The sequence below is a fragment of the Anabas testudineus genome, chromosome 3 (assembly GCF_900324465.2).
Source record: "Anabas testudineus chromosome 3, fAnaTes1.2, whole genome shotgun sequence".
Lineage (NCBI taxonomy): Eukaryota > Metazoa > Chordata > Actinopteri > Anabantiformes > Anabantidae > Anabas > Anabas testudineus.
Window position 1 is genome coordinate 19,040,759 of NC_046612.1, and position 60,948 is coordinate 19,101,706.

The 60,948-nt window shown below is 39.1% G+C and overlaps 1 protein-coding gene across 1 annotated transcript; it reads left to right on the forward strand.

Moving 5' to 3' along the window:
• Positions 1-21,484: 21,484 nt before the first annotated feature.
• Positions 21,485-58,096, forward strand: insyn1 (inhibitory synaptic factor 1). The gene is made up of 3 exons (XM_026378743.1): positions 21,485-21,589; positions 22,114-23,710; positions 57,204-58,096. The coding sequence occupies exons 2-3, from the start codon at positions 23,567-23,569 to the stop codon at positions 58,020-58,022; spliced, it is 963 nt and encodes a 320-aa protein (XP_026234528.1). The 5' UTR covers positions 21,485-21,589; positions 22,114-23,566; the 3' UTR covers positions 58,023-58,096.
• The last annotated feature ends 2,852 nt before the right edge of the window (positions 58,097-60,948 follow it).

Below are 60,948 nucleotides of genomic sequence, written 5' to 3' on the forward strand. Positions count from 1 at the left end.
AATTAGATGAAAATCAAATCACATTTTATGACAAATTAATGCAAAACCAAAATCAAAAAGGTTCACATACCTTTTTCTGCCACTGTACATAGTATAGACCATTGTTCAAAAAGGTGTATCAACACCAAAGTGATCTACAGTTTATGTATGAATTCATGTTCAATTGAATCAAAAACCTTATAAAAGTCCAAGAACAGAATAAGTGCTTCCTCTGCATTAAGATATGTGTAGTCTAACACATCCAGTACTAGCTGAATGTTATGAGAATACTGTATGTCTACTCTTAATAAAATCACTCTGACTTACAGAAATAATCTCTCCCAAACAAGGTCTCAGTTTTTTGGCATAAAAAGGTCAATAAATTATAATCTGAATCTAATAAAGTAGTTGGCTTATAGTAGAGAACATATTTCCTGGGTTTGGGTAAAGGAGAAATAAGTCCTTGTCTCTTAAAATTCAGCAGATCTAGTAAGTTATTCCAAAAGACTTAATAATCAAGTTTACCAATAAACAAATGGTAAACCATTAGCATACATGTTTAATGTATTATCAAGTTACTCCATAGTTAAGGCTCTCTCAAATATGTTTAAAACTGTTTAAAAAAAAAACATCACAGGTGTCCGAATTAAAAATAGAATAATACATTTTTGTACAAAAATGTTGATATGATCATTTATAATTAAAATCTGAAATTAGATTTATATTGGGTCTTTAATGTTTTTACCACATATTTCAAAGAGTTAGGATTCTTTAACAAACTCTAACCTCAGTCCATTAAGGCACATTTGGGTAAAATATGATGGTGTATAAATGTAACACTGACAATAACCATCTAAAGTTAAGTGTAGCCTTTGGAATAAGCTTAATATAGCAGCATTACATTTCATTAGAATAAAATGATCACCCAGATTTTTGCCTCTTGGTGGCTTGCTTGATGAGTGCTTCACAAGGGAATGATGGAAACACGGGGTGGATTGTAGATATTATGCATGATATAGTTTGAAAAACCTTTGCCCTCTCTCATTTTCACTATAATGGAACAGGGATGTGGTCAAAGTGCACAGACATAGCATCAAGCAGTGATGATAGTCCATACTCATCTGTCTCTAATCAGGAGACAAGAATCTATAGTGACAGGCTCCAATCAACTTGAACTTCAGCAGCTAGAGGGCTAATATCATTTCATGTCCAATTAGGTTAGTTGATGCTTGTGCATCTCCCCGATACAGCCACCTCTCTGTGATAGGCTGACTCTGACAGAAAGGGAGGAGGTTTACCTGACTGGGTTGACAGACTAAGTCAAAATCAGTTTTCTAGCAGGTTAAGTTATTCTGACACTGTATCTGCTTTTTTGTCTCTCTGTGTGAGCAGAGGCACAAAATACAGTATTGCACAAAATCATAAAAACATGAAAATTATACTTCGATTTAGAAGCTAAATAGCTGGAGCATTGCTTTCACCACTGGAGTCCATCCTAAAGCCCAAATGCTGAGGTGCATTTACGACCAGGCTGCAAGTAGTCAGGAGCGGTGACGCCTCTAAAAATGCTTTGATAAAATGGGAGACTTGTCCATTGAGGCGTATGATGCAAATTAAATTCATCTAACAGAGAATCTGATTGAAGTCAGAGAGAAACTGACCAAGCTGAACACAGACCTCACAAGCTCATCATCTCAAATTCCGGTTCCTTGGCTTATAGCAAGATCTACCCCCTGTAGCCGAACAAACACAGATGTGGCAGCCTCATTTAAAAATCTTGCTCAGGGGGCTGCAATCTCATCCACGTTTCCCCACCTTGCGACTGAAATCTCCTGTGGAAGGCACATTTGAGTCTTTGGAGAGATTACCTGTTGTTTTCTAACATAGATTGATGCATGGTTTCAGTGTACACAAATATGCTTGAATAAGTGTGAAGACAGTCTTGATTTGTTTGCAGAGGGCAGGTTGGGCAGTATACACAGCCTCAGTTCAGGCATAGCCTTTTTTGGAGAAGAACCTCAATCATCTGCGAATTACATAGCAAAGGTATGGCGCCCTGTTTTCTGTAAGACAAACCTGTGTAAGTAACGGGATAAAAAAACAAAAATTTGTGTGCCTCTGCCAGTGGGAGCCCTGTTTGGTAGATAATGCCTATCGCCAAGCTCCTGAGGTTCATTAGCAATGCTTATTTAAACAGCTGGGTTGAATACTGCCCTTTTAAATGGCATGAAATAGCCCCATTAGTGGGCAATGCACTCTATTCCTTCCATTTATTGTTTTTACTGCTTTACAAGTCCTTCAACATTGAAGGGAAGTTGATTAACAATAAGTGAACCCTAATGGCTGGAAAGCAGAGCAAAGTCCTGGCTCAAAAAGACAAAACACTGTATACTGTAGGCATGAACATAACTTCTAACTAACTCTGTTAGTAACATAACATAGTCTCCTGTCCCCAGTTTCAGATCGTGATGTTTACCATGTTGTCAAATGCAGACGGCTTGTTAGGCCTTTGACATCTCACATTAACTATTAAATTATGTCTTGGCATCAGTATGCGACACCCCAGGAGCTCACACTGCCAATTTTATTTGACAGCAATACTTAGCATATGCAAACAAAAGTTTAGGACTCAAAATACATGCAGAGATGCAATCACTAGTTGGCTGAAATCGACAACCAAATTAGTTGCCCACAAATTTAATCCCATTGCATATTTTTGGGTGAGTCAATTTGCAGGTGTTGTGAGGCTTAGAACAATGTATACACTTTTTTTATAGCTCCCTCTGAATATGTTTATGTGCTCTCAGAAGAGAACAACAACTTTCCTCCATTTCAATACAAGATTTTGATTGATGTGAATTAATGGAGTTGCAACAGAATAGGCCACAGAATACACTTTTCTATCCTCATCCTCTTGTTTCCAATAGATTGATTTTTTTGATTTACTTAAGGTGAAAACTTTTGTAGTTCTGTTATGTTTTATTGCTACTGCGACTGCTTGTACTTGGTTTTAAATTTTGACAGAACTACTATGTAGGATTTTTTAAATGTATCTGTTGTTTTAGCAGAAGGACGTATTTTTGAATGAGATATTTATATTTCTAGTCTTTATATTATAAGTTAGAACAGTATTCAGAAATCTACATCTATAAGGCTTCCCTAATAAAACAGGGCAGCTTTTCTAACTTTGCTGCATTAGCTTTGGCTTTACACTGAGCAGGGAATGGAAGTTACAGTGTCACACAATATTTACTAGCATTATCTTAGGGTCAAGTTTTAAACATTTAGGTACATCATTTCTGAATGATCTTAATTCCTCCTTTAAATGGACTGTTAGATGTGGTTATTAACCCCTGAGTAAGCTTGACTGGCACTCCATTTGAAATAAACAAATTCTTATTTTTACAAATATAGAAATGTATAGTTTATCCAATATAATCTGTCTACATCAGAACTACATTACAGTACAAACCCTGGTTTGTAAACATACAACACGTTTATTCTATATGATACAAATAACTCGTACAAATATATGTACAGCAAATACATTTTTCATAAATATCACGTAGGGCTTAGAGCATGTGTCTTTGTGAAGCAGTCAGGTTTGACAGCGGCACCTCTCATAGACAGTGGCTGTCAGTCTGTCAGATGAAGTATGGGTTTTTATATTCAGGTCTGATTAGTTTGACAGTTCTCTCTGTACCGAATGGTCATTTCCTCGAACAATTGGTGGCATGGCTTCCTGCAGTGAACACTTTCATGCGTTCTCTGCCAGTAGTTCATATGTATTCAGTGTTACTTGATGTAATATTTGAATGCAAAGCATTGTACCATGTTGGAGACACTATTCCTTCCTTTTTGACAATTAAATGTAGCATCAAGAAAATGGGAGTAACATCACCTCAATTTTTCCATGTGTATATGCCAGATGATGGAGAACCTATGTAGTAATTTTGTGTGTATGTGTGATATAGGAAAAAAGAGTTACGGGATAAAGGTTAGAGAGAACAAGCCAGACACTGAGGGTGAGTGTAGGGTGCACATTTTCATTTTTGCTTCTATTTGAGAAGAGTATTGCAAGCCTGATTGGAGTGGTAACAAAGCAGACTGGTTGTGTGTCTTCCTCTGGGCTCTCAGAACAAAGGACCAGAGGACTGCTTTGGTCCTTTCAATTCTACAAGCTATTTCTAGATAGATACATCAGACAGACACGCAGATAAGCACACAGAGAGTCAGACAATAGATAGATAGACAGATAGACAGGCAGTGTCTGTATGTTCACCCAAATATAGTTGGTTAGACAGAATACACCACTTATTATTAAAAAAAAAGTTGTTTTGGGGAATAATCCAGACTGGTGTGCTGTAGCTAAAATACAACCATAATCAAAGACAGCTAAAGGCTTGGAGTACCAGGTTTTGGTTTAGTCTGTCAAAATCAAATCAAAATCCATTATTGGACATTGATGCTTAGGGTTCAATGGTGAATTTGGTGAATCCAAATTTCTGGCACTGACCAACAACAAATCATTTCAGCCAACAGCAAACTTTGATACCAATGTATGGTATGTTTTAAATAAAATGTGAGAACTTAATTGGCAGAAGCAAACAACCTTTATTTTCTCTCTTCATTGACTGTTTATTGAATGAAAAGGTTTGCAATAGTGAACTAAATGCCAGGAGGAAGTAGACTGAGCTGCAGGAGCTTGCATTAGCCAACCTGCCAGGTTAGTTGCCGAATTTGCCAATTATCCAACTATATAACTATCTAATCATGTAGGTGACAGCTTCAAGGCATTTACCGACAATATAATTCCATATGTGAATTTAATTCAATAAAACAAGGCAATAAAAGAGTCATTTTAATTGACAGTCTACTAATTATTGCTTATGAACTACTGTTCTGGTTTTGCTAATGTCCTAGATAAACATTTATTATAAAGTTCTTTGACGTTTAATGTAATATGCTGATTAAGATTATCTATGTCTTTATCAATGTTTAAAGTTTAATCCTATTTGGTTTCACAAACCAGGTTTTAACAGTAATATAAAAAATATATATAAAATATATAAACTGACCCAGTTGACTCCCTCACTCCTCTGGGTTCATACACCATAGAAGAAATTTGGAACATTGTCTTATTTGATCTGTTTTAAGAAGCTACATTTTTATTAACAGTTAAAAATGAGGTTTCCCTGCTATAACATAACACTTCACACAGTTTGTGCACACAGTATTTGTCACACCTTTGACAGAGCATAAATAACATAACCAGCTTTCAGACATTCTGACATCCTATATCTAAACTGCTTACACATTTGTTGCGATAATTTTATACTGCATGTGAATATACACACTGATTAATTGATGCAAGAAACCACCCATCTCCCAGGGTTAACCACTGTACACTGATGCAAAGTTTCCCATAAGTGTTCTACTCTGTAATTCTAGCTGCTTCCCTCAGAGCTCTGTCAGTTTGTGTCTGGAGGTTTGGCTGAGAAAAAGCTGTCTCCAGACGGACAGGGATGATATAGTCACTTCTCCTAGGCCCCCAGTACTCTAATCGGCTTTGAGAAGGAAGACAGATAGAGGACATCATTGTCTGTTGCTTGGTGTTTCAACCCTCAAGGCCTCAGCTTCTGTGTACCAAGGCCAAGCATCTCTCTGGCCTCACGCAATCCAGCTTGTGTGAGGCGCGATCTGTTTTATGCCCCGGGGAGCTAGCCACTGCTCGAGTTCACCAAAGTTTGTGAAGTCATCCTAGACTCACTTTCATGTCTAGATGTGTCAGTGTCTCTGTAAGATCTTAGTATAGCCATCTGTAGAGCAGAACCCTTCTCAAGGCTATTGTCTTTGTTCACTAAAAGGTTAGCATTTATTTCTTTTCTGTCATTTCACCTGTCTCTGAGAGATGGGGCTGTTGTATTCTCCTACAGTAAAAGGTCTGTTCACTTTATTGAATCTCCTGGACTGCCCTTAAGGCTCAAATTAAGTGTCTCATAAAGCTTCCACTTCAATTGTTCTCTAAAGCATATGCAAAGGTACTGCAGATTCTGCCATTAAAATTGGTATCAACAATTCCCCTAGCTTTTAAAATTTGCACTGGCTTTTAGAAATACACAATCTCACATAATGAAGAAGCAAAATTACAAAGTCAAATTTTACCAGCAGAAGCAAAAGTCTGCATCCATTATTGTGATTTTACTGCCTTTTGCTCACCATATTTTCTGTTATGTCACCTTGTATTTAGCATTATTAGCGCTAAATTGGATCAATGTGAGGTTTGCACTTTCCCTTAATTGCTTAAATGCGATCTGTGTTTTTTTTCAGTACTGCATACTTTACCAGTTCAGCAATACATCATGCTTCCATGTAGGAGAGGTTCTTTTCACTGATAAATTTTTAATACAACCAACCTTGCCTCTGAAGGACCCATAGCACCATCTCATTATGAATAAGATGTAGTTTCATTAGTTTCACTTTGGCATCTGGGAGACTCGTGAGGCTCACCTCATCTCATGTTTTGGCCCAAAGTAATAGGAGGGATGTATTTGATCAATAATGCATCAACAAGATAAACGCAGCACTCCTGTTGTTTATTTCACTGCATACAAATGCCTGCACTTTTAAAGGCAATTCAATTGCCATATTATGTTCAGCAAAATTTTCATTCCATATCATTCCACATGTCACTGTGTCCTTATTAAAAACACTTTGCTATAGATGGGCACATTGTCTATTGAACATAGAGTTACTGCAGTATGTGATTAATAGAGGCCAGGCGTTTGAATTGATCCCATATAGTTTTAGACAAAGGAAAATGCAAACATTTATGGTTAAATCTAACATTACACAGCTGATGGCAGCATAGAAACTGAAAACTCCAACAACGATGCATTGTACATGAAGTTGTAATTATGTTATTAAGTTATGTGTGACTGTCTCCGACTGTACAGTAATTGTGCCTACTTAACCCATTAAAAAGTGTTTGAGCTGATCTAAATTATGTCATTGTATTGTACTAATGAAACGAAGTAAGTAATCAGTCTGTCCCCTCAATAAATGTTATAGCACATTATTTCATAACATGTAATTCATTATTAACATACAGCAATGTATGTGTGTGGAGATGTTGTGAGCACACAGCAAGGTCAGACTCTGAGGACGTTTGCAAGATTTTCTAAACTCTGACGCGTTTTAGCATTAGCACATGGCAGTGTACAAAACATTCAGCTTTCTCGTTTTTAGCTCGTGCTGACTTTTGTACTTTCTGGACGACATGATAAACATCACAGGTGACAGGTTGTTTTAGGTGAAAATCCAATCTGTTGGTTAAAGTGCTTTCTGTAGCCAGTGTCTGCCTCCAAAATAGGCAGGCTCGCTTGTTTTCTGTTGTCTAACAGAGTATGTTTGATAAAAAAAAGCTGTCATGTATGGATTGAGTTGTTAATAACCACTGTGACTGATTAGTCACTCTGTTGAACACTTAGTAGAGTAATAAGGTTTAAGAAGCATGCTCAATTCTTTTCTTAGTTAACACATAACCACATGCACTTTAACGGAAAGTATTGATGCAGATATAACTCTTTATAATAATATCATTTGTAAACAAGGGTATCTTGCAGGTGTTTGAATGTGCAGGCCTGAGTGCACACCAGGCTGTCTTTGGAAATTTATGTCTGCTTCAGAGTGTGTGCATGTGTGTGTTTGTGAGTATGCTACTCCTTTGCATGATGACTCAATTCCAAGGCTGTGGCTGAGCATTGGGCTGTCCTTGGCTGTCGCTTCTCATCATTCGGTGGTCATTGAGACAGCTGAGCAGAGGGCAGCGTATGAGCAGTGAGGACATAGGGGGAGTCCTAGTGTTGAGTGATATACTCTGGCATTGAGTGACTGTGCCCTATTAGGACCCCTGTTGTCTTCATAGGGCGTGTGGCCCTCAAGTGGTATATAAAGAAATAAGAATAAATCTACACTAGAATGCACACTCACACAAGGAGATATACAGCCAGATGTTTACAAAATGGAAAACATGCATTTCACAGCACTGGTTTGCATCCATACACAAGTGAAGTCAAAACAACGAATGAATGTATTTACTATGCAAACACCTAAGTGAAGAGATACATACAAATCTTCATACACCAAGCAAACAGTCAGTGTTGTGTCCCTGCTATTGATATTCCTCACAGCTGTGGCCTTCACGCACTTGCTAGTCATCTGCCTTCAGACACCTTGTATAATGGAACTCTGTAGCACTTCATTCCTCCTTTTCTTTTGATGTAATGTGAATACATACAGGATATAACAGCAACATACAGCTACATTTAAAAATGCAAACACCTGACAAAATAGACACCCAGAAATTTGTGCATTCATCACATCAGCAACACAATAAACCGTATTTAAACTGAGAAGACTTCAAGCCAAATGGGTCTCTGATGAAGGTAAAGCATATATAAAATTCACAGGATGTTATAATAAATGGTCCCTCCTTGGGATTATTAGACATTAGAAAAACTCATTCTACCCCGTGTGTCAGCAAAATTCCCTTATAGCCCAGTCTCCCTCCACAGAAAAGCCATCAACATCATCACTGAGCAAGCTGTAATACACAGAGGACCGTGAACAGGAAAGGCAGCAGTGCCTGTCAGAGAGATTCAGACTGACAACAAGGTAACTGCAAGAACATCCAAGCTTTAACCTTCATGGCACAAACCAGTTTAAGATGACCCCGTAGTGCTAATCTCAAAATAAAATGATCCCTGATTGGTAAGATGTTAAGTGAAGGAGATTCTAATGAGACAAGGTGATGGATATTCCTGAAACGCCACAAAGGGCTTGCTGAATATGATAATATACATGAAAGCGAAACAGGATATTCACATTCACATTCATTCCTGCTTTCGTTTCTGAAGCAGCATCTTCACAAACACTGAAACACTGAAAACACAAGAGTTCAATATTTTCCTTACATGATCATTCCATACCTAAACTAGAAGCTGTGACACTGCTGCACAATAACATCTTATTAAGTAATTTAACTTTTTAAATTTTGTATCTGCCTTAAAATATGATTCATAAGTAAATAAGCACATTGTAAGTATAATGAGGTAATGTTTTTCCAATAAACTTCTCAGTTGCCTTGAGTTTTCAAGAAAATCTACACTTAAAAATAAATTATGGCTGCAAGATAAATTTTAACCCGAACGCCGATAAGGGTTTTGTGAGTGTTTTATACTGCTGTCATTGTGCTAGTGGTACTGATATTTGTTGAAGGGCTGTAAAATATCCTGCCTGCCCCTCATTTCTCTAACCCCTATTCCAGTATCTACACTGACTATTGCTACTGTGGCAGATATTAATCAAATTGTGACATAATTTACTCAAGCAAAATTACTTAAAGTTATTACCTTAACTCGGGTCACAGCAGAAACGTGCAGACCTTGATTAAAATGCCTTATCTATCCAGTAAAAAACACAGTAGTGTAAGTTCCTTTTACTATTATACCAATGGATAAGCAAATTCCATGCAGCACAAAAATACACTAAACCCATCTTGTGTGGTTATTGGAAGTGACTTGATAACAGCCAAAGGTTTGGCAATGCTTCCACATTAGCTTTTTATCAACAAAGCTACATTTCTGGATTAGTACTGGGAGATGAAAACCCCAGGTAGCTGCATGGCTACAGATTCAGAACCGTGTTAAACTGATTTCTTAAACTTGTAGAATAACTAAAAAAGAAAAAAGTACACCCACAAAAATCTGTTATTTACCTTTGGTATAAACAATTTCAGTGTAGTTCTGTAGGGGATCCTACAGCCTCACATTCTGTTGTCCTTTACTCCTTTTCATTGACTGTGTTATTCATGCTCTCATTAGCTCCATGTGTGGAGGCTGTAATGTCTGTTTCATGCATTTAGATTTTTTACATCTCAAATCTGGAAAGACAGTATGCAGTGGGTACTAAGCTTTTTGTTGTTTTTCACTCTGGTTACCTGCTGAGTGTCTGAGCTTTGTATGCGTGTGACAGAGAGACACATTGAGAGTAAGTGGTGAGCACATGGCATGAGAGGACTTTTATGCCCCAGCTGCCAGCTGTGAGTTCATGCAATGTATGTTAAAGAAAAATAAAGATTATTTAACTTGTTACTGAGTTAAATTTACAGATATGACTCATGGCTGTTGCCATATTGTACTTTATAAAAATAATCTTGATGACAACGTTAATAATAAAACATATGAGAGAGAGGTAGCCAGACTCATACCAGTTTCATGTATTTGCGATGTAGATTCAGGAATTAAAACAACTTTATTAATATCTAGTAGAAATTGTTTGTACAGCTGGTATGAGCTTCCCATTAGAGAAATACTGCATGAATTATTATTTTTCAAACAGCTGCCAACAAGTTATTTAACCCTAACTGATGCAGTGAGTAGCTTCTCATTTCTTAAACAACCATGTCTGAAGACACGTCCTGTGGTCATTTAAAAGATGTTAATCTGTATCAGACAGGTCAAATTATTGTCATTGATGAAACTACTACAACTGGGTTAAGAACTGTCCAATGGAAGAAGGTTGTGTGGTCTGATGAGTCCAGATTTACCCTGTTCCAGAGTGATGATCATGCCTAATTCTTACTATACAAGCCTGTGGGGGCAGTGTTATGATCTGGGGTTGCTGCAGTTGATTAGGTCTATGTTCAGGTACGTTATAGGTCCAAAGAATGTGACAATGTGTCAAATGACTACATGAATATACTGAATGACCAGGTTATTCCATCAATGAATGGTTTCTTTCCTGATGGCACAGACATGTTCCAAGATGACAATTCCAGGATTCATTGTGCTCAAATTGTGAAAGAGTAGTTCAGGGAGCATGGCACATCATTTTCACACATGGATTGGCCACCACAGAGTACTATTGAGAATCTTTGGAATGTTCTGGAGAAGACTTAGCATAGCGGTCTGACTCTCACATCATCAATACAAGATCTTTAAAAAATTTATGCAACTCTGGGTGGGAGTAAATGTTGTGACATTGCAGAAGCTTATTGAAAAGATGCCACAGTGAATGTGTGCTGTAATCAAAGCCAAAGGCAGTCCAACAAAATATTAGTGTATAACTTTTTTTTTTTTTGGACAGTCCTGGGGCCTCGGGCTCAGTGGTAAATATTGCATTGCTTTTAACATCCACAGTTTGAATCCTGACTGTTTGACCTTTGTTGTATTTCATTTTTCTCTCTTTTTCTCTGCTGTTGTTTGTCAAATAGAGGCATCGTGGCATGTATTGCCAGCGAGGTTACTATAAATGTAGTGTATATTTATGTACATATGTTTGTTAGTGTGTGTGTGTTTCTAAGTGTACTTGTGTGAGCTTGTTATTCTTCTAAAGAAGCCGAACAACATTTCAGCATGTGGCTCAGGATGACAAATCTCCTTTCACTATCTACAGCCATGCAGCTCTCCACTGAGTGGCCAGGGCCATGTTTCTCAGCCTCTCATACAGACAAGCTGCCTGCCTGCTAAACTACCCCCACTCCCCAAATGGAGTTCTCATTTTCAAGGGGAACGGCTGCATGGCATAACGCACTTTGTCTTGGGAATCACTTTTTCTCTGCCTGTGTGGCTCTCTGGGATGGACATGGCTGGCTGGCTCTAGGGGAGACAGATGGAGGCCGCTGGCTAGCCTGACACATGCTGAGAGGCTGTGATGAGTCAGTGACGAGGGGTGGGCGGGATAGGGGGGCATAGCACTCTGTCTATGTGATGTGTTGATGAGAGCAGAGAGAGTCGGAGGATGGAGGCCCCACTCGGCCTGAAATCTGATGTACCGATACTGGAGAGTGAAGCTGCATTGATCTTTATAGGGATGGGTAGGACTAAGCACTTTTTTTATTACTACGGGGGGGGCTCGACTGGCACTTAGAAAACTAACATGTAGTAGAGTTGACTCAAAATACCGTAATGAAAGCATAAACAAAAATTATAAACACGACTTAAGAGCATACAGCCACGCAAGCGGCTCCTTGAGATTGCACTTAAGCACAGCGATGATTTGAGCTAAATATTTTCCATGTTCACCGTCTTGATTTAGCAAGTGAGCATGTCAACTTTTGCTCCTTAGCACAAAACAGAAAACACAGCTGAGGCTGATGGGTCATTGGGTTGTCATTAGGTTTGCAGTTATTTGGTCATAAACCAAAGTAATGGACAAAATGTAATTTTGACCTGATGATGGCCACAGAGTGAAGGTCAGAGGATTACCAAAGTGAATCTACGTCATCCTCAGGGCTTGACTTTTATTGCAATCCACCTTATAATAATTAAGACATCTCATTCAACAGCACAAATCTGAATCTCATGGTGGCACTTGAAGATAAAAAAAACCTACTGTACAAAAACTGAATGACAATCTACAGTAAATTTTAGATCGATTGACTGACTTTTGTATACACTGTGTATATTGTATATAGTTGTAATCATCTTTCTTCATCTGATATGATAAATTAGTGGACACAAGCTGTGAATTAACATTAGCCACAGAACTGTAATGCGCTGCAGTTCAAGCTAATGTCACAGCTTTGCAGTGACTAATTAGATTTCTATTAATTGCAACATGTAAGTCAATCAAGGCCAAACTGATGATGGTGTAAGAGCATGCATGCCAACTTTGCCTCATGTACACACACAAGTATAACCCACTCACACACAAATATATGCTTTACATTATTATTAATTATGAAGGAGATAGATCATCTTATGTAGATTCACACACAATACGTGAATTTCAATATCGTTCAACTTTTCAACACAAAACAGCTTTTCAGGAAGGTGCTAAAATGTGGCTTATAGTAATGAACTGATCCACTGACTCATATCATTTGTAGCTCTCTGCAGCCTACTCTACAAGTGTTAACTATAGGACAACAGTCTTCTGTGCTGGATTGCAGACTACAGCACTGAAAGAGGAGACTTTGACTGCCTTAGGCAATGAAACAAGAGTGGCAAGAGGCATCAGGGCCGAGTTGAATAATTCAGTCCCTGGATCACAGTGCATTTTCATATTCATATTTTCCCTGGCACATTTATCTGAGCAATCCTCCCCTCCTCTGCCTGAATGCATCTTCCTCTTCAGACCCCATAAATATCTGAATCAACTAATGACTCCTCTTGAGGAATTAAAAAAGCATCATTAGCGAGCACCTGAAGGTTGGATCTGATGTTCTGTGAGGACTTTGCCGATGCTTATTAGGAAAACAGTCTGGGGGCAAAGTCACATGTGATCAGTTTACAGTAGCACGCTTACATGTAATGTACAGCACTTCTCTTTGAACTTCTGTTGACACAAGGATTAATCAGGATCAGTCATTTCCTTACAAACCGCAAGGAGTGGCAAATCCACCTTGGTACGCTGTGTACAACGTTCCACAATGCTTTCTAGTCATTGATTTTCACTTCTTCCAATAGATGGCAGAAGCACACAGAAAAGAATTTATATATATTAATGTCTTTGATACTTAGCTAGTCTTGTACACCGACTGTTGGCAGAGAAAAAGTCCATCAGCTGGCTTGTTAATGACTTCTACATAACAGACACTACATAGTATGCACAAATAGCCAGACATCACCTTTCAAATGTGAAAATGGTATTTAGGAGTATTTCATTAAAAACTGAATGACATGCGACATAATAGACATAGTTTTCTTTATCTCAATTTAATTTCCTTGAAGCTTCTGTGATACTCTCAACTTTGCAATATACACTTCTTTTTTGTCACAACGGCAGTGTATTTCTGTTTTAGAGTAAATTCCCACAGGAAACAGAACATTCAGTGTGTTGCACAACAATTCAAACTAATTTAATAACACACAAATTGCATTAAATCTCAAAAGCTTTCTTTTCAGAAACATTCTACTCCTGAGTGCTCTCTTTAATTAAGATCTTGCTTGTACAGGTGACAAACAAATGAGTGATGATTTTATCCCCTTTCAACAGGGTAGACTTGCAGGGGAAACAACGTATCACGTCTCTAGCACAGCTAGAGACAAATAGTGTTTGTCAAATAGGCACAAACAGGTGCACAAAAGAAAAGAAGAAAAGCGGGAGAGGGAGGGGCAATGAGAAAGATGTAGAGGCAGCAGAGATGACCCATATCAGCGTGACTCCTTATGAATTCCCAATGATGCTGCTAGGCTTGTTAGCACATGGCTGCGGAGCCAGGGGTGATGGGAGATGCATAGTCTGCTATCTCGGCTAACCCCTCTGCAATTCTATTACACTTGTTTATAGCTCTTGGCAAACAGCACACCAAAGATACTTTAGCTTCAGAGAGAAGGGCAGGTTAAAAGAGATACGACTACTTAGCATTTCACAAGGAGACAGAGAGGGCATCCTGAGCAAAGTGAACATGGAGGGGAAGTGAGGCAAGAACAGATTGAAAGATACAGATAAAACTGGGCTGACTGTTAAAAGTACTGATGCATAGTAATAGGACCAAACAGCGCAACACTATGGGATTAAATGCTAGTATGGATTATGTTTTTTTACTAATCTTTCTGTGAATTTGAACCTTTATGTCCTATCCCTACCACAATTTGAGAGGATTTGTAAAAATGGCCCTGCTCTGCATGAATATTAAGAACATTTTTGAGTGACATTGTCTCATCCCGTTTCAAGTACTGTGCCAGAGTTTGAGGGATGCCAACTGCTACAGCTAATGTAAAAGCAGAGTTGGTTACTCTATGCTTTTTTGTTCAGCAGAGTGGCAATGATAGTTACACCTGCAAATTAGCAACTCTTGTCACACACATGCACACAGACCCATGGGGAAAAGTGTTTATGCGTGTATCTGTGTACAAGTGTGATAGAAAAACATTGTCTAACCTGAGCTTTGTAATTTCTGTAAGTTTTGTAAACAGCAAATTTAAGGTGGTAAAAACTGATTAACAGAATTCAGGAATGGTTCTTAAATGGTTTTGGAACCAACAATAAAACCTGCACAATGAATTTAACATTGAAATGCATGTTTAATCATTTATACACATATAGGGTGCATAAGCATATACTAAAGACACCAGACGCCCATATTCTTGATCAAAGAAATGTGATCTGAACCAAACTCTCAACAAACATCAACAAACACAATATTTCTAATAAACTAATAAAAAACACAAACATTAATCTTACAAAGTGATGGTGGAAAAGGTACGGCAACACTAGTTTTCGGATGTCACTACGTGTATATGTCAAGCAAGGTGTAAGCAAACCTGGTTGTCCAGTCAATACCACGAAAATGGAGGTGTGGTTTAGCGCTACCTTGTCTTATAAAAACTAACAAGCAGCGTCAGCTGATGTGAGCCAATTCTCACATAAAAGAAATCTCGGAAGACCCACGATCAAGTGCTGATCATTTGAATGTAACGGAAAAGAGTTAAAGCTCATTAGTCAGCCATATACAAAACATTGACAAAACATGGTATCCATCCAAGAACATGCAGCACTATGTATACAGAACTATATACCCATACGATAACATGGTCAATAGTGAAGTACGGTGGTAGATGCATGATGAGTTGGGCTGCTTTGCTGCCTCTGAACCCAGAGTGTTTGCCATTGTGTAGGGAAAATGAACTCCTAAGTTTTTCAAGGTTTCCCACAGGATAATATCAGAGTGGGCGTTCACACGCCAAAGCTCAGAAGAAGCTGGTTGATGCAGCAGGAAAATGACCCAAAACATCAAAGTAAATCTATTGCAGAATGGCTTTGAAGACATAGAATCCACCTTTTCAAGTGGCCCAGTCAGAGCCATACGACGATGCTGTATGAAAGATCATGATTGTTTGTATTTCACCAGCTTAGAAATATTTTGTTTGGTATTTATGACTTTGGTGAAGATCATATCACAGTTCACAACCAATTCAGGCAGAAAACCAGGACATTGCAAACAGTGGCATTACTTTTCGTGCAAATGTTATTGTTGTTTTTAAATTGTTGAGTTATTTCAGCTCAAAAGCATTTATGACAACTATTTGTAAAGAGACCATAGACTCTTTCAGACCAGGGGCCCCAGTGTGGCTGCAGGCACTGTCCATATTTCCTCTGTTACTGAAGAAAGTAAATGAGAAATCAATCAAACACTTAAGATTCATTTCATTGTGTAAGAGCACTGATCCATCACAGGGTGTTATGGGCTGAGACAGGCTGTGCTCCTGTGCATGCTGCATCTCTGCTGGAAAAAATACAGACACACATGGAGGAAACAGACTGAAATACCAAAAGGTCAGTAGATAGGAAAGAGGAGAGACTGGTGTCATCGTGAGACAGGCTGGGCCTTTAAGCACTGTGTCTCTTAGTGTATGTGTTCAGGCAGCTACGTCTGTGTACAATCAAGGACAACTGGAAATCCTAAACAGAGCATGATCTTTATGTTTATCCATGCCTATTGTACTGTAGATGCCAGATGTGCCTGCCAATTTCTTTGATTCCCAAATCACTGATCAGCTCAGTCATCATAAAGCCAAAAATTCAACTACGGAATTATGATTTAGCGGGATTAAATGGTAAAATATTTAAGCCTCTTAGAGAGAATGTATTTAGTCATATACTAAGAGCGCGTAACTTTTCTCTTTCTGTCCACCATTTTATTCCCTGGTCAGGTCAGACAGAGGAAAAGCAACATGTCACAACTACACTACAGTGCCACACAATGGCCAGGAGAGAAAAAGCATAAAGGTTCCAGATTAATTAAGGAATTATTACCACAAAATGAAACTGGAAACAATGTTGGATTAGAGTTTAATGATTGAGATGAGGAATTTCTACCAGTTGTGCGCTGCTGGGGACCTCCCAAATACATATACACATACATAGTTTGTTTCACACTCAAACTGAGAGAAGCAGCATAAAGGAATTCACTATTAAAGAGGGTTCAATATATTGGAACATATATAGTAACATTTTCAGTAAAGTATTGTCATCAGCTGTATCTTCAAATCCAGAGATAATCCGGAGAGTTGTTACTCTGCTTTATTTAGAATGGGTAGCTTAAGGTTAGAAAAGAACTGGTTTATCAATTATGCACATAGTGATGATGTGCGTCAAGAATTTATCTAAATACATTCCACCTTGAAGTTCAAAGAAGGGTGTAGGAGCATTGTTGAGGATGGCTAATGGTATTAAATATTGACACTGGTGCATGGAGAAGAAAGTCTACATAAGAGGAGGGAGGAAGGAGGTAGGAATTCTAAATGTTGGTCATGAACACCCATTTGTTTTGAGCCCTTAAAAGCTTAGTTTCCCACAAAAGAAAGGCACTTCTGTGCAATATAGGACTTTTTGAGCAGTGTAGAAAATTAAGGGTATTGAGGACCAAATGAAAGCTAATTATACTACTGGATGAAAGGTAGTTTGTACCCTTAAGGGGAAACGGAAACATTTCTGCACAGATACACTGTAAAAAAAAAAACAGTAGTTTTTACTGAAATAAATGGCAGCTGGAGTTGCCAGAATAATTCTGTAGAAATGTACAACTTTACTGAATAATGTGTACATTTTACAGTTAAAACCTGTAGTTAATTATACAAACAATTAATAATTTTAAGCTTGTTAATCTAACTGCCCTTTTCTGTTGAATTAACATGACTATGCTGTTATTAACCTTTTTTTCTGTTAAATTTACATTTAATTGTTGTTTATCATACATTGAATCTTATTCAAATTCACTGAAAAATACCAAAGAAAATTAATTGATTATACCAAAAATCTAAAGTAAGCCCTAAAGTCCCACATGAACTCAAGAGAGTACTCATGTGCTACAACAAAGTGAAAATGGGCAACAAACCGTCCTACATACAACAAAATGTGGTGAACTGTATGTTTTTTTCTGCCAGCTGTTGGTCAAAACGAGCACTAAAACATCCAGCTTATGTTATCATGACAGGCAGACAGGCAACTCTGCTTCTGCCTGATTGGTGTATGTAATGAATATTTGACATATATTTATTGTAATTTTACAAAATCTCATCTGTAAAGTATAACATATTTATTTGTAAAATACAATATAGTTTCTTTTTGTACAAAAAAATATATATAACATTGTCATTTTGTAATTGTCAATTGTTAAATGTCATTGTTTAACTTAGTTGTGTCGTTTTTTTGTATTGCAGTCTTTATTTAGTTTTCAGTAATATATAAATTACACATAGAAATATGATTATTTTAACATTTTCTTACTTTAGAATTGACAGTTTTGTTTGGTTCAGTAGTTTACTAAATATTACTGTAAATATAACACTGCTTCTTTGTCTTTTCATGATATTACGGCACTTAACGATTCATTTCACTGACATTTTTTACAGTGTACTTCACAATGTACTGCAAATAACTATCTGTAAGTTATTATAAATATTAAATTGTACAACTATATAATGCTCATAACCGAGACCTCATAATTCAGTGTTTGTCTTACTACTGTATGTAAACATGCTTGCAGACTGTCTATTTTAAAATGTATTAAATGCTTTAAAAGTTTTGTGTTTCAAACTTATGTAACATTATGTAAAACTCCATCCAACAGTATATATACCACTGGGTATAGGAACATTTAGGGAAACACTAGTTTGCTTTCTTGGCAAAACATGACATGATAAGAATCACACTACTGTCGTCACAGTAATCATAAAGCCGAGCTTAAAAACAGGAAACTGCTAAACTGGCTCTTTACAAAGGACAGTAATTTCTTGATAGCTCTGCTGGTTGCCTGGCAACCTTGCACAGTGACATGGTGATAACTCCTGTTTCCAAGTTTTATCCTACGATAAGCTAACCACCTGCTCGCTATAGCTTTATATTTACTACACACGTGTCTTTCATCAAGACATTTTGGATTCAATGTTTTTAACCAATTATGTGTATATATAATAAGAAATAATAGATATAATATAAAGAATTCTGATGTCTTCTGATCAGATTCAACCTTTGTAAAAAACGGCGTAATATCTAAATAATTTAGGTGATTTTCTCCTCTGTTACAAAGATACTGTGTTTCACACATCCACATCCTATAGCTGAAGTGATCCTATTACGTATTAAACTGACACGTGTGTTTCTGCTCATAAATAAGCCAAAATGTTCATCCACCTCACCCATGTAATGATACGTATATAAGCTCTGTGGAGAAAGGGGTGATATATATTATTTTTGTATTGATTGCTGTTGCTCCCATTTCTACACTTTGAAATAAAAAATACATTGTGTTCCCATGCTGTGTGAGAAGCTGTGAAACCAGAAACTGTGCGGACGGTAGCTAAAAAAGAATTCTAAAAAAGACTGTTGATCCACACTGTATCAAATAAATATGGGTATAATAGCTTAGTGGGAGGTAAACAATGCAAGTCAAATACAATCTCTCCAGGGCTTTACTCTTAGTGTGCCAAATTACCAATAGAATTTCCTAGCCTGATGTTTATGTGTGTGTGTATGATGTGTGTGTGGAGGGTGTGTATTATGTCCATGTGTATTATGTCTTTATTCATCTTTGTGCTTGTTTGTGAGCCTATGCCCAACTAGAAAAAAAAAATTACGTTCCATAAAATGTCTCCATAAATGACATAGCACAATAAATCCAAAGCAGAAATATTAAGTGGGACCAATATTTTGTTGGACCCTCTCCAGATTCCTAGTAAAACACACATGTCTGGGTGCTTCTGGCATTAAAAAAAGCATATTTTACAAGGGGAGATAATCCAATTCCCTTCCAATGAAGGCATCACTGACATGGAGCTATCTATGCAGGGCACCTGGACCTTTCTTCAGATGGGTCATTTAGTATACATTCTCTCCTATAGAGACAGCTCTGTTAAATAGACCATGCTTATCCATACAGAAATGTACTTTGCAATGTCAAAAAAAGAAAAGAAAAGAACAAGAATACTATGGCCCAAAACAAAATGCTGCAAGCTGTGTTCTAAAAAGGAGCCTCCCATATGTACTGTACACACAATCTAAGTAGTGAACTTACAAAGAAAACATGCTCAAGAACAACTCTTTCTTTCAAGGATCAGTTTGTGAGAAGCATCGTGCCTGCACAACACTGCACCAATCTTGTGTACATGGATGGAAAGGCAAAGGATCCTATTGCACCCCAAAGTCCACAGAGTCATAACATACTTTAAAATGTGACAACATATTGAAACTTTGATGAAGTCCTAAGATTACACAATTTGACTGCGTATACAAAGTAACACTTTGAATTGTTTCTATATTATAATTTTTAAAAGCATAATTAATTTTTTAATCAAAGAAAACATGCAAAAGAGAATTTATTATACCGCGATATATTCCCCCAATTAGCCTTACAGCATCAGCATAACGTCTCTGATCCTGGTAGTAGAAACCACACAGGGACCCCAGAACAAATTCATCTTCATGGAAGATCCACATAACCTGAATCCACTTTGCATTTCTCTTTACAATTATGCTAAGGAATGCACTGAGCCTCTGGCTGTTCACTACAGTTATCTGCCAAAACCCTCTGGTAACTGGTACACATTGCTCAAGAAGTTGTCATTATGAATTTGCTTTACTGTTACATTATCTCCTTTAGAAAACTAATTTCATATTAGTAATTGCCTCTGGTGGGGTGATGCAGGGCTGTGTTGAAAAAAAAAAAAATCCTGATGGAGAGGACGGGCGAGAGAAAAAGTCATGCTCGCCCTCCCTCCCTATTTCTGTCTCTCAGTCAGATGAGGTCATCAAACACCAACCTGCTTTGTATATTAATGATGTAACAGCCCGGGATTTTTGGACACCTCGTCCCCAGAGACTGCTTGGCTGGCGGCAGAGAAAGACTTCATCTTGATTTAAGAGAGAGATAACACCCTCGATAAAACTGTGACAAAGGCTAGATAGGCAGCGAGTGGAGATAGTGAGGGAGTATAGACGCAGCAGAGAGGAGAAGACAGGAGAGAAGCGAGGGGGAGGAAAGTCTGTGTGATACACTGTGCCTTTAAAGCACCAAGCCCCTCCTCCACAGAGCGGAGCAGAACAGCCGAGTGGTGCTGGCAGGAGCCTGAGCCCCATGATAAACTCTGGCATCAGCTTCTCTTCATCCGGCAGTCAGCGAGGACACAGGGAGGGCGCAGGGGCAGGGAGACAGGGACGGAGAAAGAGAAAGCATGACAGAGAGGGGGTAGAGAGAGAGATGGAAACAGGCAGATAGAGTGAGAGGGAGAGGCTGTCACAGGAATCACACAGCTCCTTTTGCTCAGCAGCAGTTCAGCCCTTCTGCCTCCTTCCTCCTGATGCAGGTGAACACTGACAGGAGATGATGGGTGGCGTGTTTTTGGCAGCGCGCTTATCTGACTGATGATAGTGGTCGCAGCGGCATCACAATCCAAAGCAGGACCTCTCCTTGCCGCTCTGCTCTTAGTCATCTTCAGCCTCCTCTCTCCCTTTTCAGAGTTCTATCAGGGCCATTCATTGTTCCCACCTCATGCCTCCGCCTCTTCCTCCTCCACAGCTTCATCCTGCACTTCTACTCCTCCTCTGATGAGCCACAGCCTCAGAGTGAAATAACCCTGCTGATAGAAGCTTCTCTCTCTATCAAGTAAGTAGGGGAGGGAGGGAGAGAATGGCGTGCATGTGTGTATGAGGTGGAGAGAAGGCGAGAGTGTGTGTGTATGTGTGTGAGGCAGAGAGAAAAGAGAGGAACAGCAAGGCGGCGTGAAGGAAAGCTGTTAGTGTGTGCGACTGTGGGACTGTTAAGAACCAGCAGGTTGTGTGTAGCTTGAATGATCCTCCTGTGCATGGACGGTGAGCTCCGGGCATAGCAACAGCAAAGTGATGCACAGGAAAGGTGAGTAGGTGTGTGTGTTCTGGCGCATGTGTTTGTGTGTGTGTGTGTGTGTGTGTGTGTGTGTGGAGGTGAGGCAAGTGTTCCTGAAACAAGATATGCATCACAACAGCAGCTAAAAATTGTCAACGCAACTCATTCCTGCCCACCTGAGTCTCCTTTACTGTATTGTCATTGTTTTTAATGCTGCTATGATGTAGAGAGAAATGGAGGGATTGAAAGGAGTGGAGAATTAGACATGAGAGAATAAGTGATTGCTTTCCTCCCTGTCTGTCCAGGTGCCATGTGTGATTGGCCAGCACACCCCATGGCAGTGGCATCGCCCTGGATTTGGCGAGAAGCTGCTTGTTCTCTCGGGCTCCTCTGGGAAGCTTTCATGGGATTTATCTCGTCTTGCTGGCTGGCACGATGCTCTCTGCCTCTCTGAAAACAGTCTACATTGAAAACACACACTACACGAATAAGAAGTAAAATAATTATCCAATCACAGCACAAGGAGGCAGACTGGGTTCCCTTAGCAACAACTGAAGGAGAGAAGAGAATCCTGTTTTTTTTTTTTTTTTCTTTCTGCTCCCTTGGTTTTTGGGCACACCCCTGTGGACAGCTGTGGGTCAGTGCTTTATGAGAGGACTTGAAGAACGCAGTTGCATAAGATATGCTGCCACCCAAATTTCAGGGTTAGGTGCTTGTTCATCTTCCAGCTTGCTTGTAACTGTATCTTATCGTCACAATTACTTTTTTGTTCTCCCGTTGCAAATTCTCATCACAAATCACGTTCCGCTGGCTTAGGAATCAAGTCATTCTGATCCCACGCCACCTGGAATAAAACCTGCTTTAGAAGGGAGGGATTGGATGCTCTGTGCAAAGACCTACACCTACCTGGCTTTGTCTCACAGAAGAAACAACACGATTAAGTTAATATCCGCAAAGAAAATGGGTGTGAGACAAAGTTTATTTTGATGCGAGTTTCTACTGAGAATCTTTTTAGTTTTCCTGGAGGAGGAAACGGCACACTGCACAGAGGAATACCCCCCTTTTTTTTAAAAAACAGGATCTGTCTTTTCTCCCTCTAATGACAGTAGCCTTCACTAAAGGACTAAATGTAGAAGGTAAATCTTGTCCCTGGTGATCATCTATAATGTAGAACACAATAATTTTAAAAATTGAGCCACTGCTGGGAGTTCTATTTTTCTACATTGGATAGCTTCCAGGGTTAATACAGTATGAACCCCTGTACTGTGCTGTTAACCTGCCATTATTGTTTTTCATAAGTAAAACATATGGAAAAAGGAAAGAGCCTTATCCATGTATAGATGTTTTAAATAGAATCTCCTTGGGAACAATTTCAAACATACATACTGACACATGAGATGAGTTGGCTTAAAATGATTATGTAAGAGTTTCGTACCAGCTTTGGCCCATGTATTTTGCCTCTTCCTTTTCCATGGATTTATTGCAGTTGACTTTTCACGTGCTAAATTTCTCTTCGTTTTCTGAAGCGTCTTTAAGAAGGCATGGATGTTCGAGTGTGACCCTGTGCCGAGTGCGCGGGCGAGGCAAGGTGTTTTGGCTGCCCAGGTGCTTTTAAAATGTTGAGGTCTCCCTGCGTGGCTGGGGCCCCTGTTCGGATCAGTAGCACTGAGGCTCCTCGTAGCCAAAGACATGGACCCCGACTCGGCTCCCCCACGCCCTCAGCCTGTTGGCCACTGGCCCCACGTTGCCCTGTAAAGGATGTCCCTCAGCAGAGCTCCGGCCCGGGACACCTCTGAGACCCCCAGCCCGAGAGAACGCATCCGCAGCCACATGAAGATGGTGATTGACCAGTTGGAAGGCATTCTCAAAGAGCTTAAGGATGTGGCCAAGGAACTTCGGGAGGTGAGATTTAAAAATATACATTTGAAGCTTTTGACTTTTGGTGGATTTAGTGAGCAACAGGGAGAGAAAGAGAATGTGGGTGCCAGGTGGGTGTGCTTCTCAAGTAGACTGCATTTAACTAAGTGTAAAATTCTTTTCGTTGCATGGAGATTTTGATTAAGATTTGAATGTGATGAGATCTCACTTTTCTTGTTGTCGTAACAGGGGAATATTGTTGGTTACAAACACAGTAGAAAAGCAGAACAGAGGCTGTCTTCCCTTTCCAATCAAACAACCGCTTATCACCAATTACAAATGTCCTTCATGTGTTCAGTGGTGTCTTGGGGGAGGTGCACTAGATGTGAAGAGCAGTTGAAAAGCAGCAAAGCCAGGCTAAAAGGAAACACAGAGGCAGGCTTAGATAAGACACAAGACTTATTGCCACACTTGTTATATAACCATTTTGTTAAGGATCATCTGGATTTCCACTGTATTTTTGCAACTGCCATGGTAACACACATTTGAGTGTGTGCGGGTATACAGTACACAGTTTAAAGTTTAAGACTCAACAGAGAGATATACTGTAGATGTGCATGTACTCGTACATACATTTAACCAGTGTAAAAAATAAATTATGTGTGATGACTGATCATCAGACTGCATCTGTTCATGTGTATGCATATACAAAATGGCCCTCATCATCTCTTTAGGATCTTTCTCTGAAGTGTCCTCATACAGTAGCTATGGGCTCTCTGTGCAAAAAAAAGAGACGAAGGAAGATGGGCAGACGAAGACAAATGAAACCTCAGCAAACAGTTGTGTCTGACCCATCAGACTTCCTCTAGGCACATCCCAAGATTAGCCTCCCACCTACTCCTGATCAGGGATGATGAGGGAGTGTACGGTGCACTGTATGGTGATGAAACATGGTGGTGGCAGCATCATGCTGTGGGGATGTTTTTCAGTGGCAGGAACTGAGAGACTAGTCGGGATTGAGGGAAAGATGAATGCAGCAATATACAGAGACATCCATGATGAAAACCTGTTCCACAATGCTCTGGACCTTATGGTGGGGCGATGGTTTATCTTTCAAAAAAGACAGTGACCCTAAGCACACAGCCAAGATAACAAAGGAGGGAAAACTCTGAATGTCCCTAAGTGACCCAGCCAGAGCCCAGACTTGAACCTGAATTGACATCTCTAGAGGGACCTGAAAAGATCCATCAGGTTAGACGCTACTCATCTAACCTGATGTAGCTTGAGAGGTACTGCCTCTTGAGACTTGAGGTTGTAGTTGGTGCTAAAGGTGCTTCAACAAAGTATTGAGCAAAGGCTGTAAATTCTTATGCACATGTGATTTTCTTTCAAATTTGCAAAACTTAAAAAAGAAAATCACTTTGACATTATGGGGTATTTTTCTTCAAATCTTAAGGTAAATAATGAATTTATTCTGTTTTGGAATAAAGCTGTACCATAACAAACTGTGGTAAAAGCGAAGCACTGTAAATACTTTCTGGATGCCCTGTGTGTTTCTAAATGCATTGACGACAGCACGTGTTAAATGCAAAGACCTGAGAAAGGAAGAGGGTTTCACACAGCTGAGGTGAAAGTGCCATAATTCACTCCATCACCTGTGCCATGATGGAGTGCCCAGCATCTCCCAGACTCCCAGCTCTGTCCTACTCACCACATTCTACTTTATGTACTTGCACAGTTGGAGGTGCATGGGCTCAACTCACACTGCACCTTCTCTCTGGTTAGCAGGAGAAGCGGGTCTGTGTGCAGGAATGATTGATGATTATGGGACAACTGCAAGTGGAATAATGCTGGCTGGAGCTATTTATAAACAAAAACACAGCTTGTGCCTCTGCCAGCTCCAACGCATATTACCATTCTTATCCCAGACCCCATTAGAGAGAGACCCGCACAGTGGCTCAAATGTCATTTTTTATTGGAAGAGCACAATCCCACATATTGAAATGGCTAGGAAATCATATCAGCTGCAGTGGCAATCATAATGCTAGTATCAATATCAGGCAATTAGCTGACCTGTGAGACTGGAAGAAAGGGAGATAAAGAAACAGAATCAGTCTTGCACCATCAGATGCCAGGAAACCTAATGTTCCAGAAAATATCTCATCCTTGGTCACATGGAAGAAACAACATAATAGATAACAAATGTCACATGAATAAATAGTGAATTGCTGTGTGAACGTGGTGAAATAAATAACTTAGTGATGGCGCAGTAATGACTGATTATCACCCACAAGGTCTTTGGGGAACTGGAGATACTGCAGTGCTCTGAGGAGTTAAAGCTGACACTCCACTGCACAGAGCTGCCCAGAAATTAACAAATTACTGGTGTGATACTTTACTTACTTGAGAGTAATGTTTTTGTAGTTCAGGATAACACACACACAAACACAGTGCCATGATTTCAGATGGTCAAAAACAAATCAAATCCATTTTTAGTCACACTACATTAAAGAACTACCAATAATTTCCAGATTTTCTGATACTCCAAAGCTATAGCACATTATATACTGTATGTATAAAACAGTATTATTATTATTATTATTATTAGTAGTAGTAGTATTATCTTTCAAATTGAAGAATAAAAAAGTAACACCAGTTTATGTCCATGCTGCAGTATAGTTTAGTGCAGGCAGTAAACCTCCTTTACATTACATTACAAAAATGTAGCACAGTGCATGCAGTTCTTCAAGACCCCTTCCAAAATCTATTACGGTCAAATGCGACCTGTCTAACTTGTGAATCCTATTACAGGCTTCATGACAAGTAAAATGAGAAGGATCTAAAGGAAGGACATCGGAAGTAAATGACAAGTGAAATGGGAAAGATCTAAGGGAAGGACATCAGAACACAACATACTGATAAACTACTCAATTTGTAATAATAATGCTGGCAGGAGTGGCAACTCTAGAGGAAATAATTCATTTAGGTATCACGTCAACCTTGGACTTTGACGTCTAAGGATAAACAAGGGAAATAATAGTCCCAGCCTTTTTGTAAGGCAAGAAATTCTGATGTTGAGTTGTTTCCTTTTCCCATACTGAATTTCACTGAAAGAATAACAGCTAAGAAAATGCAAACGTCTGAGAGCTACCATGTTGGCGATTAGATACATACTAGTAGACTGAAAAAATGTGAAGTGCTATAAAGAAAACCTAAAAATCAGGAGAAAAGGCAATGGAACGTAGCTGATAGTGAGCTACACATATTTATATGGACCTGATGGAACATTATTATGTCAGTGTAGTTGTTGCTAATGTATGCACAATCACACCATGAGCAGACAATGCAGCACGTCTGTGCTCAACTAAAGACAAATGAACACAGGGAGGCAATCAAGAATTAAAGCTCTAAGTGAGAGGAGTGAATATAAGCTGAAAAAAGAGCAATTATCAGTTGGAGAGTGAGTCCAGGACATTGGCCTGTATCCGTCAGTCCTGTGGTAGCTGTCTGCACATCATCATCATGTTAACGCATGGAGACTGGAGACTGGCTTAGTTTTTCTAGTAAAGTACCAGCGGTTTAAAGAGAAGCAGCAGGAAAACTCTGGTGTAAGGTGGAAACTGCGTCATCCTAATGTAACTAAAAGGTTTATTAATGACACTGACCGTCATGCTATAAGCCAAGTGTATAATGAATTTTTAAAAGTGTGCCATGAATGGTGAATTTCACCAGTGAGTAGCAGCAGCATGATTATCATTCTTGGCTCTTGTGTTTCGCTTGTTTTTGGTGAGACTACTCAACACCTGTAGCACAAAGAAAGAGGGCTATTCAATTTCTATTCATTAGCCAATGCCACACAAATGATCCCACTGTCAACTAGAAGAGCATGTAAATGATCTGGTCATAAAAGCTATCACATGGTGCTCTTTCAAGGCAAAGCCCAGCATGGAGGGTATCCAAACAGTTGGCCCCCAATAAGTCAGCTTAACAAGCAGACTGCAAGTCAGCCACCGGTGTCTCCTGATCGAGACTGAAACCAGTTATGACACATCCACGTCGAGGGGGAATCACGGCCCCTCTTGGCTCAAGCTACTGCACAGCACTGAACCAAATCTCTTCCAAAAGCAGAGGCAGCCCAAGGGAGAAAAAAGACAAAATCAAAGGGCCATTTTTTTTCTGCAGAGGCCATATCCTCTCCTTACTCTGTGTTTCCCCCTGCTGATGCTGCTGCTGAGCAGGGCAGGGAACAGAAGACTGTCTAGCTAGAACACTTCAGCATTTAACCATGAGGGGAGGGGAGTCTTTTAAGCACTAATGCTTTCACAGGGGGAGTGAAAAATAAAAACTGGTAAACACAATCTCATTCCATGAAACAGCTGATCCTATTATCAGGGAATATTTTGGTGAACATTTAAGGGCAGGACAATGATATTGTATTAGGAAAAATGGGTCACTCCCAAAGCACATAATATATTTGCAGTATTTGCATGTATTAAGGGATTTGGCCCCCATTTCATTAAATTGTCTTCACCACAAATGGAAAAATATCTATTTTTATAGTAATAGAGTTTAGAAAAATGTAAAAAAAAAAAAAAACAAGTAAAAAAAAAACTAAACAAACATTTATATGATGCAGATGCCAACATTATGAAGTAATTCTATTGTAAATTAAATCTTTTTATTCCAACACATAAACTTGCAAAGTGACTGTGGTTGTTTCTGTTTGTCCAAATGAATGCCTACAGTTGGAAATTACGATCCGCCACAAAGCTGTGTCCTCGTGGATCATTTCCCACAAAGCGTTCCGTTGTGGCCGCCAGTGTAGTGGGTTTACTGCCCAGTTGACCACAGCCCAGTAATCCCGATTGAGGACTGCTCAGTCTGTTCTCCACCACACAATCAATTCACTTTAGATTAAGGCAGGGTTATTGCCGGTCTCCAACCTGTGAACATGCAGAGCAGCTGTTCTTGCAGGTGAGCAACACTCACTGTGGCCAATGGCGACAGCTTAACCACTCACACAGTAAAGTACCCTTCAATCTGACATACATGGGCCAAAGGGTTTCTTCTCATTAAAAGCTATTTGGAAGAAATGACAAGTACCCACCCTCCTGTGTCTGTCAATTTGTTCCTTCTCACCTGACCTCTTTAGTGTGTGGAAATTAAATTCCTAAATTAAACTTGGTGACGTGCCTCCAGCGGAGTTCTCTTTGCTCAGGAAAACAACAAGAAAAAGGCACCTCAAGCCTTATCTATTCTTCACTGAATACAGAACTCACTGCCATCGCCGCACCTGTGCTGCTGCCTCGAGCTGAGCTCCACATACATTTGTCTGTTCATGAAATGAATCAGAGGCTCAATTATTCTCAGGACTGATGAAACACTGTGTCACAATTTGAAGTGGAATGTCAGATCCTTTTTATATTGAACCACAGTCACGCTTATGGTTGCAATTTAAATCCTGGTGACCGTGTTTACTAACAGATAATCTGACGCATTTACAGCTCTTCAATGATAGTAAAAGGTGGGCATATTTAACTTCTTGGACATTTGCAGTAGCTGGCGATTTACCAAGATATCAGCAGTACACCTCTCCCCACATGAAAAACGAATCAGTATTGAGGACAAAAAAGAAAATAAAATCACATATAGGGGTTAGTTAATAATATAGCGGCATCTAACCTTGAGAACGGTGAAGCGAATAAAACTGCTCCATGCAAAGCATTCCCCTGAGCCTCTTTTACCTAGCTCTGTTGTGGAGCTCCATCTTTAAGATGCAGGCCCAGCATATTGACTAGCCCATCATGCCTGTAAGACTCATGGGATTAGCTGGACCTTTGAGCCCTGCCTCCCTCCATGAACCTTGTACTCAGCATAGACTGTAATGAGGGCTTTACACTCCACACTCCAAAAATTGCACTTGTCGTGCTCATTGATTTTTATCAACTAACACGCCTAGTGTGGGCTAGTTACAGAGAAAGCAGTGAAAATTTTCACCATGCATGCTTGTACTTTGTGATTCAGCCACAAACCCGTCAGCCCTTCAGTAGGCAAGGATAGACCTGAATCAGATGAAAAAATAAGTTAAAGGAAGAGCAAAGAAAGGCTATGAATGTGTGTAAGGGAGAAAGAGAGAGAGGATAAAGGGTGGAAAGAGATAATGGTTTCTCCTGCTGCACAGAATTGCGACAGACTGGGTGGAACAGCTTAGATCAATTGTTGCAATTGTGCTCATTCGTGGGCGTGTTTAGGATTGTTTTGGCCCATCTCTGTGCTGTGAATAAAACCAGTAGGCTGTAGTTAATGGTGTGAAAAATGGCATCCATCGAAGTGCACAAGCAGCCTCCAAGAATAGCTACATCATTTCATTGTGTCAAAGCATACTGTACGCAGAGGGACAGCTTGCTCTCCAATAGGCCGTCAGACTGTCTCTTTTACCTGGTGTGGATACAGATTGTAGCCAGACTACTGATAATACGGTAATATACGACATAATGAGAAATATAAATGATTAATGTGATCTGATTTTGAAGAGATGCTATATTTTCTTCCATTTTTATATTCTGTTAAAGTGCCCAGGGCAGCGGGGGCCAACCCACTCACCAGTGTAGCAGCTTAATCCAGCTACAATCTTTGGAACTGTGTTATACTGAGGGATCATCAGGAGGCTTTTTTTGTCCTTCCTTGTATTTTTAGCCATAGCCAGAGATGCATCATAAATCAACCCAGTTTCAGAAGAGATTGTTCACTTTTAACCAGCAGAAATAGGTGATCTGAGATGGCACACAACTGCAGCTGTATCCACTGGCCTTGAAAAAACTTTGCCACAGGATTTGTAAGGGATTTCTGTTTATACTGTACACTGAGCATGTTGGTCTTGACATAGTTTATAATGTCAAAAAGGTAGCATACCAGTGGTTTCTTAGTGTTATTGCTATTCAGTATTTCTTAAATATGAACCATGGAAAAATGATATTGCATCTGGTAGTTTTTTCTGCGTGGTGTGAAAACTTGCTAAAAAGAGAACAGCGCATTTTAGCAGCATGACTCACTTCTCTAGGTGTAATGCAGGAGTCTGTAGAGTTAAATTGTGTGGGAAAGCAAAAAGGAAGCAAGAGAAAGTAATACTATCTAATAATACGATGTCTAAATAAGTATAGATAATGTACAGGCCCATAGCACATATTGTTATAATATGCTTTGGAATTTGACTTATCAGTTTTTTGGTTCCTGTCACCCGATAGTATCGCTGTAATGCATATAAACACATTAAGTAATTAGCATTCAATATTTGAAATACATTTTAAGTTAATGTCATTTCATGGGTAGCCTCCTATCTACATTATTAAAAAGTACACTTACGATAAGTTCTGATCTTATTATATCAAAACACAAACATACAATAGGTCTATAAGGAAGTTGACAGTTATATATTAGCATCTGACTATTGTTTAGATTCATCTGTCATTTATCTGGTCATTATATTTAAGTGCATTTTTCACACGCACATCTTCTACACTTTCTTATCTTTATTCAGACTTATGGACTTTATTGATTGCAAATAAAACACCTATTCACAAATGTTTTAATGATCTCAGCTGCATGCTGCTATAACAACATGGCTTGTCAATACAGTGTGTCCATGGAGATTTTGATTTTAGTCGACAGTGCAGAACAGGCTTTGACTTTCACAAAGTTACTTCTACAGCGCTATCTCAGCAGCATGTAGATGGAAGCAACATGTGTGACTTTGTTTTTCTTGGACGAATTTGGCTCTCGAAAGCCATTCTTGACAAACACTAAAATTAAGTTAGTGTTGTTCTCAGCCTATACAGTGCATTCATGAAGCTTATAAATTAAATAGTTAGTTTAAGTTTTTGTTTGCCTGATTTTAGAAATGGCGGAAGATTAACTTTATTTAGTTTGGTCCCATAATAGCATTTGTGAATTTAATTTTGAGTAGTAAATTATGAAAAAACAAACAAACAAACACATCTGCAGGTGTCACAAATAATACAGGGATTATTGAATTTGCACCTGCTAATTTTTTTTATTAAAAGATCACACACTACTTGAGGGAATAATAGGCCAACACAAAGGTAATGCACCTTGCAACGTGAGCAACCCAACTCTAGACATGCCAAAACATTAGATTCTCTTACTGGGATTTGTTTCTAATCCATCTAATTAATGCCAACTAGACAGAGATCCATTTAACATTTAAATGTCATTAATTACTTCACTTTGTGAGGAGCCTGTCTGTCTGAATAGCTAAGCAGGATGTCTGAGCTTTGCCCAGGGTGTCATAGATAACCTGTGTTGTATACACGAGCTGGACCTGTCTTACTGAATGAATGATATTTTTGTCTGTGCTTATAATCAATAAAGTGAATATGTGAATTTACACTGGATGAGACTGGTATAATCTACAATAACTTTACCAACCGTAAGTAATGTGTACTACTGTAATAACCCACAAATAACTACATTTAAATGTTGAAAATCACCCAGACATAAATGCATTGGGGCCTAACAACGCTTCCTACAGCTTCTTTGCATGCTGGGAGTTTCGTGCATAAACAGCAAATAGAAAACTGGCCAATAATTGTAGGTTCCTAAATTTGCATGCTTTCTTCCCTCTGAAATGGTTTCCTTGTAAGCACACTATTTTTACATAATTTTGGCTAGGTGGCCAGTTATTGGCCTGCAAATTCAACTGACTGTGTTAGATTTCATTGCGGATGGTATCCAAGGGGAAGTCATCTGTCCAACATTTACAAGGTATGTGCCAGTAAGCGTTGGTGGAGCAGGTGTTAAGGCTGCAGGTGAATAAGTTGCCTGTGATAATGAGGTATACCTCCAGTGTGAATTCAGTTCATTTCAAAAAGAAGAGGCCTTTTTATTCCACTGCTAACAAGTGGCCTTTATCATAATGATATGTTTGTACATTACAGTCACCATGATTCTCTGCAAAGGGCAGCACCTTTAAAATCTCAGAGTCTTAGATGTAAAACAACAAAATTAAACTATGTCAGGTGTCTTAAAGATTGTGTTTCTGGAATCTCCCCTCTCCCTCTCTCTTTTATTGTCTTGTACTGGCAGCTCGCCCTCTGTCAGTGGCACAGCATGGATGACTGCCACCATCACCACTGTTATTGTCAATAGCATGACAACACACCATCTAAAGCAGGGCAGGGCAAGATGAAAGAGAAGCAGCAGAAAGGACAGGCTAATTATTCCGACACACACCTAAGAGCAGACGGGGGAGAGAACACGTCAACATGACTGTTTGGGTGATTAATATTTTTTGTCAACTGCGCAGTCACCTGTGCAGTTGGCAGTTTATGGCCAAGATGATGAAGCCAGATATTTCTGACTTGTATGCAAAGTAGATGATACAGCAAGGTCTATGAGGGTGAAAAATATAATTAGACTTCCAGCCTTGCTGTTATTTTCAAGGATATTAACTTGGGAAGGGACCGCAGGCTGATGTGGGATGAGTTGGGCAGTGTGCAGCAATGCTCTTATTGGAGAGACAAATCCTAATGATTGCGCAAAAAGCTGATTGGGGGAAAAATTAAATTTACTGATAATTTTACTGATGAAACTATATTTCAAAGGTTAATAACCTTCTGCACTGTCTCCTCTGTTTCCAATTTTAAACCATGGCAATAATTTCCATATAGTATTGTTAGGAAATTATAATTTGGTTTAGTATAGGCTACAGCTTTAAATAATGAGAAACTGTTTTCAATGCTAGGTGACTGAATCATTGTACAAAGAGAGATCAAGGTTCTTAAAAACAGCACTAGATTTAGTCTTTTAAATAACAATATAATTAAAGCGCAACATAAACATAAAGACACAGTATGTCAAAGATAAGACCAGCATTAATATAATAATATGATAAGGCATTTTTAAACAAAGTATTGTAAGATAGCATAGTGTAAAACCTATAGTAATATTGTCACTTAATGAAATTAATGTATTAGAAAGGTTCTTTACGACATGAATTTATCAATGACCTTTATAATATTATTGAGTAGTTAATCATAGAAAAATAACTGTTGATGTTACAAATAAAATCAATAAAAGTCAGATAAAAAAAAAGTTAGCAGGCAATTAATTTGTAATACAACATAAAAAAATGTTGCAGGTCAAAATACAAGCATTTCAGCAGTTTCTGTAATTTTTGACCCTTTAACTCCATAATGCACAAGGATTTGGTTGGTGGATGGATGGTTTTTCTTGTATGCAGTTTACCCTCGAGCCATCAGAACAGAGAGTCACACTAACAACAATTATTCAACCGCTTGTTATGTCATTACTATCGTGTCAATTGCCTGATTCATTTAATAATTAAAAAATACAGATCAACACCAAGGAGACATTGATATTGATTTTAGCGCTGGTCAGTTCGACCAAGCCACTGAAGCTAGTAACTCTACGAGGTTGTGTGCTTTCTAGGGTTGACTGAAATTAATATGATTTTATTGACTGGTTTAAGGTAAGTGCTTCCATCATTTCCCTCAGTGTACATTTAAGTATACCAAAGTATACTACTATATGGCATTAAATACACTGATAGTTAGCTGTGGTATTTTTTTTGCAGTGAATTACCACATTAGTCAATCCACATCAACCCACAAGTGCAGCAGTACAGAATGAATTCACTCCAACACAACAAAATATACACAATGCCCATCCAAAAAAAAAAAAAAAAAAAAAGTCAACACCTTGATTTAACTAAATAAATAAGTAAGAGACTCGCATTGGATAATTACTGCATGAATGATTACATTCCAGCAGCCAACAAGTTATTTAACACTAACTGATGCAGTGAGTAACTTCTCATGTATTAAACAACCATGTCGGAAGGTGCATCCTGTGGTGGTGGAAAAGATGTTAATCTGTTTCAGAAGGGTCAAATTATTGGCATGAATCAAGCAAAGAAAACATCTAAGGAGACTGAAACTACTAAAACTGGGTTAAGAACTGTCCAACACATTTATAAAGACTGGAAGAATAGTGAGGAACCAGCATCTTCGAGGAAGTAATGTGGTCATAAAACAATCTTGAATGATTGTCATCAGCGATCACTTGAACGTTTTGGATTGGGACTAAACAGCCGTGTAACCTTAAGAAAACCACCTGTCAGTGAGGCTAATTGGGAAAAAAGCTTCAATTAGTTAGGAAGCATAAAGATCAGACTCTAGAGCAATGCAAGAATATCATATTGAGTCCAGATTTACCCTGTTCCATAGTGGTGGGTGATGCACTCATCATGCCTAGTTTCTACCGTACAAGCCTGTGGGGGCAGTGCTATGATCTGAGGTTGCTGCAGTTTGTCAGGTCTAGGTTCAATTTTCAGATATGGATCGGCCACCACAGAGTCCAGACCCTAACCCCATTGAGAATCTTTGGGAAGTGCTGGGGAAGACTTTGCGCAGTGGCCAGGCTCATCATCAATACAAAATCTTGGCAATAAATGAATGCAACTCTGGACAGAAATAAATGTTGTGTCATTGCAGAAGCTTATTAAAACAATGCAATGGTGAATGTGTACCGTAATCAAAGCTAAAGGGGGTCAAACTTAATATTGGAGTGTTTTTTTTTTTTTGGACAGGCAGTTTATTTGTGTGCTACATGTAGTAGTGACTCACCTTGTTTTCTCCTCACCTACGCCCGCCCCTCATGATGGTTTTAAAATAAAAGTAAAAGCCCAATACAAAAAATGACACCATACAGATGTCCTATTTTGGAGCAGCTTTACTCTTATGTGTGTTATATTATATTATGTATGTTGAATATTAGTCCGGGATTTTCTGTATATTTATAGTTTCAATGTATTAAAGCAGTGTGGTGACCAATACAACGTGTGATCCAGTGAGGAGAAATATGCGTTGCATTTTTTCTTACCTAGAACTTAAGGTTACTCATGACTGCAATGACCTTTAAAGAGCTACATTTTCGGTTGCACATTAATCATTGTTTCCAGTCATCTTTGTATCTATGACTGGGCAAAAAGCTAATGACTTAGTTACATGAGTAACTGACCCATTGTTTAGGACATATATATGTTTGGGTTTTGAGCTATTGGCATGGATTAGTGCAAAGTGACAAGGAGAGATGAAGCAGAGTGACATTGCAATTGATGACCTTGACAGGGACAGAGTCAAGGTCATAGCTGGAATTATAATGACTTGACTCAGCTGTGTTGGCAAAAAGGGCAGTTTGATGGAGTGGTTTGCTCACAGTCAGTACTTTTAGAGTCAGGTGAGGGTGAAAGCACACAGGTCATCCAATTTTGGGTTTGGATGGAGAGACTTTTGTCAGCATAAAACAAACAGGACAAGGCTATAGCACAGCAGAGCATCCCATGTCTGCCACAGTTTGCATGGGTATCTGTGTGTGTGGGAAAAATATTTCGAGACAGAATCAAGAGATGATGTGGAGAACGGGGAAGAGAGGTGGAGGCAGGGTGAAAGATAGGAAGAAACAGAGAAAGAGAAAAAAAGACAGGCAGAGAGAAGGCTTATCTCTTGGCCTGCAGACAACAGTTCTTTTTCAGAGCTGGAGCCGTATGCACAGGGCCCGTGGGGGGAGTGTGATCCTCTTTGGGCTGCATGAGCCAGAGGGTCAGCAGTTCATCCCATAATTCTATGGCTGCAAGTCAATCGCAGATGCATGACAATAAAAAAACTGGGTCTAGCTATTTAACACCTGTCATTCCTGCATCTGCACTGGGATCTGACTAGAGTGTCTGTCAGCCAAAGCATATTTACAAGGGTTCACAAAGGAGTATGAAAAGATTTCTCTTCATCCATCTGTGTGCTTGTATTTTTTTTTCAGTACTTGCTTATTTTTAAATGATGCTGGAATTATACAAGTCCTTTGCCCCTAACAAAGCATCAGATCCATCTGCCTTGCGTCACTATTGCTTTGCAGAGTAATTTGTAACAACCAAAAATAGCTTTGGTCTACATTTAGTCAATGACATCTGCTTATGACCTAACTGGAGGAAATATTAAACAGGCTGCAAGTGAGAGCTAGAGAATTTAATGTGGAGCACACTGTTCAAAGAAATGCATGTTTTCAAAAACATCTTTAATTCCAACTGTGGCTAGATAGTGTAGTGGTCCCTCCTTGCGGGAGACCGGGGTTTGTATCCCCAGCTGCAGTCTTCCTCCGGTAGGGGTCCTTAGGCAAGACCTCCTTACTCTTACCCTGCCTTTGCCTTGTACCTTGCAAGTCGCTTTAGATAAAAGCTGCATCTGCTAAATGTAACTGACCCAAAAAAGTTAAGAAGGACCATACCTACATGAGAAAAAACTATTTAAAATTACAATACACCAACTGGAGTGCATCTTGTTCCCTCATCATCTTTTTAGTCCTATAAGATGTTAGGGAAGAACATGATGGGAGGCGTGGGGTTCTTGCAGGCTCTCCAGATTCCAAAGATATGCAGTTAGGTTAATTAGTCAAAGTACCTATATGTGATATGATATGAGTGTGAATGGCTTTCTGCCTCTATTCTGTATGTCAGCCATGCTGACTGTACAAGCAGGGTGTACTCTGCCTCTTGCCCTGTGACAGTTGGGGTTGGCTTCAGCACCAGATAAGAGATAGAAGAATGGATAGATGGATATTTTGCGGCACCACAGTTGTAACCTATATTATGTGATAGGGGCTAAAGGTGGAGCATACAACTATAATGAAGATGGCATTTTCTAGAAGACAGCTAGGTTAAATTTGTATTCACACTGGATTTTGATTTAAAGCCACAAGACAATTTTTAGAATAACACATTTATTTCAATGTAAATGTTTTACATTCAATGTTTTTATTTTTGTCTATTGATACTCATGTATACAATTTTAATTATTATGAAATTATAATACTGTACTATGGTCCTACTTTTTTTTTTTTTTTTTTAAATTAATAGCCTGTGTCTTCAAGAGATCAGTGCTGAGTATCTGGAGGCTAATGAATTGGGTGGACTGCAGTGATTGCAGGAGCATCTGCCTTCACTATCTGAGGACACTTAATGACATGTTCAGAGTGACAATGGAGCGGTGAGAAACTAAAAGCTTCTGCTACATTGACATATTATATCAACCACTTTCATCCTTTTTTTTCTTATTTGTTCGTATGTATCTGCATTTATTTTTTTCATAACCTTTCACTATTGATTTAATATCCAGCAGATGGGACTTTTGTCATGCTTTTCTATCTGGTCCATTCAAAAAAGTTATAAACGAGTTGCAGTTTATTCCGAATTATGCTGCTCAAGTGCTAACTGCTTATTATGCTAACCACACAGTCTTATTGATTTTATTCTCTATGCTCTTGTACCAGCTCATTTGTCTCAAATGCTTAAAGTGTATGAACCAGCCTCTCAAGTACCAGTCTTTTAGTTATTCCAAAGTGCTGGACAAAAACTTTTGGCGATACAACTTTTAGCTGCTTCCAGTAAGTGCAACTTAAGCACATACTTAAAGTCTGGCTCTTTAGCCTGACATTTGACTACAACATTTTATTAGCATATTTCTTTTTTTTTTTTTTTTATTTACATCTCAGCAAAACAGTGGCACTGTTGTGTTGGTGCAAGCACAGGCCAACTATACCTCACTGTGTCAGCAGCACAGAGGCATGTCATTAGAAGCACCCCATCAAGGCCAAGCACACTGTTGCTCACTTTGTGGCCAGAGCCAAAATAACTAAAATACTGATCCTCCAGCAGGTATAGAAGCAGATCTGCTCAGCTCTGTTCTCTTTGAGCTGAAAGTTTGAGTGCAGTTTCTAATTTTTTTATTGGTTAAACTTAGACCAGTGTCCTGGGCCGCAGATAGAATACTAATCAGGTCAGTGTGAAGCCAAAGTGAAAGCTGCAAGAGACTCTACCTCTGTTTCCTCTTCCATTTCTACTGCATTAAAGCTTTCAGGCTTCCAGGACACCGTGCAGCTGAAGCAACCCCAACCACAAGTTTAGATGTAGCCCAAAGATACAGTATATAGTGACTACTCGCACAGTTCTGAGCAGCATGTGAAACACCCAACGCATTTTAGTGACACATTAAAGTGATTTAATGGAAAGCTGATTTTCAGCACCAGACTATCTAAATAAACTGTGACCCATTAAATTAATATTTCATATGCATTTTGATGGAATCCATCAGAGACTCTGCAAACATTACATATTATTTATCGACCTGCTCACGAACGGATTCCCTTCCATTTTGCATTAGAGAGAGTGAATGCTTTTGTGGCCCAGTCACTCATTTGTTTGACTATATAAATTATTGAGCACAAACAGTATATTCACATGCATATTTAATGGGTTAAGTTGCAGATGGAAAAATCAGCATTTTGTGTTTAACAATTATTTTACATAATAGTGTATGTTTATTTTACTCCACGATTTAGCAACATTGCTGATTCAGACAAACATTTTACAACATAATAAAACAGACTTTGGCTGTGATCTAATGGTTGCCCCAGCATAAACCATTTACATGTTCCAATCTTAGCTTTTTAATAACTTACATTAACACATAGATAATTCATGCTACCTGAAGTGCTTGCACTGGAAGCTTTTCTGGCTTCTGCAGGACTTTTACTGCTTGTTTCATCATCAATAACACGGCTCTACTCCAAAAACTACAGGAAAAGCTAGAGTAACATTTGAGGCTGACCGAGCAAACCAACACCCATCTTGCTCTCTCTCTCTCTCTCTCGCTCTCTCTCTCTTTCTCTGGCTCTGGAAATGAGAGCAGAAACCAAACAAAGCCACTAAGCAGAGCAGTACTGAAACGAAAAATAGCTGTAACCGGGACACACTGAGTGAATATTTAGAGCAATGTACAATTTTAAGCATGCCATTTGATGTCAGTCCAGGTCAAAGTGAATCATTTCTGTGCCTGCAGTTACTTAACTGCAGGTGTGAGGGCATCTGTATGTAAAAGTACAGTAGGGCAAAGCCAAGTAAGTACTGCTGACAACGTGTTGTTATTCTGAGAGATGAGGCATGAGTTATCAAAGAGCATGAACCCTGCCTCCTGCTGTGTCTTTCTCCCCATTCTGTCTTTTTTGTTGTTGTTTTCTTATCATACTTTCTTTGTCCTTCAACTTCCGAGTCAGTTGAAACACTCCACTCTGGGGTCTGGAAGTCAGGGGGCCAGGGAGATGGTAGCCACGTGTCAGCATTACACTTGCTTCAGCCTTGGAGTAAGAAAGAAGGGTTAGGGAGGTTAGAAAAACGGCGAGACGAGGGAGCTAAAGATGGAGGAGGGAGATTCAGGGTGCTTCATCATCTTCAGTGACAACTGCACACAGAGGGAAGCAAAGTACATGTCCACTTACAATCTGCAACCTTATCCAACGGGCTGCCAGCTAGCGGTCACCTCGCAGATGTCTGGCCAAGCCCATCTATTAACCCAGAACAGCTGGCCACGTTCCAGCTTGAACGTCTGTGCTTTTAATTGTGTTTGTGTTCTAGGAGTAGAAAGGAAGTCAGGAGCTAAGATTACATTTACATTTTGATCATTACCAAAGAGCCTCGCCTCACGGGATTACTGCTCAACAGACACGGTATGACAACATCCCCTAGACTGAACACCTGCAGTCATTAAAATGTCATGAAAAAGTGATTGGTTTTAAAAAAAAAAAAAAGGCTGAACCGCATAAGCATAAAAACGATGTTTAGTTGTATTTATTTTAATTTTAATAACCCCCACCACCACCCCCCAACAACACACACACACTCACACTGAAACCTGTCGATGCTGCAGAATGTGCTTGCATCTACATAATACAACAAAACTAATTTCCCTGTCTCCTGCTGTTCTTGAGACCTGAGTAGATGAAAATATTCATTGCCGTTGTCCTGAACACAGAATAATCATCTAGGATTTATGCTTCTAGCTTGTATCAAATTAATTGTGCATGGAGTGAGGAGGGTCAAGAGAATATCTCACAGTAGTGAGTGGATTTCACCTTTTCATCAGACAATTCCATAAAGTAAAACTATGTTCCTTGTTTTCATCTTTTTCATCCCAGCAAAGTCCACAGAGCTGCTGCCTCCACTAGAATACAGAGTGCAATGCAGAGACACTGTGCAGCATTACATAGGTAATTTCCAGGCTTTTCAGCACGGTGTGCAGAGGGACGGATAAAAGACTATTGCCTCAAGTCTGTGCGATGACTTTGAAGTTTTCATTTGTTGCAGTGTCTACTTCTGCCCAAACACTGTCTGGTGGCTGTCCCCCTGAATCACGTTACCACATTTTTTTCCCATTTGGATGTTATCCAGGGGTGCCGGCTTTGGTAAAGCCGCTGCCAACATTGGTGACCCAAATGATTTTGCTGGTATTGTAATATTATTATTGTATTATTGAGTACATTGTCACTATTGTGATATCACACTTACATTTGCAAACAATGTTTGAATCAATTTCTTAATAATAATCTTTAAGAGAGACTGAATCAAACTGTGTTTCATTGCTTTTTGTTGTGCTTAATTTTCTGTATTGCTTTTGGCTATTTAAAGTATAAATTTAATATTTTTTATGTGTCTTGCCAAATCACAGAATGTGCATTACATATTTTTGCCAGAAGTGACTAACTGCAGACATGAAGGTTGAGTTGTCCCAAAGTGGGTTAGGTTTTATTGTCTTCAATATTGTGTCACATGTTATAAAGTCAGCATCTCTACAAAACTAAAACTAATGAACATACTTCTGTTATTAATCATAAACATAAAATAAATAACAATTGTAAAGCTATTGTTGAGCAGGTGTGTCAGACAGGTGGTGTAAAGGAATAATCATGTTCACAGCACTTATTTTTCATTTGGACCCCCACAGAGCAGAAATTCTTAATTTGTGTCAACCTAGAGTTTCAATTCAATTCAATTTTTTCAATAACACCAAATCATAACAGATGTCATCTGAAGGCACTTCACAGTGTAAGGTTTAAGACCTAATATAATATAACTGTATAAAGAATTATACAGAAAACCAGACAACCTCACTTGAGCAAACACTAGGCGACAGCGGAGAGGAAAAAGATCAAAGTCCAAGGTTTAGGAACTAAAAGAGCTTGGTTAGAGGCAAAGGACTGATGTTTAGGTTCTAGATATAACACTTAATGAATGTTATAAAAACAACTTAGCATGGGATATAATTACCATTATGTTAAGGTTAGGTGAGCTTCGTAATCATGGCTACAATAATAGGAACTCTTTTTGACTGCAGGTGGGGAACACCTCATACCTTCACAAAACCTGTTGCTCTAGAATAATGTCACCTAACTTCCTGCTCGTTACTACCATTAAAACCTGGGCTCCCAAAGTTCTGTCACTTCAACATAAACATATATTTGGAGGGCTTACTGAAATGAACAATTCTGTTGTTTTTCTTGTGAGAACATTCTCACCCAACAGTATGTTCTCTATCATTCTCAAAGTAAACCCAGGACCTTAGCAGCACAGTCCCACGATGGGAGGAAAGACCGGGACTTCATAAAGAGATGGAGAGTGTGCAAACGAAGTGGAGGAAATAGAAGACTTTCATAAGGCCAGAAAAAAGGGAGGGGTTGACAGTAAACCCTGTAAATCCATTTGGTTTTTCAGACATGGAAGGAAAACGGAACTGACAATAGCTTGAGGGGCCAGTGCTCCATGGAGTGAATACCAGAGCGGAGGAGAGGAAAAATAAATAAAGAATGTGTCACCTAGTGGGAGGAGGCACCGAGGCAGAATCTGTCAGAACTCTGCTGTTGTCTGCAAATTAGATCTGGGGCTATTTAAAGAGGGTGAACACACCAAAACCCCCAATGCCAGTGTCAACACTGCACCCACCGCCACTCTGACATCACTGGCAGCCATCACCATGACAAAAATAAAAAATAATAATAACAACATGAAGCTTAAATGATGTCTACGAATGGAGTGGGTGTGGTGTATGGTCCTCTGACATGACTGATCTGATGTCACATTATTTGTTCTCAGCATATGTGTAGCTTCTCCACATAAACATCCATGGTCACATGAGAGGGAAGTCATCTGATGAGGCCAGAGATGCAGTCAGATGTGGGGTACACATTTTTATATTTTTTATTTATAAAATCCTCATGCAGACATGCAAGCTGCCATTAGAATGATGTTTCCTATCAATATCAAAGTAGCACGAGACAGCTGTGATTGGTTTAGGGTTTGCCATATTTGTATCTGTTGTATGTTTATAACAGTGTGTTTTTATTTGGGAAGGGAAAAAAACTAGGTATTGATGCATGTGTTTGCGTGGGTGTACGGGTATCTGCCAGAAAATATGACATTGGCTGTGTATATGGGAGTGTCAGTAAAGATAATGTAGTTTAGCGGGTGCCTGTTGTGGGTGTGTTTTCTTCTGTGAATGTGTGCTGTTGGTGTGCGTTTTCAGTCTTCACACAGTAGATTGATTAGATAGAACGCTTTTGGCGAGGCCCGCTGTGTGTTCGGTCATATCACACTGACTGTCAGTGATGTTTCTCTTCTCAAATAAAGCAATATTACCCCAGTCATGTTTGCCTCCCAAACATGAGCCAAGGATGATGAAGCTATGTGCACTACCAAACAGCAAGGCCTCATTTACCCCATGATACCTTCATCCTTCCCTGCTCCCCCTTGCTCTCGCGCTCCTGTTTCACTCTCTTCCTCCAGGCTGCAGCAGACTAACTCTGTGCTACAGACTGAGTCATTCTCAGCCAGTCAGTTATCTCCCAATCCAGCCCTCAGATTTCCCCACTCCTTTTGTTGTCATCAATCAAAGCTCAGCTGCCAGAGAGCGAGGGAGAAACTCTGAAAGGTGTCAAAACAGTGGCCAACTAAGGACTTGCACTTGTAGGTTGGCGCCGCATTTATGCATGGACACAGAATCCATGGATTATTAATGCAGCCCCTTTTCAAACATTTCCAGGAGCCGTGTAGAATCGTGTTTGAAAAGCAAGAAGCTAGCATCAGAAGGTGCCTTAGCAAACACCAGTTATAGCATCATCCACACTTGCAAAAATGCACAACAGTAGGTTTGGAAAAGGCAATTTGTTGGCTTTCTGCGCAAATAGGGGGGAGGGTCACAGTGAAGAGCTGATGAAGACAAAGACGAGTGGGGAACTCTGTCACAGAGATCCTCACAAATGTTCCCTGCAGATGGTTTAATGAACACCCGCTCTATACCTCTACCTACTAATTACGTGAAATGCTTGGCTTCACACTTTCAGTTCCTCACCAATGCGAACAGTACTGAAAAGATGAATATACTTTGATGGAATAATACATATACATTCTACAATCCTTACAGTTTGTGTCAACAGCACAGTGCAATAGGCCCACTGTTTATGAACTGGAAATTTAAAGCGTGTTGAAACAGATGAAGTGAGAGTAGGATGGCAAATTGCCTCCACTGTCCTTTACCTTCACTGTACATAGCTAATTCGTCTGTGGTAATTGCCCATTTTAATCGGGCAATGCAGGAACAAAACCCCTCTTTATTTTATTTTATTTATTTATTATTTTTTTTGTTCCTACAAGACAAAACAGCAGAATGTAGCAGATCAGAGAAAATCTGAGAGACAGATGATGTATACTCACTGGCCACTAGGAGCGGTGGTTTGTGGTTTTGCTGTACAACCACAACCCATTGTGGAACATAAATGCAGTAGTATACTAAATTACTGCCCTAGTAAAAAAAAAAAAAAAAACTCCCTCACTTTGGAGAGATTTATTTACCAAGGTAATTGAAATGGCTTGTGTCAGTGAGGTAGCACTTCCTCACATATCACCATGCTTCCCTGCAACACTGAAACCTATAATTATCAGAAAACACACATAAACACATACAGATTGGGAGGTAGATATGCTGTGGTATATCAATAAAAGGAACATATAAATATTTTCTGCAGAATTCAGGGAAGTAATCAATATCTATGTGAGCTTATGAGTAATATTTCAATATGTAGTTTATTTGATTGATCCACATTTACTAACTGTTCTCACAATAAATGGCTAATGAAATTCAAAATAAAAAAAGCGAAAGGCAACTTCTTCTGCGGACAGCTTCATTTTTGGACCAGCAAATCTGTGTGTTAATACCTAATTTTACATTAGAGTTTTTTAAAAGCCTCAACCTCAGATGAAGCATAAATGGAAAGAGAATACTTAAAATGGGACAATTTGCGTATGGATGCATAGACAACATTTTTGTATGACACTGTATATCATAGCCCTTGCTTGCTTAAGTTTAATTATGTGACATTTTAGCATTTTAGTCAAAGAAGTACATTGCTGTGAGGATGCTTATAGCATTCAAAATATACTCACTGTGGACCTTATCAAAATGCAGCAAATGCCTGACTAGCTTGCAAGTGCACGTCTGTGTTCTGTGTTGGAGCTCTCAATATCATTCCCTCGCTGGGGAACGCTTGTTCAATAACATAAAACCAATGATCAGAATTCAGCCAAGTCCCTTCAGAGATGAGACACTAATTGCTTTATTGACAAGTCTGATAGCCCACTGGTGGTTGATGACTGACACCCCCATCATCAAAAATTCAGCTTGGAATTACACAACGATTGGATCACATATCTCACACTGATGCTCCTCTTTCGATTTCATAGCTCATCTCACTACTTACTCTAACTTAGTCAAGCTAAAAATAGGAAAAGGGTTCAGATAATGACAAAGAAGGTCATTGCAGGCTTCCCCATCTCAACAAGGTCTGGCAAGAAGCTGGCTAATTGTTTTTCATTTTTATTGTTAGCGACACTGAACTTGTTAAGAAGATGTTATCCACACATTACAGGAAGATAAGTTGACATCTGTCACCCTGATGATTGATTGCCTGAAGGAGATTGTTCAGTTTGCAAGATTTTGGCTGCTGCTTTACGAGATGCAGTGTGTGGGTGGGTGGACACAAGAGTGTCTATAAATAGAGGAGCCTGTGATGGTGAGGGAGTGATGCAGGTAGGTTATGTGTGGCAGCCAGGTGGTGCCTTGTGGGGAATGTCTCCCAGTGATTTTGTTTGCAAATGGGTCTGTGTAAAGTCGCTGGCTCCTCTCCTCCAACTTGCCTGCTGTTATAGGCAGAGCTTTAGGAACTGCCATATCTGATAAAGGTGCTGCAGTCTCAAAGATGTCCTGCCGCCTGCCAGAAAGAGAGTGAAAATGACGCACTGTGACAGGTTTTGTCACTCTCTGAGGCGACCGCCCTGCAGATTGTCACAGATAGAAATGGCAGAACCCTGGAAGCGATGACAAATTGTTTCGAAAGAAAGAGGTAGGAGAGCGAGTTGTGCCAATATCTGTGGCCTACTTCAGCATGGTGAAGCAAGCCATCACTCCAGATATTTGTTTTCACTTCCCACAACCCTATGTGTGGATGCAATGACCCTCTATGTATGTAAAATGACATGAGTACAGGGGTTGTCTTTGCTGATTGCCATAACTGAGGATTGTAACATGATTGAAATATATGAGAATTATTAATTTAAATAAATTAGGTTCCCTGCAACCTGTGCAATTTACCTTTAAAATAGTAATAGAATTAGCAGTAATAAATAGTAGTAAATAGTAGTAGTCCATACTGCTGTTTTAGTTAAATTGGGTAATGTATAAAATTCCCTCTAACGTGCACATCAAATGTATGTAATGGAAGCAATCATTACATTTTTGGCCTTACAATCCCAAATATATCAATATAAATATATGGTTTAGGTTGATTGAAAACATATAAAAGAGAAGCTGAACAATTCTGTCACTAACTCTTTAACATTTTCACTTGATGCCCTTGCTGGCTGCAGTACATATGTAGGTATCAAAGCTCCCTTTGTCATCAAGACAGTAATACCTAATCTAAATGACCCTGTGATTGTGAGAGCCACATTGTGAACACATTAATGGAAGCCAAGGTTATGTGGGTTCTTAACTGCTAGCATCCCACCAAATAAAGCTCATTTGGATATAAAAGCTCAAATAAACTTTTTCTTTTTCTTTGAGGTTAAATGAGGTTTTATTATTCACAGTTTAAAGTTCCCTTGTTTTCCCTTTTGTATCTTTGGAGGAACTGGTTCATAATTTAAAATATGTTTAAGACCAAAGGATGAGTGACTCAGTAAAACGGTGGCGTGGTGGTGCTTTTCCTCACAGCTAGAAGAACTTGTGTGTTGAGTTGTGTGTTCTCCTTGTGCCTGTTTATTTCTACTGGGTGATCCAGCTTTCTCCCACAAGACATGTTAGATTTATCAGTAAATTGACCATAGATGGGAATGTGACTGTGAGTTGCTGTCCGTCTCTATACATCAGCCCTTTGACAGACGGGCGACCTATCCAGGGCGAGTTTTGGAATTGTTTAAAGGGTGAGAACAATTTAAAACGTCAATAATGCCTTGGGAGAATGCATCACTGTTGAAAGAACCATATCCTAGATATCACAGCATATCTATTACTATGGTAAGGTAAAATAGAGTGCTTATTTTAAACAGCACACTCCTCCAGACAGTGAGTCACAATCACAAGCCTGAGGGCAAAAAATACTTTGTTGATGAGAGGTCACAAGAGATCTGTTCAAGCTAACACAGCAGCCCTTAGTGCTTAGTGCAACAGTGATGTGTAAAGCAGTAGTCCAGAATGAATGTCATGACAGGTATGGATGGTCAAGGTTAAAGTTGTGTTGCCTAATTTGTAAAATAAGCTCATTTGGGTTTGTGCTCTCCAAATTGTTACACAGATGAACAACAAAAATCCCGAGTGGAGATAACAGGCCATTGTTGCCATCAGGAACACATTAAGGTAATATGAGCTGTGCTGCTATGAGTTGATTATTTTTTTAATACCACAAAGTATTATGAAACATTGCGGCTGTCGCATGCATCTATTTGTGGCCACATAGTATCCGAAAAATTATTAAAGGGGAGCAGAAAGGAAAAGGAGAAGGAAATATCAATCCGCATGCCCATAGTTTATCAAGCTCTTAACAAATAGCACATCATCCAGTACTGACGTGGTATAGTTCATGAGAATAATACTGCTGTCAACACTGGGAAAATGTTTGTTTGAAACTCCAAAGCAAAGAGAAGAAAAAGAAACAGCTACAGATGAATTCCTCAGGTTTAGTGTCACTGCCATAAAAAAGCAGAAAAAAGGTTAAAATAAGAATATATTGCATAAATGTTTTTTCTTTCCTTTTAGGCTCAATGCATTAACGTCAGCTTGCAGGATCCAGCAATATCTGGAGGGAAATTAGACAGTTCAAACAATAAAATAAAATGAGAGCCAGGGACACCTAGAAATGGCAGTGGCATATAGATTGCAGGCCCTGTGTGAATATAATGTAGTTGGGATAGCTACTGCTCTCTCATCCAAAGTCATAGCTTGACAACAGTATAGCAAAACCTTAATTGCTAAAAAAAAAACTGAAAAGGCTGTTGCAGAAATTGTTCAAAAAAGCAATGTGGCAAAGGCAATGGCTGTGCCCTATGTTTTAGACTTTAGACTTTAATATGTTAGCCTAATGTTTGTTCAACGTCTAACAGATCACATCTAACAGTGTTTCAATGCATGCTACAGTTCTTATACACGACTTACATTCCCGTGCAACTGAACTGATGTGTGCTGTGTTAATGCCTATAACTACTTAGAATTAAAAAACAATAATTTAATTTAATGTGTACACACACACACACACACACACACACACACACACACACACTTTATATATTTTTAGCTAGTTCAGCTAAATAGCATCATCAATTATAAAAATGATAATATACAGACATCAATAACAAGGGTAGAGCACATACAAGCTGGAAATGTTTTCTTCAAATGAAGTTCATTAACATTTTAGTGCAGGATTTGTTGTTTCTGTTTGTGGCATGTTGATGGATATGTCTTATTTCATCAAAGTTCTGGATATGAACAGCACAGATGTTACTGTACGCAGTAACAGTGTTGCAAAAAAGTTACAGCTAAGCGCAGCACATTCATGGATGATATTTCACTTAAGGAGGGACATGCAGACATAATTTATAACCCCATATGTGCAGTACATCGTTGCGTTATCTGTCGCAGAGCTGCATGGTGTATGGTAAATTGTTTAGGCCTTTTTATGGTAATCATGTCACTTATAATTTTTGATCCACACTACGTACCAACATCTTATAATAAATGCCACATAAACTACTCACCAGGAAAACAAACAGCATTTTTTTGTTCAAATGCTTAAAACAACTTTCATCCACGTTTTTCTGACAAGTAAACTTATAGGGTTATGTGAGGCAGGCGTCTCTCAACAGCAAAGGTAGAACTTGTGTGAAGTGAGATCACAGCAAAAGCCTTAAGAAGGAGTTAAGGCAGGATAACTGACATAACTGACTGTCTGATCTACATGACATGAAGATATCATTTTACACATCAGTGTTGGCTTCTTAACCATGAAGACACAACCTCCTTAGCATAACTGTAGTTTTTTGAAGATTCCTGAACTTACTTGTAAGCATGTATGAAACCTTTTCAGAAAGGCCATATTTGCTGTTCTAGGTGGCACTGTCAAATAACCTGTTTGTTGTCTAGGAATCTGGACTTGTTATGCAAAACTCATTTCTGTTGGCCTTTTGAGATAAATGGTTGAAAAATGGTTTCACTGACTTGAGGGTTTTACTACTTTCTTCAGTACAGCCAAGCAGTTTCTAGCAGCTTAAAAGGCCTTTTGCATTACAGGCCAATTGTGGTTTATCCTTGTTTAAAAACAAACAGTAGTATGGACTGTTAAGGGTGTAAATCTCACACTGAACTCAGCACACATCATGCCAAAAAATAATTCATCAATTCAACAAAACAGCAGCTTCATTTACTGACCATAAAAGAGTGCGTGTTAGAGGTAACTCACTTGTTAACAAAATTTGCCACTTGGGTAGTGTTTTTAGCAACATGGTGTGTTATTACAAAACTTGTCAGTCAATATCATCTATTCTCAGTCCAGGAAGTCAGGCCATGATAGATTCCATAACAAGAAAGAAGGAATTTAATTGCAACAAGAGACCACGTATCTTTTGTATGCTAACTCTAGACAAGGATCATTTCTCACACAACCATAAATAGAACTCTCAGCCTGTTAGACTGAAGGCACTGGCTACTGCAAATGATTTCACTGACTGGGTTGTTTCCCAGTTTAATCCTCACCTATAATATAGATACTGATGACTGTGTGTGGCTGTGATGTCTGAGCGAGGTGCAAATCAACTATAATGTTGGGAAGAAGTCTGACTGTGGGCTATATTTTTCATATGTATGAATATGTTCCTCACAGATGCAAAGGCGGAACAAAGTTGACTATGAGATCCTAAAAAGCTGTCTAAATTGAAATAGAAATATATATATAGAGTTGTGGTTTTTCTTATGGACTAACATGTTTACCTCAGTTTTAGTGCTAACCTACTGCTTATAGTATTGCTATAGTAAGAATTACATGAATCATTATTATTGTGATCAATGAGCGTGACTGCAGCACAGAAGATATTAGTCATAACCACAGAATGGGATAACCAAAGCTATGTAACAGTGCTCTGTATCTGTTTTTCTAAGGGTAACCTTGCTGTTATCTGTTAGCTGGTTTGGCCTGTAGACAAACTGGCAGTGAAAAGCAGCAGGGTGGGGGATTTTTTGTTGCACTCGGCTAAGCTGGTTCCCATAGTGTTGTATTCTCCCCTTTTTCCACTATGATTCATCTGTCCATTTAGAAACACCACATACATATTTGCTGCAACAAACTACAATGACCACAGACCTTCACTGATCTTGTTTGCAAAGACACATTTTTATTTAATTAAAAAATCTACTGAGTCATTATAACACTTTTGGTAGTGTTGCCTGGCTGTGCTCACATGCATGTGAATTTCCCTTGCATGTGACCAGCTTGATCTGCCTGTACTAAGAACTAATCCGGGTGCTATCTCAGAGAAGCAGGTAGACTGCGGAGCCCCATGGAGTGGCACTACCATGTTTTTCTAGTAATTACTAATATTGGACCTCTCAAAATGGGTAAAAGCAATGAAAGAGAACCTCAATAAATGATCAGAGTGCTCTGTCAGCATCAGCCCATGATGCATTTGCTGCCTAACTGTTGCAGGAAGACATGCGTAGCTTCTCACTACTCACTGATTTTCTAACCCATAACCCTCTTCACGTTAATAATTTAAACCATCCAAATTAGCTACACAGCAGGTGCACGAGCCTGCCTGTAATGGCCTACGCAAATTTGGTAAAGGAAGTGGATGATACCATACCCCATGACTCAAGGACTGCAGAGGCCTTTCTCTTCTAACGCCCCAAAGGGAGAAATGAGACCCATTATGTGGTGAAGTTTCTAATGATGCTTTTGATTAGCGAGATGTCAGGAGGCATTGGCCCTATGCTCATCACAGTGTTGTTTAGCACTTTAAGGCCTCCATAAAGATGAGTGTTTTTTGAAAAAAGATGAAAAAGCAGGAGGAATGTGCCTAATGAAGTCTCAGGCTTATAGTCCCTCTCATGACAAGATAATTACACCAAATGCTTCCAGCAAACACTTCAAAGGACACTTCATCCCTGTGCCAACACCACGCAACACATCTCACCAATCAAGATGGCCTGACCTAAATCAGGTCCCCTTGGCTTGTCTGTAATGTTGCCCGCCCACTGGACTTCTGCAGAGTCAACTACTGCACTGAAATCACAACCGCACTCAATATACTTGTCTAGTACAATAAGCACACTTAAGAGCAGTTTGTCTTTCGAAATTTGATGCAGAGTTTCGTCGTAATAGGATTTTATATTCATTACTAATGAAACATGCAGACACGTGAATACCATATTCACATATTGAATTTTTGTGCAGCATGCACACAAAATGGCCAAAGATGATGACGCATGACCAATTACACCAGGTGTACAAAATTCTTACACTTCACAGAAAACATTTATTAAGGCACAAAATGTAAACTGAAAAAAACCCTGCATCATTATTCTTTTTCTCTGCTGTCCATCGGTGTGCCCAGAGCATTTTCAACAATTTTTTTTTGGACAAAATGTGTTTAAATATACTGCTCCACAAGTCTGCCCTGAGCTCTCGTGTAATGTGGCTTTTCAAAGCAACCGAGTTTTGCAGTTATGGAACATTGTGCATGTTGTTCACATTCAGATGGGTAATATTAAGTATGTAATGAGAAATTCAAAATGTTCCCTAAATGCTGTTTTATCCAATTGTGAATAAGATGTCTGGAAGAGATTGCATGTATATATGAGTCACCAGGTGATTTTTTTTTTCTAGTAAATCCCGTAAATATGTTTTTTTTTTTTTTTGGAGTGAGTCAAGATGATAAATTAGCTTCTGGGGGATAAGATAAACCATATCACCACGCTGAGAGTGGCTGGGATGCTCTGCTCTTTACGTCTTGTGGAGAATTAAGTAGAGGCAAGTAAGCATGGGGGCACAGAGTAAGCAGGAACTGTAAAACTGCAGGAGCCAAATGCTTTAAAAACAATATTTTCAAATTTACTTATGAAGCCAGCATGGAAGACCATTTTGATAATTGCTGAGACTTTCTAACTGGCATAAACCTCTTCCAGCAATGGTAGTGCTGCACAGGGGTAGGTTTAAAATCTTGTGTGACATGTTGAGATGGAAATAGCTCTCAGATGTGTTTGAATGGCTCCACTGAATACAATTCAGATATTCCCATGAATAAGCAAAGCCATGCTGGACACTGGATGCTGCATAATTACCAAACAAGCACTAGAAACTTCCCTCAGTCAGCTCTGAAAATTACTCCTGGAAAAATGGGTGGCACAGGAACAGATGGAGAGGGGACACTTGAACACAGAGTAATGAAGCAATCCACAGAAAACTCAGTCATATATAGTGCATTGCAAATGAACCTTGTGGGTGTTATGTGTCTTTTATTTTGGTAACTCACACCTGATGTATTTTTTTACATATGTACAATCTGGATTGCTACATATGCCATATTTCACAGTTTCTTTATTAGCTGATTAATACTTGAATATGTAACAGTGTAGATTTGGAGAAGTCTGTATTATAAATGTTTTCATTTAAAACTTCATCAATAAACATCTTCATCAAAGATATTCTGTGTAAAGAGCCACAGAGTTATTAGAACACATGGGGTATATCCTCCTCCTCATCGCAGCTAATTTTACACACAAAATTTAACATTTGCTGATTTTGACCTCAGCCTTTATCATTCAATTTAACACATTAAACTTGTACTAGTAGTGTAATAACTCATTCCCCTATTAATGTTCTAGTAGATTTTCAATTAGCATTAACAGAGGACAGGTGCTCACTTGATGGAAAAGAAACGGGTTCCCGCTAATGATAAATAAATCATGATACCAGCTGGAGCTGCATATTATAGAGAATGACTCTTGTTGGGTTATGGACAGCTCCAAATTTATTTCCCACATCAACACCCTGCCTGAGAAGAGGTTCTTCAGAGGTTTTCACATTACTGACCGTCACTCTGTGTTAGATTATCATTGCCAGTCTTTTCCATCACTGTACCTTTCTGTCACAAACAAGGCTCCAAGTGCCCTCTTTCACTCTGACCCTCAATTACCCAGCCCAATCATCTCAGACAGGTGTTGAGGAACAGTAATAAACCCTCGCCTGATGGCGCAGAGGCAGCCTCTCTTTTAAAGCACCTCTGAGAACTCTGAAATGACTGAACTGTGTGATGATCAGGTGACATGACCACAGTTGACTAGTGACTGCCAGCTGATAGTGTGCAATAAAAAAAAAAAATTATAATAGCAGTTATCGCTCTGTATGGACAGTATCAAGTTATTGTTTGCTTGGAAATCTTGCTTCTAAACTGGAGAGACTAAATTCATTAATATTACTGTAATAATGTATTAAATATAATGTATTTATAGCTAATTAAAGATATGGTTCAAACCATTCTCCTCCCACCCATACTTTAAAGTACCTTTCAGTCAGCTTTTACAGGTAAAAAAGTAAGTATAGTCGTCTGTGGAGAAATTTGGAGAAAATTAAAGACTAAAGTTAAACTCAGTTCCCCAAGCACTTCACTTCCCTCTTATTATACATTACCCCTTAACTGTGTTACAAGTAGTCTTTTTAGTCACAAGGATATGCCATCACTGCATCATAAACTAGTAGAGTGATAGCGCCATAAAGTCCAAGGGGGACATACAGCCTGACTTTAGAGGTCCGTCACAGTTACAAGCTGCATATGCAGATTTAGACATTTTAGGTAAACAAAATAGCTAAAATAATTAATTAAATCTATAGACACACTGCAATTGTCAAGGGGATATTAGTCAACTAAACATGAAGCTCTGTGTTTTTCACCTACACAGGTATTTCAATTATTGTGGTTGATCTTATATGCACAGGATTATTATGTGTTGGCAAAGTAAACAAGATCTGAATAATTCATAGGTTACAAGCTATTGAGTAAATCTGTGTACTATCACAGCATTTAATCTACTACTCCTACCTGTTACCGCGCAGTAGCACTATGTAACCTAAGGTAGGAACTGTTACATTCTCCAGTGTCGTACAGATAATGATGGTGCTCTACAAAATGTATCATTGTAAAGTCTCATAATTACTTTCGCCTTCTATATTTGATTGTTGCAGATTTTCATAATGCATTTTCTATTTGAAACACGCTGTTAATGACTTGTCCCTGATGTGTTCATTCATTCTTTGTGCTGAAGCAATCTGCTCCTCCAATTCACTCTATAGCTCCTTCATCACACATCTCTTACTAGAAGAAGAATCTGAGACTTGTGTTCACTGTTGGTGCATTGAGTACACGTGCTGCATTGTGACCTAGAAAGATTCAGCAGACCCTTGAGCTGAGACAGTTATGAAGCTAAATTAGCCTACATACTGCAGGCAGGGGTCAGGCTAAGCAGCTGAAGCTGGCACAGCTTACCGTTACCACAGCTTACACTTCATAGTGAATCTGTAAAACAAAAATGACCAGGCTCATTATACACTGCAGAGAAAAAGCAACACTTTGGTGATAGTGTTTTTTTACCAATGACTACTATAATTGTTAACCAGTAGTCCACTGATGTCATAGTAGCCTTGTAAAATTCATGCTACTGTTAATTTTTTAACTCACCAATTAAATTTAATCCCTCGCTCAAGCTGTGCGATTAAGTAAAGAAAGCTATTCAGGCCACTCAGGCCTTAAAAAACCATCTTACATGATCAACTCAATGAATACAAAGTAAATCACACTGCAAACAGGTTGAGTAATTCAAGAATTAAAAGATTCATACAGTCACATTCCCTCTGGGCAGTCTGCCAACATGCCGCAGTCCAGGTAGCGATAAGGTGTACAACGCCACAACATCTGCAAAAAGGTTCATTGACTGATGAGCCAGTACCATGTATGCAGATGTACACAGCTTGATTTAAATGTGAGTGGTTTGAATTTACAGCACTTAATATCTGTTAGGATGTAAAGATTCAGGAGCTTTATATGTAAAATAAAGGAGCAAGAGGGAAAGTATCTCGTTATCCTTAGCATACTATTTAAAAGGTTTTATTTCATCTTAAATTTGCATGTAGTTATTTTGGATTCATGGATTCATGGATTCAGTGAGCAAGTGTATGTTCAATTCAAATTCGTGTGATATTTGTTCAAGATTATGGAGCTCATGAATATTAGTTGTCACACTTGCTTCGCAGGTGACCTGAGCTTTTTAGTGAACTTTAGTTTGTTTGCGTTTTCAGTCCGAGCTTCACAATTTCTCCAAACAGCAAATAAGAAATTTAATTTTACATGCAGGGATAAGACTTTGTGTTGTTGATACAACTTCGCTCATTTGCACTCAGAAGAGCCAGAAAGAAGCAAGCGCTGCACATAATTACAGAGGCAGCAAAAAAAAAAGAAAAAAAAAAAAAGGGGGGATCATGTTCTACAAATCTCAGGGTGAAACTACACTTTCCTCGCTATTCAGCTGCAATTATACTGCAAACTCATATGCGCATATTCTAAAAAACTTTGTGGAGTTCAAACCACGGGGCTTAATTGCTGAATAGTTTGGGGAAATGTATCATTTACAAGCTACATGAATGACGAGTGTTTTCACTTCACAATAGCTTGTTGTTGAGCGCAGAACACACTGATTGAAGGTGCTAAAATGTCAAGTGTAGGGGGCATGGATGTTGGGTGCTGTCAGCACACCAGTGTGATTTCAGCTTAAGTGTTTTCTATTCATCAAACACTCAATGCTGTGGCTGCTGATAACACAAGCACTGAGGTTGAACTTGAGGTAACAATAAATAAAATGCTCCTATGTGATTTCCATGTAGTAGTTGAACATCTGAGTTTATTCTTGTTTGACTGGAATTAACATATACTTCAGTGTGCAAACATCAAAAGCGCTGAGTAAAGTGATTTTACTGGAAAGCAATATATCAGAGTAGGGTCATCTCATTCATCCTGGCAGCCACAGTACAACATCCGCCATTAGACTGTCTAGCTTTCACCATTCATATAAGAGGCGTCTTCAGTAGATGTCTCATTTTCTACACTAAAGAACAACTAAAGGAGCCTGTTTGATGAGTCGTGACACGGCTTCAACGCTACAGCCTCATTTCACTAGATATCTCATTTTGTTTTTATGTAGCATAAAGCTAATTTACAACAACTGTCCGCAGGAGGCCTTGGCGGGAATAAAAAAATCATTTCAAAACTGCAAACAAACAATATAAGATTTATAGATGAAAGGTAGTGTAATTGCAAGTTGTAAAGGCAAACAGATCTACTAGCAGCTGTGAATAAATCTCAGCTTCTGTGGAATGTGCCTGTGGGAGCAAATCAGTGGGATATAAGCATCTGGAAATTCATGTAATGTAGTATCAGGTAAACTGTCACAGAGATTAATAATAAAGTTAAGTTTCACAACTAACACTTTGCTTTTAAAGTGTCCTTTGTTTTGTTGTGCCACTATTGAACTTATAATATAAAAATGTTAAGTGAACTAATATTTTTTTTAAAAGAGATGTGGGAACAAACTGTTTAGTTGCTTAGCCTTTACATTCTTTTGATTCAAGATTATAGCAGCTCTGTGAGATGGCACTTGGCTACACTGGTTTATTGATCAAAATATTGATCTAATTACTACAGCTGATGTTTTGCAGTTATATGATTTGATAGTAACCACTAAACAAAGTACAGCTAAAGGTGATTTATTTACCTTTGTTGGTAAGTATGCCTAAGATTTCAGTCTGTAGTGAGATGGATGCAGAGGATAGGGTTAAACGAAGGCAGATGATTCGCTGTGGCGACTCCTGAATGGAAACAACTCAATGGGAAAAAGAAGAATTCCAGTCTGGACCAAAATAGTGATCAACTGACCAATCGATGGATTTTGTCAGTGATGTAATGCAGTTTTCTTTTCTACCGTTGGGATATAATTTGCTTCTCTATATTATCTCATCAGTTTCTCTTCTTTTTCTACTGTAGGTGGTGGGTCAGATCGATAAACTAACGTCCGACTTTGACTTTGATCTGGAGCCAGATGACTGGACGGTGGCCACAGCTAGCAGTACCTCCAGTAGTGAGCGGGGTTTGGGAGAAGCATTCAGGCTGGACTTCCTCAATGCAGATGTGCTTTCTGATAGCTGGGAGTTCTGCAGCTACCTGGAGGCTGCTGGTGCTGCCGCCAGCAGATCTGGTGAACAGCCAGCAGATCTACAACCAGACCTGTGTCGTGGGACAATCCCAACCCAGACCCAGACCCCCACCCCGCCCCCCACCACTGCCTCAGTCTACTCCCAGATGAATGGTGGGCTGCCCATTCCCAATGGGCCCCGCATCATTACTCCAGATTCATCTAGTGAGGAGGCCAGCAGCTCCACGCACAGCCACAAGACTTCCCGTACCTCTGGCACAAGGGAAAGAGTCCGTTTCAGTGACAAAATTCTGTACCACGCATTGTGCTGTGACGATGATGAGGAGGAGGAGCAAGAGGAGTTGCAGGAGGACAAGAGTGGCTATGCTACACCAGATAGCGATACTGAGCCCAGTCTCCTGGCCAGTTCAGTCGCACCCAAACGTTCTTCCTCTGAGCATTCACTCCTCCACAACTGTCTGGACCCTTCTTACATCTCCTCACCAGTGAAGGGGACAACAGCAGCTCATACACTAACCAGGAAAGGTCTCTTAAACCCCAGCTGCCGCAAAAAACTGTTACGAAATAGCAGCACACAAACTGTCTCTGACAAAAGCACCCAAACTGTACTGCCCTATATTCCAAGCAAACAGAAAACAAAGGACCACTGAGAAAGCCCTACGTTTATCATAAATCTCATGAAGAGGACTGTGCATTATTTAATATTAAATACATAGCTCATAGATTAATACACAAGTAAATTAATTACTAAATAAATAAATGATATATGGAAAATCACTCGACTACCTACAGTCATTCTGAGGCTCAGGGAAAACGCAGTGACGTGAAGCAAAGCAGATCATTAAGATCATAATTACTGGTGGACCAAAAGGTTAGTGCCTGTTCTAATTTTAAAACATAAAATGAATGGATCACCTATGTGTAATAATTTAAAGCATTGAAAGAGATCAATCATTTTTACTAGTGTTCAACATTGGAAGTGAAGTATGAGGAGTATAATCTCCTCATAAAATAGTATAGTCACAAAAAAAAGCTTGTTCCCATAATGTGGACACACAACGCTCCACACTCTGTATTCTGAAACTGTATAAACATTGTCTTTTTTCATGTTCCAGTTATTTCAAATGTCAAAGGGACTATTGCTTTCAGCAGAGAAATGTATATCTACATGTCAAGCCTCTTCCTCTCTTTGATGTCAACAAATAACTTGAAGTGCAGAGCCAGAAAAAAACACCATTAACTTGCCCTTGATTTTATAAATCAACTCAGTGTGATCTTTCTTTGGTCTGGTGCAGAGACTGGAACACAAGAGTGGCAGGCAGGAAAACAGATACAAAAAGTAATCTGAGAATGTGCGGTCTACAAAAGTGACATTTCCAATTTTTCACTTCCTCTGTGCCTAGCAGTGACGTCATTAGACTCAGGATCCAAGCTAAAAAGCAGTTCACAAAAAAAGTGCTAAAGGTTTTGTCTCTCCATTTGGTCGCACAGTGGGGAGCTGAACTCAGTAGAGCAGCATTTTATTCACAGGGCTCATGCCAATAGCCATTCCTAATCAATATGTTAGAGGGAGGTTGCAGTGAGAGGTCTCTCTGCTGAGCATGCATGCCACTCCCCTGGGATCTAGGCACAAAAACTCACAGTCAGACCTATTTATTTACACTGCTTGGAACAAAAATTAGATCTATGGCCCTAAAGAACTGACATTTCAAAAAATGTGTGTCTAGGAGTGAGAGCTGATGGTGGAAAAAGAGAGTGTTCCTGTTCAAAGATTTTTTTTTTTTTTTTAACCAAGCAATGATCTACCTTGGGAAAGGCTTTGTAAGGCTGCTCCCCTGGTCCCCACATCGTTACTTTCCTAATGTTGTGTTTTTCAGTCTGAAAAGTAAAATGCCATAGGCTGAAAGAGGAAAATCTTTGCTGACTCCTGTGAAGCTGACCTTTGTGCCTCTGATCACCTAATGTGGGCTTAACCTTCCGCAGAAAGAAGAAATGGTTGAAGCATCTTATTTATTCACACAGAAATGTATTTCACCTTCCTCTACTGACATAATTGATGATCTCTTTTTGTTAATAAGAGTGAATTTGTTTTCACAGCGATGTCGGTAGTATAATAGTTTAATCTTTTCATGCAAAGTGCATTCAGTTTATGTAAGCTATCTTGTTTCCATCTCCAAATCACACTTTGTATATTTGTTTTACTATATTGATGTAGCTATAGATGTAGATCGGTTTAGTCAGCAGATACATTCTCAGAGGATCTACAACTGGTCACAGCAAGAAACTATAACTTTATACTAATAAATATAAATTAAAATATGCTATTTTAAACCAGCACATATATTTTATTACAGCAGCATAAGGTAGCACTTTTAAGATAATATAAATCTCGCTGCAGTACAGATTTAAAAAAAGCAATCAGCTGAAAATGTGTCTAAAATTAAGCTTTACTATCCAACAAATTATCAAATCATTTTGATTCTGCTGAGGATTATGTATGTGATTTTCCTCCGCCAGCGCTGGTAGCCTAGGTACACTGTTTTTCACTGATTCTCTCCATCAATCATGGATTGCGATGTGCCTAATCTTATACTGGCCACTGCAACACTATAGATTATTAGGTGCTCTGGAGGAGCATATCTATTCCAGCCCACCTTGTTCATGTATAACATTTATTGCAAAGTGCACTGCTTAGGGGAATTACAGCCGTGCTGTTTAGGCAGCATCGAGCCTCAAGAGCCCAATATAAAGGAAGCAGAGTGAGCACTTTTACACCAAGCAGCTCGGTAGAAGCTGCACAAGCATCATTTAGCCTGAAGCTGATGTGCAGCACATACATAGACCAGAGGTAATTTGGTGGGTTTTTGTTCTTCTTTTTCTTCTTCAGTTTTTGAACATTTGCTTTTGTCTCATTCTGGCTCAGTTTATCCCAAGTACCTATGAAGAAGGAGGCACTGAAGAGAGATCAATGGCTCGCTCCCGAAAGTATTGGTTGCCATTTCCCTGCAAGATTGGGGATCAACAGGTCATCACAGCCATTAGCATAAACAAACAAAGCTATGCGGCCACACAGGAAAAGCATCAATTAAAGGAAACAAATTCAACCCTTATTGTGATGCCTATACACCCGCAAGACATTTTAGTGTGAGAGGGACTTTCTGTATAAAGATTTTCAAGTCATATCTGTGATGAAATCACCTCTTCATATATAGAGCTGTTTGGCACTGGAGCAGAATACATTATCATTGAGGACAGATTTGAGATATTTGGACAAAACATTAGCAACGTCTCTTTTGCCAACAGGCTCATTATTCATCTCTAATAGGGTAGAGCTTTGTCCTCGGTTCTCTGTAGGACAAGGATAGGAGGCATCCAAAGGTTATGAAAACCTGAGCACACTGATGCCAAATCATCTGCCTACGAGGAAGATCATTTTTGGATGCCACTGTATACAAAACAGATGTGTGTATGTGTACATACGTGAGTGTCTCTTGTCTGTATTTCCATAGCCTGTGTGCCTGCACACAGTGTGAAGAGATAAGTGATGTTTTTTTCTGAATTATACATCACCTCATG

Bases quoted from the DNA above. Each gene is read 5' to 3' on its own strand.
- insyn1 (XM_026378743.1), top strand. From the start codon at position 23,567: ATGTCCCTCAGCAGAGCTCCGGCCCGGGACACCTCTGAGACCCCCAGC. The intron at 23,711-57,203 runs GTGAGATTTAAA...TTTCTACTGTAG, and splicing joins TGGCCAAGGAACTTCGGGAG to GTGGTGGGTCAGATCGATAA.